Raw genomic sequence first — 72,089 nt, forward strand, 5'->3', positions numbered from 1 at the left:
GACGTATCAGCCACTAGGGATAAAACAACAATGCTTTGTCTAAGGATATTTGTATTGTTTACATTACGCACAATACTTAATGCAATTTTCTGTTGTTTGCAACTTAATACTGGAAGGGGTGCGGATGCTAACCCGAAGGTGGACTTTTTAGGCATAGATGCATGCTGGATAGCGGTCTATGTTCTTTGTTGTAATGCCCTAAGTAAATCTCATATAAGTCATCATGATATGTATGTGCATTGTTATGCCCTCTCTATTTGTCAATTGCCCAACTGTAATTTGTTCACCCAACATGCTATTTATCTTATTGGAGAGACACCACTAGTGAACTGTGGACCCCGGTCCATTCTTTTACATCTGAATACAATCTACTGCAATCATTGTTCTCTGCTGTTCTTTGCAAACAAACATCATTCTCCACACCATACGTTTAATCCTTTGTTTATAGCAAGCCGGTGAGATTGACAACCTCACTGTTAAGTTGGGGCAAAGTATTTTGATTGTGTTGTGCAGGTTCCACGTTTTCGCCGGAATCCCTGGTGTTGCGCCGCACTACACTCCTTCACCAACAACCTTCACGTGGCCTTCATCTCCTACTGGTTCGATAACCTTGGTTTCTTACTGAGGGAAACTTGCTGCTGTATGCATCACACCTTCCACTTGGGGTTCCCAACGAACGTGTGCTTCACGCGTCATCAAGCTAAATTTCTGGCGTCGTTGCCGGGGAGATCAAGACACGCTGCAAGGGGAGTCTCCCACATCCAATCTCTTTACTTTGTTATTGTCTTGCTTTACTTTACTTTATTTTATTTTCTGTTTTGTTTGCTTTCTCTATATCAAAAACAGAAAAAAATAGTTACTTGTTTTACTTTATTTAATTTGGCTTGCTTTACTTATTTTTATTATTGCTAAAATGAGTATTCCTGAGAACACTAAGTTGTGTGACTTCACTAGCACAAATAATAATGATTTCATATGCACACCTATTGCTCCACCTGCTGCTACAGCAGAATTTTATGAAATTAAACCTGCTTTACTAAATCTTGTTATGAGAGAGCAATTTTCTGGTGTTAGTACTGATAATGCTGCTTCCCATATTAATAGTTTTGTTGAAATTTGTGAAATGCAAAAGTATATGGATGTAGATGGGGACATTATAAAACTGAAATTGTTTCCTTTCTCCTTAAGAGGAAGAGCTAAAGATTGGTTGCTATCTTTGCCTAAGAATAGTATTGATTCATGGACTAAATGTAAAGATGCTTTCATTGGTAGATATTATCCTCCTGCTAAAATTATATCTTTGAGAAGTAGCATAATGAATTTTAAGCAAATGGATTATGAGCATGTTGCCCAAGCATGGGAAAGAATGAAATCTTTGGTAAAGAATTGCCCTACCCATGGACTGACTACTTGGATGATCATCCAAACCTTTTATGCAAGATTAAATTTTTCTTCAAGAAACCTATTGGATTCAGCTGATGGAGGTACTTTTATGTCCATCACTTTGGGTGCCGCAACAAAGCTTCTTGATAATATGATGATTAACTACTCTGAATGGCACACTGAAAGGACTCCACAAGGTAAGAAGGTAAATTCTGTTGAAGAAACCTCCTCCTTGAGTGATAAGATTGATGTTATTATGTCTATGCTTGCTAATGGTAGATCTAATGTTGATCCTAATAATGTTCCTTTAGCTTCATTGGTTTCTCAAGAAGAGCATGTTGATGTGAACATCATTAAAAATAGTAATTTCAACAACAATGCTTATAGGAATAATTTTGGTAACAACTATAGGCCATATCCTTCTAATGATGGTAATGGTTATGGTAATTCTTGCAACAAAAGTAGGAGTGTACCCTCTGGTCTTGAAGCCATGCTTAAAGAATTTATTAGTACACAAACTGCTTTTAACAAATATGTTGAAGAAAAACTTGGTAAAATTGATGTTTTTGCTTCTAAGGTTGATAGTCTTGCTGCTGATGTTGATCTTTTAAAATTGAAAGTTATGCCTAATGAAACTAAAGATATTAAGTTATTTGCTACAGCAAACGCTATCCAAGTTCGAATTAATGAAAATATTAGATTGATGGCTGAATTGCATGCTAGGTGGGAGAGAGAAGAAAAAAAAACTTGCTAAAGAGAATAATGTAGCTAAAGTTTGGACTATTACCACCACTAGTAAGGTTGATGCTTCACATGTTGCTAAACCTCCTACTATCAATGGTAAAATAATTGGAGTTGGCAATGTTTCTACTCCTAATACAAAGCGTTCAAAACTGCTTGAAACTGCAGAAACTGTTTGTGATAAAAGTGCTAAATTTTTTCAAAATATTGGGGACAATGATTCCATTGCTGTAGATCATAATGGTTTAGATTTTGATAATTTTCATATCTCTGAAGTTATTAAGTTCTTGCAAAAACTTTCTAGAAGTCCTAATGCTAGTGCTATAAATTTGGCCTTTACAAAACATATTACAAATGCTCTCATTAAAGGTAGAGAAGAGAAATTAAAACTTGAAACTTCTATTCCTAGGAAGTTGGAAGATGGTTGGGAGCCCATCATTAAAATGAAGGTCAATGATTTTGATTGTAATGCTTTATGTGATCTTGGTGCAAGTATTTCTGTTATGCCTAAGAAACTCTATGATATGCTTGACTTGCCACCATTGAAAAATTGTTATTTGGATGTTAATCTTGCTGATAATTCTATAAAGAAACCTTTGGGGAGGATTGATAATGTTCACATTACGGTTAATAATAACCTTGTCCCCGTTGATTTTGTTGTCTTGGATATTGAATGCAATGCATTTTGTCCTATTATTTTGGGAAGACCCTTTCTTCGAACTGTTGGTGCTATTATTGATATGAAGGAAGGGAATATTAAGTATCAATTCCCTCTTAAGAAAGGTATGGAACACTTCCCTAGAAAGAGAATGAAGTTGCCTTTTGATTATATCATTAGAACAAATTATGATGTTGATTCTTCATCTCTTGATAATACTTGATTTACACTTTTTGCGCCTAGCTGAAAGGCGTTAAAGAAAAGCGCTTATGGGAGACAACCCATTATTTTACTTCTGCAATTTTTGTTTTATATTTGCGTCTTGGAAGTTGTTACTACTGTACAAACCTCTCCTTATCTTTATTTTATTTCATTGTTGTGCCAAGTAAAGTCTTTGATAGTAAGGTTGATACTAGATTTGGATTTCTGCGCAGAAACAGATTTCTTGCTGTCACGAATTTGAGTAGATCTCTCTGTAGGTAATTCAGAAAAATCTGCGAAAAATCATGAGTAATCCTCAGATATGTACGCAACTTTCATTCAATTTGAGCTTCTTCATCTGAGCATGTTAAGTGCCTCGAAAAAATTCTTCTTTATGGACTGTTCTGTTTTGACAGATTCTGCCTTTTATTTCACATTGCCTCTTTTACTGTGTTGAATGGATTTCTTTGTTCCATTAACTTTCAGTAGATTTGGGTAATGTCCAGAAGTGTTAGGAATGATTGTGTCACCTCTGAACATGTGAATTTTTGATTATGTACTAACCCTCTAATGAGTTTGTTTTGAGTTTGGTGTGGAGGAAGTTTTCAAGGGTCAAGAGAGGAGGATGATACAATATGATCAAGAAAAGTGAAAAGTCTAAGCTTGGGGATGCCCCCGTGGTTCATCCCTGCATATTTCAAGAAGACTCAAGCATCTAAGCTTGGGGATGCCCAAGGCATCCCCTTCTTCATCGACAACTTATCAGGTCAACTCTAGTGAAACTATATTTTTATTCCGTCACATCTTATGTGCTTTACTTGGAGCGTCTGTATGTTTTTATTTTTGTTTTTGTTTGAATAAAATCGGATCCTAGCATTCCTTGTGTGGGAGAGAGACACGCTCCGCTTGTTCATATGAACACTGGTGTTCTTAGCTTTACTTTTAATGTTCATGGCGAAGGTTGAAAACCGCTTCGTTCATTGCTATTTGGTTGGAAACAGAAAATGCTTCAAGTGGTAATTGGTATATCATCTTGAATAATTTGATACTTGGAAATTGTTTTGAGCTCTCAAATAGATCATGTTTAAGCTCTTGCATCATGTAGATTGAACCTATTAATGGAGAATTACTGTAGAGCTTGTTGAAATTTGGTTTGCATGATTGGTCTCTCTAAAAGTCTAGATATTTTCTGGTAAAGTGTTTGAACAACAAGGAAGACAGTGTAGATTCTTATAATGCTTCCAATATGTTCTTATGTAAGTTTTGCTGTACCGGTTCATACTTGTGTTTGCTTCAAACAACCTTGCTAGCCAAAGCCTTGTACTGAGAGGGAATGCTTCTCGTGCATCCAAAAACTTGAGCCAAAACCTATGCCATTTGTGTCCACCATACCTACCTACTATGTGGTATTTCTCTGCCATTCCAAAGTAAATTGCTTGCGTGCCACCTTTAAAACTTCATTCCTTTTCTTTGCAATACATAGCTCATGGGAAAATAGCCTTAAAAACTATTGGGGTAAAGAATATGTAGCTTATGTATCTTATTTCTTATAAGTTGCTTGTTGAGTGGTAACCATGTTTCTGGGGACGCCGTCAACTATAACACTTTTGTTGAATATCATGTGAGTTGCTATGCATGTTCGTCTTGTCTGAAGTAAGGGTGATTTATCATGATTAAATGGTTTGAGTATGCATATTGTTAGAGAAGAACATTGGGCCGCTAACCAAAGCCATGTATCATGGTGGAAGTTTCAGTTTGGACATTAATCCTCAATCTCTTATGAGAATATTATCTGTTGTTGAATGCTTAAGCATTAAAGAGGAGTCCATTATCTGTTTTCTATGTTTTCCCGGTATGGATGTCCTCAAGTTCAGATTTATCAAAAACGAGAAATCAAATGCGATCTATTTCCTTTGACCTTTGTACAGGTGGCATAGAGGTACCCCTTTGTGACACTTGGTTGAAACATATGTAATGCAATGATAATCCATGGAAATCCGAGCTAATTAGGACAAGGTGAGAGCACTATTGGTATTCGATGCATGAGGCTTGCAACTTATAGGATGTCTTATGCATAACACATATGAATTATTACTACCGTTGACAAAATTGTTTCTATGTTTTCAAAATAAAAAGCTCTAGCACAAAGAGTAATCCTTGCTTCCCTCTGCGAAGGGGCCTTTCTTTTACTTTATGTTGAGTCAGTTTACCTACTTTTTCTATCTTAGAAGCAAACACTTGTGTCAACTGTGTGCATTGATTCCTACATACTTGCTTATTTGCACTCATCATACTACTTTGTGTTGACAATTATCCATGAGATATACATGTTGAAGTTCAAAGCAACTGCTGAAACTTATATCTTCCTTTGTAATTGCTTCAAAACCTTCTATTAAGAATTTATTGCTTTATGAGTTAACTCCTATGCAAGTCTTATTGATGCTTGTCTTGAAAGTACTATTCATGAAAAGTCTTTGCTATATGATTCAGTTGTTTAGTCATTGTCTTTACCATTGCTTTGAATCACTTCATTCATCTCATATGCTTTACAATAGTATTGATCAAGATTATGATAGTAGCATGTCACTTCAGAAATTATCCTTGTTATCGTTTACCTACTCGAGGGCGAGTAGGAACTAAGCTTGGGGATGCTTGATACGTCCCAAACGTATCTATAATTTCTTATGTTCCATGCTAGTTTTATGACAATACTCACATGTTTTATATACACTTTATATCATTATTATGCATTTTCCGGCACTAACCTATTAACAAGATGTGGAAGTGCCAGTTCCTGTTTTCTGTTGTTTTTGGTTTCAGAAATCCTACACAGGAAATATTCTCGGAATTGGACGAAACAAAAGCCCAGGGTCTTATTTTCCACGGAGCCTTCCAGAAGTCCGAAGAGGAAACGAAGAAGAGCCGAGGTGGCCCCACACCACCTGGCGGTGCGGCCAAGGAGGGGGGCGCGCCACCCTAGGGTGTGGGCCCCTCGAGCCTCTCCCGACTCTGCCTCTTCGCCTATTTATTCTCTCCGTCACGAAAACCCTATTACCGAGAGCCACGATACGAGAAAAGTTCCAGAGATGCCGCCGCCGCCAATCCCATCTCGGGGGATTCAGGAGATCGCCTCCGGCACCCTGCCGGAGAGGGGAATCATCACCCGGATGACTCTACATCACCATGATCGCCTCCGGACTGATGTGTGAGTAGTTCATCCTTGGACTATGGGTCCATAGCAGTAGCTAGATGGTTCTCTTCTCCTCTTGTGCTATCATGTTTAGATCTTGTGAGCTGCCTATCATGATCAAGATCGTCTATTTGTAATGCTACATGTTGTGTTTGTTGGGATCCGATGAATATGGAATACTATGTCAAGTTGATTATTGATCTATCATATATGTGTTGTTTATGATCTTGCATGCTCTCCGTTGCTAGTAGAGGCTCTGGCCAAGTTGATACTTGTGACTCCAAGAGGGAGTATTTATGCTCGATAGTGGGTTCATGCCTCCATTGAATCTGGGACAGTGACAGAAAGTTCTAAGGTTATGAATGTGCTGTTGCCACTAGGGATAAAACAACAATGCTTTGTCTAATGATATTTGTATTGTTTACATTACGCACAGTACTTAATGCAATTGTCTGTTGTTTGCAACTTAATACTGGAAGGGGTGCGGATGCTAACCCGAAGGTGGACTTTTTAGGCATAGATGCATGCTGGATAGCGGTCTATGTTCTTTGTCGTAATGCCCTAAGTAAATCTCATATTAGTCATCATGATATGTATGAGCATTGTTATGCCCTCTCTATTTGTCAATTTCCCAACTGTAATTTGTTCACCCAACATGCTATTTATCTTATTGGAGAGACACCACTAGTGAACTGTGGACCCCGGTCCATTCTTTTACATCTGAATACAATCTACTGCAATCATTGTTCTCTGCTGTTCTTTGCAAACAAACATCATTCTCCACACCATACGTTTAATCCTTTGTTTACAGCAAGCCAGTGAGATTGACAACCTCACTGTTAAGTTGGGGCAAAGTATTTTGATTGTGTTGTGCAGGTTCCACGTTGTCGCCGGAATCCCTGGTGTTGCGCTGCACTACACTCCTTCACCAACAACCTTCACGTGGCCTTCATCTCCTACTGGTTCGATAACCTTGGTTTCTTATTGAGGGAAACTTGCTGTGGTACGCATCACACCTTCCACTTGGGGTTCCCAACGAACGTGTGCTTCACGCGTCATCACTCATAGAGTGTCAAATACACTCAAGTCTTGTTAAACCCTCACATGGAAAGAACACCTTCTTAATTTTATATTGAACTACTTCAATATTCATTCTATGTACTTTTAACTTAAACTTATTATGTGTTTCAATCTATCTTCATAGATTTTGACACTAAATATGTTTCAGTTCATATCCTTTCATTGAAGTTAATTCTCAATGAAACTTTTTTAATGAATTATATAATTACATTATTTATAATCAACGATATGTCATCTATATAAAACATTAAAAATATGTCTCAGCGCTCCCACTTAATTTCTTGCAAATGCAAGCATCTTCATCGTTTCTGATGAAATCAAAAACTCTTTGACTATTTCATCCGGTGAAGATTCCAACCCCGCAATACTCACTTCATCTAATTGAAGTTTGTATACCTATCTAGTATTCCATGGACCAGCAAAACTCTTAGTTGTATCTCGTATACACCTTTAATACACACTTCTGTTAAGTAATGTATTTTGCCATCCTACTAGCATATCTCATAAAAGAAATATGTAGCGATTACTAGAATAATCCACATAGACTATAAGCATCGCTACGGAAGATCTAATCTTATCATAGTCAACTCTTTGAACTTAGTCGTAAACAACTTTTCGACAAGTCGAGCTTCTTCAAGGTTATTGCATCCAAGTCCATCAATTTTATAGATCCATTTACTTTCTAAAAGTATTCACATATCTTGGATTTCATGGCGCTTAGCCTATTTAATGGAGTCAGGGCCCATCATAACTTATTTGTATGTAGTTGGTTTATCATTGTTCAAGAACAATCGTTTGTCCACAAATCATTTATTTGATCACAAAGTAAACCATATCTACAAGGTTCAATAGGTAATTTTATCTCCATGATTATAACACTTTGTAGAAATGGGAGCTATGATCTTCGTGGCCGCTTCCGGAACCATTTCTGATGCTGCGCTACTCTGATCATCATGCTCAGGTTCATAAACCTTATCAAGTTCCATTGTCTTCCCACTCAAATACTTCGCTAGAAACAATTTCTTGGAAATAAGTAAGAAACATCGACAAACACTTTTGTCTTTGTCTCCATAGTGGAAAGAATTCCCAAACAATACTCTGGGATAACCAACAAAGATATTCATCCGATTTTGGTTGTAAACTTATTTACTTATGCTATGCATACCAAAATTTAAGAAAATACTATTAGGGTTTGTACCCATGCCATAACTCGTATGGTGTCATTTCAACGGATTATGATGATGCTCTATTTAGTGTAAAAGCGGTAGTCTCTAAAGCATAATCCACAAAAATATAATGGCATCAATTTATATTATCTCATCATTAATCCAACAAGGTTTGGATACGTCTCTCGGATACTCTATCATCACTATGATACTCCAAGAAACATGAGTTGTAGAACAATTTCATAACTCTCTTAGATGTTCGCTAAAACTCGTAATTCAAATATTTCCACCATGATCAAATCATAGATATTTGACTTTTCTATTACGATGATTTCCACTTCATGCTGAAATTTATTTGAATCCATTCAAATGTTTCAAACTTCTTCCTTATCGAATAAATATATCCATATATATATACTCAATTCATTATTGGAAGTTTTCATGAAGTAGAAGAATCTCCCGCACACAACTATGCCCAGTGAACCACGTACATCATCATGTATGTTTCCACTAAGTTAGTTGCCCGTTCAACTCTTGGCTTATGAACGGTATTTCAGTCATTCCTTTTAGAAGAGATTTGCAAGCGCCAAATGATTCAAAAATCAAATGACTCCAAAAAATCCATTTGCATGGAGTTTCTTCATGCGTTCCTTTCCAACATGACCTAAATGGCGGTTCCACAAATAAGTGGAATTCATATCATTTGCCTTATGGCATTTTGCGTCAGTGTTATGCATGTGTGATTTACCATTAAGATTACTTTATCCATCGTACATGGAGTAAGGTCATAATTTGAACAACTCATTGTTTTCATTTGACCAGAGCAAAATAACAATTATTAAGTTCTTTATTATAAATCCTAAGGGCTAGGTAGAATGCCAACGACAAACATAATAACACTTTATTATGTTCCAGACGTGCATTATTACCATATTCCTTATCAATCACTTAGGCCATCGTATTCTTGTATTGCGTTGTATTTTATGACATCTCAGGAATCTGGTACAAATACCCAGGAATTTCATTATATGATCAAACAAGGAATACATCCATAACATGTATATCATCTATATACACCTGAGCTAGACTTTCTAGTCTTTTATTTCTTTCTACCAAAAATATTTTGTAGTTTATCTTTTAGCTTTCCTCATTCTTGATACGTCTCCAACGTATCTATAATTTCTGATGTTTCATGCTTGTTTTATGTATCATTGTCACATGTTTTATATGCATTATATATCATTATTATACATTTTCTGGGACTAACCTATTAACAAGATGACACAGTGCCAGTCCTGTTTTCTGCTGTTTTTGGTTCCAGAAAAGCTGTTCGGACAATATTCTCGGAATTCGACGAAACAAAAGGCAAACCTCCTATTTTTCTGAGGGACACACGGAGCCAGAAGGGCAAGCCAGGGGGAGGCCCACGGCCTCCTCCCCATGCAGCCGCGCGGCCGGGCCCACATGCGCGCCGGGGTGTGAGGAGCCCACCTCGGGACTCCACCGACATCGCCCCTTTGCCTATTTATTCCCCCACGACGCGAAAACCCGAGATATATCGATCATACTCCGGAAAGACTCCCGGAGCACCGCCGCCATCGCGAAACCTAGTTTCGGGGGTCAGAAGTTCCTGTTTCGGCACCCTACCGGGACGGGGATCGACCCCCGGAGCCTTCTCCATCGATGCCACCGCCTTCATCATGCTCCGTGAGTAGTTCCCTCATGGACTACGGGTTCTAGCAGTAGCTAGTTGGTACTCTCTCTCTCATGTACTTCAATACAATGATCTCATGAGCTGCCTTACATGATTGAGATCCATCTGATGTAATCGGTGTTTTGTTTGTTGGGATCCGATGAATTGTTACAATATGATCAGTCTATCTATAAAGTTTGTGAAGTTATTGTTGCTGCAATCTTGTTGTGTTTAATGCTTGTCACTAGTGCACGAGTGGCATGATCTTAGATTTAAGCTCTATAATTATTGCTTAGATTGTATCTACAAGTTGTTTGCACATGTCTATATCCGGAACCCGAGGCCCCAGAGTGACAGCAACTGGGATAACTGGAGGGGATGGCTTAGATATGAGGATCACATGTTTTCACCAAGTGTTAATGCTTTGCTCCGGTGCTCTATTAAAAGGAGTACCTTAATTACCAGTAGTTTCCCTAGAGGCCCGGCTGCCACCGGCTGGTAGGACAAAAGATGTTATGAAAGTTTCTCATTGCGAGCACGTATGACTATGTATGGAAAACATGCCTACATGATTAATAAATTGGATGTTCTGTCTTAATGCTATAATAATTATGTCAATTGCCCAACTGTAATTTGTTCACCCAACACTTGTTATTGGAGAGTTACCACTAGTGTAGTTAGCTGGGAACCTCGGTCCATCTTTCATCATCAAATACTCGCTCAGTCCTATATGCCATTAGAAGTAGTATCAACTATTTTCTGGTGCCATTGCCTCTGTGTTACCACTACTGCTGCTGTGTTACTGTTATTATTGCTCTCATATTACTGTTGCTTTCACATCACCCCTGTTACTAGTGCTTTTCCAGGTGCAGCTGAATTGACAACTCAGTTGTTAAGGCTTATAAGTATTCTTTGTCTCCCCTTGTGTTGAATCAATAAATTTGGGTTTTACTTCCCTCGAAGACTGTTGCGATCCCCTATACTTGTGGGTTATCAATTCTCAAAAAAACACTTCACCTTCAATAACTTGTAGGTCCGTTGGTCAAATATCAATAACCTTGAGGTTCTTACTTTGAAGTTGATCATCATATGACAAGTGTTCCATATTTCTCTATTAGTAACTTTGTAATATGATGAAAAATTTCACTCATAATTTTTATCCATCAAATGACGACTTTCCGAGACTATGTCTGTACATGCTAGGCTCGTAAAGTTTTAACCTCAGTATTCGCATGTGCAAATCTGGCTTGCACCCGTTGTATGCACACGTAGAATCTATAACACCCGATCATCACGAGATGCTTCGAAATGACGAGTCTTAGCAACGGTGCATACTAAGAACGATCACTTCATGGATATGCGAATATCATTAGTGCCCAACTTAGTTGGAGGATTGGGACGCCTGGCGTCTTCAACCTTCGTACATTCCCATAAAACTTATGAGTTTATGTAGTTTCACTAGATTATATTCTATTATCTTGCAATAAGGTCTTAGATATCACTTATATCTCATACCTTGATTATTTCTGAAAACAAAATTTCCAGCTCCTTACTTTTCAAACAGATTTGAACTTCAAGTTTCACGGAGACAAGATGACTTTAGGTACTAATTGAAACCATTGCTCTTTGAATCAACAGTGTGAGGTTTACTAAAAGTTTGCAATAGGACTTAATCATTTCTTGATTCTTTAACAATACGGTACCAGTCCGTAAAGTTACTTGTCAGACTTAAGAATATTTCTATCGCAATTACAAGACTAGCGCATGGTAGAAAATGGATGCCAATTCTACAAATTAATTCAAAATACTATTCAGACTATGTTTATGATAATTAGTTCATGTTTTAATCTAATTACTAATGAACTCCCACTTAATACAACATACCTCATAGTTGTTAAGTGGTACACGATCCATATCCCCTACACCAAAACCGATCATCACGTGAGATGATGTAGCTTCAACGGTGAACATCAACATGTTGATCATATCATCCATATGACTCGTGTTCAACCTTTCGGTTTCCTGTGTTCCGAGGCCATGTCTGTACATGCTAGGCTCGTCAAGCAAACCCAAGTATTCCGCGTGTGCAACATGGCTTACACCCGTTGTATGTGAACGTAGAATCTATCACATGCGATCATCACGAGATGCTTCAAAACTACGAACTGTAGCAACGGTGCATATGAGGGGAGAACACTTTATTATCTTGATATTAATGTGAGGGATCATCTTATAATTCTACCATCGCGATCTAAGCAGAATAAGATTCATAAAGGATTAACATCACATGCAATTCATATGTGATATGATATGGCCCTTTAGTCTTTGCGCCTTTGATCTTCATCTCCAAAGCACGGACATGATCTCCAACATCAACGGGCATGATCTCTATCATCGTCGGCGTAGCATCAAGGTCCATGCATGGCGCCGTCTTCATGGTTGTTCACCACCTGTAGCAACTATTACAACTACTTTGAAATAACACTACTACATGAAATATAAAGACAACCATAAGGCTCCTGCCGGTTGCCAGAATACAATAATGATCATATCATACACATTCATCATCACATGCAAAGTACACCAACTAAAGACAAAAAAAAGCATCAACGCCCACAAAACCATTGTGTTCTACTGTGCAACCAATCTATGCATAGACATGGCTCTGATACCACTAATGGGATTCGTAGCATAGAAAACAAAAAAATTCCTACCGCAAGAACGAAAACCAAGCCAAGATGCAATCTAGAAGATGGGAGCAACGAGAAGATCATGAGACTAACCCTCGAAGATTTCCAAAGCCTACGAGATTAGATCTCGTTGTTGTTGTAGTTGATCACTTGCCGCTTTCAAAAGCGCGTAGAGGATCTTGACGGTGCCACAACCGGGCAGCACCTCAGTACTCAGTCACACGTACTGTGTTGATGATGACGTCCTTCTCCCTGTTCCAGTGGGCAGCGGAAGTAGTAGATCCTCCTCGGAATCCCGACTACACGACGGCATGGTGTCGGTGGCGGTGGAGATCTCCAGCAGGGCTTCGCCGTAAGCACTACGGGAGAGAGGTGGAGGAGGGAGGTGTGCTAGGGTTTGGAGAGAGGGGTGGCTAGGGCGCCGGCCAGGGGTGCCCTAGGTGGTGCGGCCAAGGCTTGGGCAGCCCCCTCCCTCTCCTCCTCATTATATAGGTGGAACCCCAAGGGTTTGCCCAAAGTCTTCGAATAAGACCCCAATTCAAAAACTGCCTTATGGACGAAACCTAGAGGGACAGGGACTCTCCCCTTCCCCCCTTGTTGGCCGGCCAAGGAGGTGGAGTCCTCCATGGACTCCACCCACCCACTTGGTTGGCTGGTTGGTTTTGGTGGAGTCCAACCGGGACTCCACCTTCCATGGTGATTTCATCCGGAAGGTTCTAGAACATTCTAGTGCCTTCCATAAATGCACCGGATCATTTCCAAACTTGGAAAGTGACTTTCTATATATGAATCTTATTCTCCGGACCATTTCGGACCTCCTCGTGATGTCCTGGATCCTATCCGAGACTCCGAACAAAATTCGAACTCCATTCCATATTCCATATCTACTTAAAACGACATCAAACCTTAAGTGTGTCATCCTACGGTTCGTGAACTATGCAGACATGGTCGAGACTCCTCTCCGACCAATAACCAATATATAGCAGGACCTAGAGATCCATAATGGCTCCCACACATTCAACGATAACTTAGTGATCGATTGAACCATTTACATACGATACCGATTTCCTTTGTCACGCGATATTTTACTTGTCCGAGGTTTGATCATCGGTATCTCCATACCTCGTTCAACCTCGTCACCGACAAGTACTCTTTACTCGTGCCGTGGCATATCATCTCTTGTGAACCAGTCACATGCTTGCAAGCTAATCAGACGACATTCCACCGAGAGGGCCCAGAGTATATCTATCCGTCATCGGGATGGACAAATCCCACTCTTGATCCATATGCCTCAACTCATACTTTCCGAATACTTAATCCCACCTTTATAACCACCCATTTACGCAGTGGCATTTGATGTAATCAAAGTACCCTTCCGGTATAAGATTTACATGATCTCATGGTCAAAGGACTAGGTAACTATGTATCGAAAGCTTATAGAAATTTGAACTTAATGACGTGATCTTATGCTACGCTTATATGGGTGTGTCCATTATATCATTCATGTAATTACATAACCTTGTTATTAATAACATCCAATGTTCATGATCACGAAACTATGACCATCTATTAATCAACAAGCTAGTTATACAAGAGGCTTACTAGGGACTCCTTGTTGTTTACATAACACACATGTATCAATGTTTCGGTTAATACAATTATAGCATGGTATGCAAACATTTATCATAAACACAAAGATATATAATAACCATTTTATTATTGCCTCTTGGGCATATCTCCAACACCAGCAACCCCATGTCGGACTCTTCGCCAAGGGCGCGAATCGGGCGCGCCGGCGCCTCGCGGCACGTCTGAAAACGAGCGTGGGCTCCGCCTAGCAACCAGACACAACGATTTTCCACCTCCTACCCACGCCCGAGCCGACTCCCATCCCTCTAGATCGCTACCGTTGTCGTCGGCGCCGCGCCCTCCTGCTTGTAATAGACACTGCCGCCTGTCTAAGAACCGCCGTCCATCGACACGCCGCAACCCTTCGGCCGTCGGCCGTTGTTTCGCCCAGAATAGAGCTCGTTGCCACCGTGGCACAACCCCCCCCCCCCCCCCCCCCCGCAAGGTGTTCGTCTGATTGCCACGATGGACATCGACGACGAGATGATGGTGCAGCTGTTCACAGATGAGCAGAACGCTCAGGCTGTTCGGCAGCCACCACAGCAGCTGATTCTAACGACCATGCTGTGCGTTTGCCAGCCTTTCTACGTCGTGCCTCGGCGCGGCTGCTCAAAGCCAGGCAAGAGGAGGAACATCAACCGATATCGTCAAGGCGACGCAATGCTGCTTGACGCCGACTACTTCAACGACGACGTGACTCATTCACTAAAGGAATTTCGGCGCCGGTTTAGGATGAACAAGGAGCTGTTCTTGAAGATTGTTCACGGCGTCAGGGAGTACGACAAGTACGAAAAGTACTTCATGGCCAAGCAAGATTGCACAGGTTTGTGCGGCTTCATCTCAATTCAGAAGTGCACTGCTGCAATACGCTGTCTTGCATACGGAGCTCCTACAGATGCAACCAATGACTACCTACGGATGACAGAGTCGACATGTACAGAGACTCTCTACAGGTTTTGCCGAGCCGTCATAGTGGTGTTTGCTAAAGACTATTTGAGAGCACCAAGAGAAAATGATACAGCTCGGATCCTGCAAAAGAATGCAACAAGAGGGTTTCGTGGGATGCTCGAAAGCATTGACTGTATGCATTGGGGCTAGAAGAATTGACCTTTTACTTGGAAGGGGATCTACAAGGGGCATACTGGTGAGTGCAGTGTCATTCTTGAGTCGGTGGTAGACCATGAGCTTTGGATTTGGCATGCATTTTTTGGCATGGTAGGAACAAACAATGTTATCAACGTCTTGCAGCGCTCTTCGATATTTGCCAGGCTAGAGGAGGGACAAGCTCCCGCCGTGAACTTTGAGGTAAACTACCACGCATAAAACAAGGGGTACTATCTAGCTGATGGTATCTACCCGACGTATGCTACATTTGTGAAGACAATTTCCTCTCCGGCAAACGAGATGGAAGCTTATTTTGCAACATGCCAGGAAACATCACGCAAGGATATTGAGTGTGTTTTTGGGGTGCCTCAGCAGCTTTTCGCCATTGTCAGGTACCCTGTTCTCACTTGGTCTGAGTCTCAGATGTGGGAGGTGATGACCGCTTGTGTGATGATGCACAACATGATCATTGAGAGCGAGCGCGACGCACCTGTGCAGGATGATCAACCATTTGATTATCAAGGGCCACTCGCTGAGGTAGAGTATGTACCCCAAGAATTTGCTGTTGTTCTTCATATGCACAATGGAATTCGAGATGCAGATATCCATGCACAACTGAAGGCGGACCTAGCTGCACATTTGTGGGCGAGAAGAGGAGCCGCCAACAATGCATGATTTTATTTCTATTTGTTTGGCAGTATAAATAATTTGTGGGCGAGGAGATGATACACAACTGAAGTACTATTTGTTTGTTGGGTTGTATGAATAATCTAAGTACTATTTGTTAGATTGATTGTATGAATAATTTAAGTACTATTTGTTTGATTGATTGTATGAATAATTTAATTCTATTTATGTGATTGTATGAATAAAATATAATTGATATGTTGTTTCAAAATATTGTAAAAACAAAAAATTGAGGGCCACCGTTTAGAAGGCACCGGTGTGGGAACAACGTCCCCAAATAGAGGATGCACTGCCGGCGTCCCCTGTACAGCAGTGCCGGTGCCCCTGCCGACGACTATCTGAGGACCGCCGGTGGAGATGCTCTTAGTCATGCTTCACCACTGTGATTTTTACTGCCAGTCTGAACATCGAATTGACACTGCACTGACTGCAGTTTAATCCATCACAAACAAGTGCTCCACTTGCAGCCAGGATTTAGTAACCATCTTCTAACTTTCCATCCTCAAAACCAACACAGTAGCACACTAGAAAGCACAAACCAATGCATCAGTCTGAACCTCGTGTTCATACATAACCTCTACTTATTCATAGTGAGAAGACATTCGGTTGTTCTTCTACTGCTTCCTCCCTTTCTTATTACTCTGCCATATAAAGTTTAGTCAAAGTCAAGTTTTATAGATTTGACCAACTATTCATGATAAGATATTAATATGTACAAAATAAAATGTAAATGGTATAATAATATATTGCATTACAGCACTGATGATATTATTTTGATTTTCTGAATAATAATACTATATTTTTACATATTACTAGTACAAATGCCCGTGCGCTGCCACGGGTATTCAAATTTTATTTCTCAATGCATATAATTCACTACTCACTATAAAGTTTAAAACAAACCAGGAATATATCATAACGTACCACAACATAATAATCCAAACGTAATAGAAGACAATGTTGTTATGCATCTGCGTGGTTTCAAGTTCTAGGTCTTCTTGTTACTCTTCCACTATAAGTGTCACAGTTGTGTTTTGGGTCGTCATAACTATCAACTAAACAACCTCTCCTTTTGGATGTATTATTGTCTCACAAAATGTGGGTGCTGCAAACAGGTATAGTTGAAGAAATGCTTCTTTTATGATTAGTTCAAACAAAACTTTGATATCCATAAATATTTGGAGACAACTCTGAATCGTAGCCTTCTGTGTTAAACATACAAATGAGTTTAGCAAATATTCAATAATGGCTAGGGTAAAAAAATCCATAGGCAGGACAATAGCGCGGTGTCAAACATGAGAGTTGGAGAGTATTTATAACGAGTATGAGAGCAAGAATTAAATTTACCTTTCTTGCATGAGTCGATGTTACACTTTTTTATGGAAACCTTTTGCAAAAAAAGAATGTGAACGATGTAAAGCTCCTCACTCTCGAGCTCACCCTCTTCATCGAGCTCCACCACTCTCAATACAAGACCGAGCAGAGACCAGTCCCTCCCCAGACTCTCCATCACAGGTGCGAGGACCGCCGCACTTCCGCATTCAGCGGCCTTCGAAGACCACACCTAGTAGGCTCATCATCAGACACCGGCGCAGCACTATCGTCGTTGTGGCCATCCTCCGTCCAAGACCATGGATCTGGTTGTTAGTGGTCAATCCCGCCTCTCTATCCACATATTGGTGGTGGCCATCGGGGAACTCCGGATTCTAGCCACGTGATTCAGCCTCGATGTCCTTACCTTTCTTACCTTCATGATTTCACTTGCATAAAAGTGTGCCTCGAATTAACATTACTTCGTTATATAGTCACAGAAACAATCTAAACTAATAATGTAACCAAGTCCCTTGATTGGAGGCTCCACAAAAAATACTAAAATTCTCGGAACATAAGTATCAAAATTCTAGAAGTGAAGTATATTTAGGAAGTGATTTGTCCGAAATTCAAATAGTTCCCTTGAACATAATTAAATTCATAAAGCAAAAAAAGTTCGAATAACCATAATACGCTGCATTTTGATGTCCCCGCAATCCCAACCTCTATAAATAACTTTAATGGCTTCTCAATGGAATAAGCATAACACACATACAGACAGGAGCTCCATGATCTTTAGTGAAACCACCAATCGGCAGCTGAAATTTCCTTATGTTGCCAGCCTCTATCAGAGGAAGGACCATCTTCTTCAGCCTGGTTCATCCGTCTTGTCTTTCTATTGTACAGTTTAAAGAAGCAAGGATAATCATCATCCAAAGAAGCAACACACAAGAAAGGCATACTTGTCATGCTACAGCCATATGAAGGAACATATATGTTTTGAGCATGGGTTTAATCAGATATGCATTTGACATGACTACCATCCTGTAACTAAAATAAGATACTGTAGAAAATTATAGTTGTTTCATGAATCCATAATATGCTCATGAACTTAAAGTGTTACTGCATTGCTTGATATTCTTGGTAACATGACAAACAAAGTTATATCTTATCTATTTGCTTATACAACACCATCTTATCTAGAAACTTGAGATAGACCTGAAACCGGAGTGCCACAATTAGATTCTACATATCTGGGACAAAACCGGGGAATATAAGTAGGATGGCATAATTAACAAACAAATCAAATTGTTCTCGCCATGAAAAAAACCCTTCTCACTCAAGGAGTTGCAGGGCGTATGATTCAGAAACTATTCTTTGGTAAATACATGTGATATCTCAGCGCTAAACTAACCTTCACCAAATAGAAAGTTCAGAACTTCTCCTTCTGTATTATAAGATGGGGTTAGAGTGGGTAATTAATATATGCATGGTTCGGGGGTAAACAAAAAAGAGTGTACGGTACGGAAGCAAATAACTGCATGGACATATAAAATGAAAAAGCACTCCACTTATCTATATGTAAGTCACAGTTTATTTTATGTCGGTACTCTTTATTCCATCAGGTAAACAACAATGCCATATAATCACCATCAAAACACTCTTCTTGAACCATACTAACGATGTGCATACATACCTGCTAGCAAATTCCTTGATTCCTTGAGAGACAATTTTCACAGAAGAATATCTCAATACCCTCTACTCATCTTCTCTGTGGAGCATTTTGAATACAAAAACATACAAGCTACAAAATGGGTAGTCATACAAAATGATAAGCTTCGACAGATATGAGTTGCTACGGTCTTGATCAAATTTAGCATTGCATACCAGGGATCACATAACGACCTAAAATAAGGTATCACCTACTGCTATCCTAAAAACCACCAGGTACTGAATTCCACACATAAAAAATATATGGTAGCAAATTATTTAGAGAAGAAATAATCACGTTGATGTCCTTTCCATTTCCTGCAAGGATGCTTCCTCTTCTAAATGCAGCTAGCTAGGCAAGCTCCCAAGCAACAATAATGGGGATACTGAAGCTACTAACAGTTCATGTTCAACGTGGCAATAACCTAAAAATTACTCAAAAAATTTAAATGACAATGGAAATCTAATCCGGAAGCTATAGCTTCTACTCTCGTGCTTCTTAGATATCTTTTACTCAGGGGTGAATCCCTTAGGCTTACAAATTTTACAGGTCATATGTTAGCATTTCACATTCAGTAACTAAACTAACTGCATACCAGGTATAATGCTCCAATTGTCAGATTCTACCAAACCATATGTTACAAGCATGGAACAAAAAACCTGAGCACAAAATTTTAAATAGGGAATCCACAAGATTTTATTTTGTCTGCCTAGCTATCAAATCCACCAATTAGTCAATTTCTCGTAGGTGCAGGTCATTCTCGTTCTTAGACATGCAACTATTCAAGATATCTCCACCACCCTGTGATAGCTTGGCTTTCTTCTGGATGTTGAATTCAATTTGCTTCTGGTTATGTCAATGCTAGTAAGTTCAGTCCCAAAGGCTCTCTTGTTTGGCAGAGTTTTCCTTGCTAGGGAGACAACTACTGTGACACCATTTTGTGTTTTTGGTTTCTCCCCCATGCCCAACCACCGGAATACAGGCTTCCTCGTGTATACTTGTGTTTGAATGACAAAATTCAGTAACAGATTCAGAAAGATAGCTTATCATTTAAAACTCTCAGTTTGGACCAAGCGATTTAGGTGAGTGAGTAGTACCAACACTGTATATCTCACCTTCAAGTCAATACTACCGTTCCAACATGAAGGACAACATCGTCCACGAAGAAATGCCAGTTGTGAGCAGAATGCACAGAACCAACATCCTCATTTGTAATACTGATATCAATCATAACACCAGGAACTAACTGTTGGTAGCAAGCAAAGTCTTCCCATGCCATCATCTTGTCCCTAGGGTTGACCTTGTCTGGACAAAACAAGCTAATGCCCACGTTCTCTACATGGCTATGCAGTCTCTCAGCATTCACTACGGCAGGGTACATTGGGTGGTCAGGACACCACAATATCTCTGAAAGTACCTCTGATTGAGAGATGCAGAGGAGCATGGGCAGCACTGCAGTTAGCATATTCAATTTTCATAGGAGGAGCAGGGGATATGCATAGGCCAAATGACTGTTTTGCTGTCACCACAAACAAAGTTTATTAAAAAAGAATAGAGAAAATCTTGATTGTCACTTTGTCAATAAAATTATCCCTGCCTCGGGTTGATGCATGCATGCCCATTTGGGTTCGAGCCTCTATGCTCACAATAAGAGGTTGTGCACACAATTTCTTCCAGTAAAAAACAGTGGGGAGGTTTTTTTTTCCCTTAAGCCATTCCTTTTTTTATAACAGAAGAAATAATAGTAAGTGATATGTTGTAAATACATAAAAGTGGAAAACACAAGTTTATTTTCAAAAGACATGGTATCTTGAAATAGCTTGCCAGAAGAAAAAGAGATCATATATGATATAACTGACCGCCTAATATAAACCTCATGGGAAAATTCTCGCGAAGTGTCCACATTTACCCTCTCAGGTTTGAGCACTTTAATAGCCACATCTTGACTACAATATGCACCTGGTAACTGAAAAGAGAAAGTTACATGACTACACAAAAACTGAAAATAGATTTTCATGATAGCCAGGAACAAACACTGACAGATAACCATATGATCCAGATGCTACTTTATTCCCACAATTGAGTAGTTTTATATCAATTTCTCATTCACTGGCCCTTTTCTTTTTGAAACTTATTCACTGGAGTTCTCCACGATATCTGCATATTTTCAATTAGAGAAGACCATGAATGAGATGTAGACCACACTTGTGTCTGTCCAATCAAGCCAAAGCAAAACATGAGTATTAAGAAAACAACCATCTCACAACCATTTCCCGTGTGCGGCGAAAGTTCATGTGATTCCAAGTTTCCAACTTCTCTACGTAGCCACCCTCCATCCAGAACTACTTTAGTAACTTCTAAATCGCTTATAATTGATAACAACTTAATAATAGTTCAATCCTAATCACCCGTGAACTTCAATGTCATATATATGAGACCGATGAAAATTGATGCATGCCATATGTTCATCAGTTCACCCGTGAACTGCAATGCCATATGCAAGACTGGATCATGTTACCAATTGATTTAATCTACTAATACAAAGTATTCACATATATGAACAAATCCATATAAACATTCTGATCCCTGCACCTAGAAATCAACGACCATATGTTCAAGATTGATCTCTGTATACTGACATAAATGAAGCATGCATATCCAAACCTTCATGTCAGTGGTCATGCATGAACCAACGCCAACCACTTTAAGACATCTATATGTCAAAAGCCATAAGATAGATAGCACGCAACTTTTTCCCTCCTTTTAATCACCGATCTACTTAATTGAACAAATCTATATTCTTGAGTACATAAATATAAATATATGTGATTCATCATGTGCAAGATGCCATGACGGTCATAAGTCTTAGTTGACGGAGTTCAGGTGAAATTCCAGCCAGTCTGAATGGCGTACCTTAGGTGGAGCATGTGTTGAAGGAGTTCTGGTGAAATCGAAGGAACGCCAAAACACCAAAGTGGAGCACAGGTGGAACCGCAAGGTTGTACGTTCCAGGAGCAGCAATGTCAGCAATTTAACTTGGATTTCAACCGAGCGTCTCAACTCCTTTTTTTTGAACGGGCAAAGGAGTCCTTATCGGATACTCTATGGGAGTGTGCTCGACCAGAGTTTCGGTTGAACTCGGAGCAGAGTTACGATCAGAGAAGATAGTTGAATGGAACGCCGGAATTGGGACCCCGAAATTTTAGGTGGACGGCGACGGGCCTTGCCTCGCCGTAGGAAGACCTTGGTAGAGGAGAAGGACAGGAGGGTGGGGCGGTTACCGGCGCTGGCGCATCAAGTCCGATCAGGACTTGGTAGGCGTTAGGGTGGGTGTGGTACACCCCACCCGTTGTCGTCACGCCGGCGTCCGCCTCTGCAATGTCGATAGCTGCAACGACGAGGACACACCTGTCCTTGCTGGTCCTCGCCGGCGTCCGCCTACGAAGTGTCGATGGATGCGGGGACCGGCGGCTGGTACCGGAGGGAAGCGGTCCGCCACGGCTGGAGGGATCGGCAGCGGCGTAGTGAAGAAGAGGATCAAGGGGTTGGAGGGATCGGCGGCGGCGGCTGTATATCTCACTTCTTTGTCGAGATTTTGGATCGAGGGGTTGGAGGGATCGCTCGGGAAGAAGAGGAACGGGGCCTATGTTTGCGGGTCTCGCCGTTTGGGTTCTTGGCCGCTTAGGTGGATACATGCGCTGGGCTGTTTATGTTGGGCTGAGCCCATTCAGCCGCGTGCGAGGCGAACGGAAGAAAGGGGGTTTAGGACGACGAAAGTAGGGGGAGAAGGGGAACAAGTTCCTTCTTTTTAAGTAGTAGAGATTAGTCAAACTTGATGAAATTTGACTTTGACTAAACCTTACATGGAGAGTAATATGAAACAGAGTGAGTATACTTTGCACTGTTTGGACCAGAAGTTCTCCTTCGACAGTGATAATATCACGAGACTCCTCAACCACTCAGCGTTCTAGTTCCAGATAGAATCATGCGGATAATCATCGCCACCTGAGCTCTAGTCATACTAACTCCGTCCGAAGGAATAAGGCACACGCGTATTCCAAGGCGAACTTTGACCATAAAAATTCAGCAACAAAATCTTGATTATATTATATGTAACTAGTATCGTTGGATTCGTATTCAAAAGCACTTTCTAATGATGCTAATTTCATACAATCAATCTTTATATATTTGAATTAATTCTTAGTCAAACAAAAAACAAGTAAAATGAGGACGCCTTATTCCTTAAATCGGAGGTAGTAATAACTAATCATAGGGTACACCTCCCTGGCGCACCAGACGCCAGTGGTGAGCATGGCGGGGCCTCGGGGCAAGATTTCTGTTATATGGTATTCTATTTAATGTCAAAGATTATTCTTTCATCCATTAAATTTAATTTTGAAATATTCAAACCCAATATGATTAGATATTTCGATCAGTTTTTCCAAATTACATATTTATTTAGATCCAAGCTTCAAAAATAATATTGTGAACATTAGCATATTTCACACTTTAAGTAGGTGATTAGGTACAAAATGACATGGGGTTGGAGTTTTCACGGAAGAGAGGTGCCCTCGGTGTCAAAAAAAAACTATTGGTCTGGTAGATTTTGTGTGTTAACCTTCTGCTGAGCTCATCATACTTGTGTATTTTCTAATCTTTATTTTTTTTAGTATTTTAGAGAAGAAAATTATTGTCATGGTTCTTAGACTGCCCACAATGAGAGTATCATAGGTAGTATCATGCATCTCATGCATGCAAAAAAGCTGATGTGGCCGTGCAATTAAAGATGAGAAAGAAGATTGTAATATCACAGGTAGATACCGTGTCATAGCACGTAGTATTAAAAAAATTAATGTCAAATACATCTTGTACATAGATCAGCATTGAGATTCTACAAATCAATTATTAGAAGATTATGATACTAATACATGATATCATGCATTGTGGACATAGTAACATGTAGTAGTATCATACACATAATACGTTTATATAATACTATGCATTGTGACTAGTCTTAGACTTATTGGACCTTCCACATTTAGTGCACAGATGATGACATGTATGCTTTGTGCGTCCTCCATAACGTGCCCGCTTCTTAATTACGGGTTGAAGAATCGCTACCCATACCATACTTTTTTCCTTCAGTGCATGGATTTTGGGTATGGATATGGTCAGCGCGTCAGTGGCATCCCTACTCGGGGCGACGACCTTCTCCTAAGATCTTGCTCCATCTTGCCATGCTCCCGAGCATTTCCTCACATGTAGCCTTCGGATGTACCTTTTTTCACAGTGCCCTATGTTTGTCCATCTCCCCTTATCCCATTTGCAGCTCTTCACGCTCCATGTTTACATACCATCCTACCCATCTCCATGTCTTGCTTTGATGCATACCTCCATGCCCTGTTTGTGCCAACCACTAGGGAAATTACATAATTTTATGCATACTATGTCTTAAAATTATGAAAATACATAATACTTCAACAATGGAATGTGTTTTATTACACATGCCACTAAAATTAATGCCATTGATATATAAAAGTGATGTTATTCCGATAACACATTTACAACATACTAGCATCTTTCCTATGGGGATCTGGATTTGATGATACTGATGATAGGCCAAATCCGTAGCTTTGTGATAAGTCACTATTAGGGAAGAAATAGTCATTTCTTGCTAGATTCGAGAGGAGATTTTATTTACGTTTAATTATTTCAGAACTTGAACCTAGGTCATTTTTTCTATTATGTGTAATTACTTCAGAACTTGAGTCTAATTCTAGTTTTCTATTTGAGATCTTTTTCATATTCTTTTCTATATAGTTCATGATACAATTCCTTTTTTTTTTCCTGCAGACCTTCAGAACAGTTTGTTGGTTGTGCGAACCAAAATGAATGGTGTTTTGGGGTTGTATCAAGTGTGAAACCGAGTGGATTTATGTAGCGACCCGGGAAAATACCCCTATTAGAATTGTCTGTTCTTTTTATTTATTGCATCATCATGACATCATGCATGCATCACATCCATGTTTTTTTTGAACCAAAATAAAATTATTTTTATAAATCTTAATTATTTTATTTCTTCCTCTCTTATGGTTAATTAATAAAACCTCCCTTGTCCTTTTTCTTATTTTAATTAAAAACCAAAACAAATATTTTGGAATGTTGCAAATTATCCTGAAACCAAACTCTAGTTTTCCATTTTTTTGCCAAAACCCTCCTCTAGTCCTATTCTTTGGCTGGAAGGATTCAGCAAGTAAGCAAGAAAAGAAGAGAAGTATCAGCAAACAGCGGCCCAGCTATCTATGTCTCGTGCAGCTCCCTCCTCTTTCTCCAACGAAGCACCCAGCTGGGCCAAAGATCCTCCCTCCACCGAAGCAGCCCAGCTCCACTCTAATGTAACTCCCTGGCATCTTCTTCTTCTTTGTACAGAAGCAATCAGAGCGGAGCCACGTTGACAATCTGCTTGATGAGACATCCCAGGATGATCGCCTCCACCCTATAAAATCATCCACCTGCCCCTGGAACCCAACCCTAGCGTCCCTCCTTCCTTTTTTTCCCTCTACCGCCGCCACTCCTCTGCCCGCGCTCGCCATCTCTTCTTGGATGCCAAGCTCCGCGTCCGGGTGTTCTCCGTCCTCCCCCAAGCGCGCTGGCCCATGCCCTGCGTCGACTTCCGCTCGAGCACCTCGCCGGTCGTCGCCTCGTCGCTTCACCATCCACCTCCGGCCGCATAGCCGACGTGCCGCATCCTGCGTGTCTCCGCCTGTGGCCTGCCTACATCGCAACGGCGCCTCCATGATCTGCACCGAGCACTCCTCCGCTCGTACGCCTCCAGGGACATGCCGCCGTCCACCGCGACCACCTCTCCTTCGAACCTCTACAGCATTCCAACGACCAGGCCGTCCTGGTCTTGGAGCTCCTCCACCACGAACCTCGCGGGCCCTGTTTCCTCTCCATCGTCTCCGCGTAGAGCCCGTTCGGCGTCAACCGTTGGTGCGTCTCCTAAAGTCGATATCGTGCGGATTTTGACGGATTCGCTGGGATCCTCATGGTACCGGTTTTGGGGCTTCACAATTTATTGTTTGTTTAATATTTTTCTATCCTATATTTTTTTACTGGGAATCAGAATCTTAGATGAATCTAAAGGTCATTTAGATTTCTTTATTTATTTGCTATATTTGTGTTGCCACTTCATTATTAAATGAACACAAAAACGTATTTGACCATAATAGAACCAATATACAACTAATCTTAAGTATTTGAGAATTAGCTACACAGACCTACGAAAGGAAATTATCTACTCCACAATTTCAAACCTACTTGCACCTATTCTATGCAAAAGTACATTCTAAAAAGCCTCCATCGAGATATTTTTTTAAGGTACATTCTAGAGATTTCTGCCAATATTTATGACATTTAAATAGACTATAACACATACCAATGCACTAGGATACCTCGACGTGCCACAAATTAATTTATGCACACCTGCAGTCTATTATTTAGTAAAATATATAGAATTCCATTTGCTGAATGATTAAGTGGTAATATATAAAAATGAACCAATCCACACAACGTTTGATTTTTTAAATTAAATAATGGTATAGTATATGTCTTTATTGTAATATAAGGTAAGTTTGATGTGGTTAATTTTGGTAAGTGTAAGTAAGGATGAGAAGGGGATAAAAATTGTTGAAAACACATACATATAGCAAACAATAAGAGCTGGCAAACCAATAATGACAATAAAAAACGTATGAGCAATACAATAGGCATATTTCCTGAAGTGACCCCCTTATGTGGTCATACACCAACCTCGGATAACATGAACATGAGTTTAATTGTTGAAAAAGTAAAGACATGAGAATCAGTAATTAGAACTAGAGAGACAAAGTAAAGACATGAACACGGGGACTTTCTTCATTAGTGCTTCCATAATGCAACGAAATAACAGGATGAAGTGGTGTTTCATCCTTGTGTACGGCCCGGCAGATCATGGGAGATCTGACGAGTTTCTCGGGGAACTGCCTCGGGAGGTGGACGCCAGCCCCTACCCGGTGGTCCTAGCTAGAGTTTCAATCTCATCCGCGGCGCGAACGATAAAAACAATTCCAACATCTGCTGGCCACGGGTCCGGAGGTTTAATGATGCGATCGCCGCTATGTCCTTGCGGGAGGTTGCTAGGGTCGGGGCCCGGTACACCTGGACCAACAAACAACTTAATCCGATACGCTGTGTCTTGGATCGAGTGTTTGTTTCACCTGCCTGGGAGGCGGTGTTCCCGTTATGTTCGCTTTCGGCCATCACCCGGATTGGATCGGATCACAACCCCTTGCTGCTGAGCAGCGGGGAAGATACCCCTACGCGACAGTCGAGATTCTTTTTCCAATCCTGGTGGTTCCAGGTGCCAGGCTTTGGGGATAGCCTCGCCGGGAAACTCTCGGACTTCCTGTCTAACTATGGGCCACATAGGGGGAGCATTGATCTGTGGCAATTTGTTGCTAGACATGCTCGCTCCTTCTTAAAGGGCTGGGGAGCCAACCTGTGGAAGGAGAGACGGGAGTTCAAGGCCAACCTCCTGGCTCAGGTCGTGAACCTGGACAAGCTGGCAGACCAGTCAGGCCTAGATGAGGAGGGGTGGGCCCTCTGCTACCATCTGGAAGATCAGCTTGTTTGGTTGGACAAGGTTGAGGAGGAATATTGGCGTCAGCGTAGCAGGGTGCAATGGACGCTGAAAGGGGACTCGGGCACTGCGTATTTCCATGCCATTGCCAATGGCCACCGGAGGAAATGTGCGATCCCGAGGCTCATCACGGCCTCAGGGGAGGTTGAGGAGCAGCAGGCTTTGATGGAGCACATTTACGCGTTCTACCAGGGCTTAATGGGCTTCGCGGGGGAACCACGGGTGTTTGGACTTTCCCCGAACCTCTGGGAGGAGGACAAAAGGATTTCATTGGAGGAGAACCAGGAGCTGGAGCTCACCTTCACCGCTGATGAGCTGGAGGTAGTTCTCCTTAGTATGAAGCCAGATTCGGCTCCTGGACCGGATGGGTTCCCGGTCCTCTCCTTCAAAAGATTCTGGGGAATCTTAAAGGCGCCAATCCTACAGCTCCTCAACGACTTTGTATTGGGGAGGGTGGATGTGGCTAGGCTTAACTTTGGGATTATCTCCCTGATCCCGAAGGTTCATGGGGCCGACCGCATTAAGCAATTCCGTCCCATCGCGCTTATTAATGTTATCTTTAAGTTTGTGGCTAAGGCGTATGCGATTAGACTTGCTCCGCTTGCTCATAGGACGATCGACCGCAGCCAATCGGCCTTCATCAAAGGCAGATGCCTTCATGAGGGTGCGCTTGCCCTCCATGAGATTGTTCACGAGTTACGAGTTAAGAAGCAGAAGGGTCTGCTTCTTAAGCTCGACTTCGAGAAGGCCTATGATCGAGTCAACTGGGACTTCCTGCAGGAGGTGTTGACCTTTAAGGGCTTCTCTCCGATGATTGTCCATCGGCTGATGCAACTGGTCAAGGGTGGCCAGACTGCGATAAATGTTAATGGAGAAGTGGGACCCTTCTTCCGTAATGCCCGAGGGGTGCGTCAGGGAGACCCCCTTTCCCCCATTTTGTTCGACTTTATGGTGGGCGGGCTCGCCGCTATCCTTTCTAAGGCAAGCTCGGCAGGGCACCTGGTGGGCTTAGTCCCACATCTCATCCCAGGGGGGTGACCCATCTTCAGTACGCAGACGACACGATGATTATGATTGAGCCCTCGAGTTTGGGGGTCGCGAACCTTAAACTCCTGCTCTTATATTTTGAGAACATGTCGGGCCTTAAGATCAACTTTGACAAGAGTGAGGCGATTGTGACAGGGGTCACGATCGAGGAGCAGCAAAGGGGTGTGAATGCTCTTAACTGCAAGTTGGGCACTTTTCCCATCAAGTACTTGGGGCTGCCGATCGGCGACAAGCCGCTACGGGTTAGGGACTGGGGCTTCCTCCCGGAAAAAGTGGGACATAGGGTTGACCCAAGGCAGGGCCTCTTTCTGGCTTCCGGCGGGAGGCTGGAGCTCACAAACTCTTGGCTGTCCAGTTTACCCATGTTCGCCATGAGCTTGTATCTGCTCCATGATTCCACTCACAAAACCATGGACAGGTCCAGGGCCCGCTTCTTTTGGGAAGGAGTGGGCAACAAACGGAAATACCACATGGTGGACTGGGCCATGGTTTGCAAACCCAAAGAGCTTGGAGGATTGGGAATCCTAAACACCAAACTCATGAATATTGCTTTGATGCTCAAATGGGTCTGGAAACTATATCAGAACGATGAGGGTCTATGGGTAGACCTCGTCCGGGCTAAGTACCTGAGAGGGAGGGACATGTTCTCTAGAGAGGCGTTAGCTAACTGATCGCAATTCTGGAAGTCGATTCAAAAGATGAAATGGTTCTTCAAGCTGGGTGCTAAGCACGAGGTACGCAATGGGAAGCGAACCTTCTTCTGGCTGGATTGGTGGTCGGGGATGACCCCACTGCGTGCTGCTGTGCGGATCCCTTCCTCACAGTTCACGACGCAAGGGTGGAAGGGGGGTGCCGAGGGAATGACGCATCCGGTTCAGGAGACAATTTGGTCTCGCTGAGACGGTGGAATGGGAGAACTTGTGCAGAGTTGTACAGGCGCTTCCTTCTTTGACTACGGAGGACAAAGTTTCCTGGGCGCTCGAGAACGATGGGGAGTTTTCGACGTGCTCAATATACCTAGGCATGTCGCAGGGGGCGACGGTGACCTTCTTTAAGGACGTGTGGCGCACACGTGTGCCCCCAAGATTAAGATCTTCCTCTGGCAACTGATCAGAGGACGACTTCCCTCTGGGGAACAGCTTGCTAAGAGACACGACCCCTCCAATGGTCTCTGTGCTCTCTGCGGGGAATGGGAGGACTGCAACCATATTTTCTTCTCGTGTCACCTTGCGAGATTCATGTGGGCGGGGGCAAGGGAGCTCCTGCACTGTGATTGGAACCCTACGGGGTAGGTGCCTTCATTGCTACATCCCAAAGGCTGTCGGGTAGATTGCGTAGATTAGTTTGGTTTACCTTTGCTGCGCAATGCTGGACACTTTGGAACATTCGTAACAAACTAGCAATTGAAGGCAAACTTATTGGCAACCCGGCTGATGCTCTGTACCAAATGACTATTTACATGCAGAGCTGGATGGTTCTGGCCAGACCGAAGGACAGGGGGCTCCTGGACGTGGCGGTGGGAGACGTCAGATGACTGTACGCGAGGACTAGGCCGGAGGCGGAAGACCCTGGAGGAGGAGGATGATCCAGCGCACCACTTATCATAGGCTAGGGTTTGATTGCGCTTGATGGCTTTGTCGTGCTCGTGTCATCTTGTGACCCGGGTGTGGTCGGTGTCTTTGAAGTTATGCTGGATGTGTGTGTGAGGAGTTGTAACTTGACTATTGTTTCATGCCGTGTGTGGCTTTATATATAAAGCCGGGCCTGGAGGCCTTCCCTTTAAAAAAAATTAGAACTTCAAAAAATAGAACAAATTACAATAAAACTAAACAAAAAATGCCAAAGGGAAAATCAATCATTAAATTCTCACAAAAAGTATTAGTACCTCTTTTGAAAGATATTGTTAATGACACTATGTACTTATTAAACTAGGTTGAATAATTAATTCCAAAATTACACATTATCATATACGAAACAAACCGTAAACTAAATTTCCTCACTAAGTACAAAAATGGTTCTTTATCCACATCATACATTCTTGACCAACACTAGATCATGTCACTTTGAAAATTGTTGGACTAAGATGCAGTGCAGGTGTAATATCCCTTTTTAAAGTGGAATATTCTGAACTTACGGATTTGGAATAATCTTGAATTGTGTACAATAGAAACTTACATATTAAAATCATGTTTGATTTTAGTTATTATTATGCGTCAACAATAGAGTTCAAAAGAACAAGAAACCATTGGAACGCAAAAAAATAAGAGCAAAACGGTTGGAAGCTAGCTCTCCTCCAAGGTTCTACGAACCAGCAATATCCGACTGAATAGAGCTCATCGCCATCCCCCCCAAAAAAAAAAGAACTCATTGCCATCTTAAATAGAAACAACCTAGCGCAAGTTTCGCCCGTTTTGCTTGAACTGCTAAGTTAGTGAGTTTATGTGGAAACGAGCTCAACTAAAATAATTCTAACGAAAATCCACAAGAAAAGTTTGAAGGGAAGATTGACAAAAGAGATGCATGTAAAAGAATACATTTGTCTGTACAAAATTACATATCTGTTCGCACATTTTGCATCTGGGAGAGTAGAGTGTGTTGTCATATGGTTCTGTTTATAGTTTTGCAAAACTCCTCTCTTAATTAATCGGTTTAAGAAAAGAAAAAAAAAAGCACGGCACCTAGCGGTATCATTTACCATTGCCAGGTATCACCTACATGCCGCGAGAAGAGAATTCTCACCTTGTTCCAAAGATAGACTCGATCATAGTCTACACTATACATTGTGTTGATGAAGGAATCGTGACGCTGAAATGCCATCCAAAAGGAATGGACTGATAAGGAGTAGTATGTACGTAGCTGCACAAAATCTCACGGTCATAATTAGTACCACTTTTCAGAAGCAAGTTAATGACAATGTTTACTTATTAAACAAAGTTGAATAATTCATTCCACGACTGCAAATTATCATATATATAACAAAACTTTAGCTAAATTACCCCACTAACTATATAATTAGTGTTTAATCAACATCACACATCGGCAAGATCAAAAGAGATAAATAAGCAAGTACATGAACATGCCTTCTTTACCAACACTAGGCTCTGCGGGTGTAATTAGCTTTTAAAATTGTATAATTCCAAACTAGTAATGGATTTGAAATGTTGTCGGACTTTGTATAAGAGTAACATATCCATTTCAATTATTATGATGTGCCAATAATGTAGTTCAAAAGATGAAGAGGCTGTTGAGAAGCATAAAATTGGAGCCAAACAGTCAGTGGCTCTCCCGCAAGTGAGCAAGCTAGACTCGATTGCAAGGTTATCGCCATTTCAAAATAGAAAAAGAAAACAGAATTCGAAAGCATATTAAAATAGAAACATCCTTGCGCGCAAGTTACACCCGTTCAGCTTGAAGGGTGAAGATAGTGAGTGTTGGTGGAAACGACCTCAACTGAAGAAGTTCTCGCGAAAATACACCCAAACAAAAATAGAGGAAGAGGTGCATGTAAAAAATACGTCTGTGTGTAGAAAACTACATATGTGTTGGCGCATTTTGCATCCAAGTGGTACATACTTTTACATGTATAATCAAGTTCTGTGCACATAGTATCATTTACCATCTTCAGGTATCACCTACATGCCGCGTGAAGAGAAACCTCACTCTGTTCCAAGGATGGACCCGATAGTCGTAGTCTGCGCTATACATTGCGTGAATTTATACGCTGAGAATGAAATGCCAGACAGAAGAAAGAATGGATCGCCACGCTAGGTAGCTACTCAGGCACGCCCATCGATTTCAGTTCTGTTCTTCTGAACATTCCTTTCTTCTACTACTATGCACTGCTTCGGCCGGAAGTTCTCCTCGGACAGCAACGACGTCATGAGGCTCCGCAGCCGCTCAGCGCCGGGGCCAGACCGCACGAACGCGGCGTTCCCGACAGCCTTGCAGGGATCCTCGCCTTCGGTCCGGTTGTAGCTCCCCGCAGGCCGCACCTCACCGGCGCACCATCCGCCGGGCGCGAGCGAGCCGGGGCCGCGCGACAGGAGCTCGGCGTCGATCCTGTCGAGGACGGGGTCGTTCCGGCGGAACTTGCGCGCGAAGGGGGCGGCGCTGCCGAGCATGCCGTCCCAGTCGGCGTGGGTGAGCAGGTGCGGGTGCTGCATCGGCGGGTTGTCCCAGGCGATGTAGTGCAGGTCGTGGTTCACGGTGGTGTTCCGGAACTCGTCGGCGTTGCAGGCCACCGTGTGGAAGTAGCCCTCCGGGGAGGAGATGAAGTTGGCGTAGTACATGAGCACCGTCCGGGGCAGGTTGTCCCAACCCCAGATCAGGTACTCCACGAACGGCCGGGATAGCACCATCCACGCTGAACCTGAAACCAAAGCAGAGCACCGTTAATTATCTGATAAATGTTTTTTTTCTGTTCCTCGACCCCCAAGTGATGTTTTGCGACATACGCATCCAAATGACTAATACCCCCCAAAAAAGAGATAAATGCCCAAAGGGAAACGCTGCATATCACCCAGATGGCCGATCGTCTGGGTCGTCACACACATAGCCACATACAGCATATTGGCCCATACCTACCATTTTCAGTTTTATCCTCTCATGTGTCATTCCCCGCTCTTTTTATTCCCAATCCCACTCGTTCATCTTCACAATAATTACGCGGATTCAATCGTTGCTCCGCCTACACTGCCGCTCACTAGTCACTACAGACCTCACTGCACTGCACTCTGGTGGCGGCGGTCACCCACTCCTCTCCCTTCCTTCCCTCCCTCCATGGCATCTCTGGTAAGGCAAATCTGATGACCCAAGCGGCGAGGCCGTGATGATGGCTCCGGCGGGCAGCATTGTTGCACCTCTCCTCCTCTCCCGCCAGTGAGCATGCCCTATACCGCCCTCCTATCCCATCATCGAGAGCATCCCCACTTCGCTACAAGTCGGCCAGCCTGCGAGCGGTGCTACCATCGGTGTCTGCAATTTGCTGCAAGGACCATGTGGCGGTGCTACCAGCGATCTCCGCCGATGCTGCCGACTGTAGCGGTTGGTGCTACCGTTTGTGCATGCCGTTGTTACTGTCGGCGCCCACAGTTGATACACTCGATCTACGGGCGGTGCTACCAGCAAAGGTGGGCCTATTCTGCAACACGCTCCTCGATTGTGGCCTCATGGCGGAGCTGAGCCCACAGATGCTTGTGGTGTGGTTTTAGGTGGGCCGCCGCCGGTGCTGCGAAGGTTGTTCGATAGATGGTAGGGGTATTTTTCAGTTTGCGAAAGAGGCGTGTGTATCAACGATCCTGAATAAAAAAAAAAAGGACGACACGTGTCACACGGTGGAGGCGGTGGATCGGGAGCCCTTGCTCAGTATGGCCCATATCCAAATGACAAATCTGACACACATGCAAATGAGTGAAATGATAAATAAGTTTTAGTGTAAGATTTATTTAAAACATTATCTTATTGTAGGTGGTTGGCCATCTTGATGATCCTGCTGTAGAGTGTAGTATACTAGTACAAAATAGTACTACTCCGTATAATGTAAGAGATGTGCAGTGCACCATCATCTGCTTGGTCACGGACGTAGCTAATGTGCAGGCCACGAATGCAACAATATTGTAATGATGAAACGATTCTTCCCTGGATAAAGTAATGCTAACCTAAATGAAGCTGGCTATTTGACCCTAAATGATTAGTAGTTGTAAGCGCAAGCTTAGGGAACAAAGCCAGAAAATAAGGTGCCATGCCGGTGGACACACGGCAGCGGTATACACTATACAACAATAATATAATACTGTATAACCAATCAAATGATATATGATGGGACATACGTGGCCTCGACACTCACAAGTAGCAGATCAGTTCGGGTTAGCAACGATATTTTTCTAGCAGCCCCGTGACCGGGGATCGACCCGGCCTCCCGTGATTCGTATAGTAATTAGAGTTCTGAAAATTATAACTTTGTCCTAAAAAGAACAACTTTGTTTCGTAGCTTAACAGTGTCAAGTACACAAATCATGGCGTTTTTCAGGGGTAGATGTTTGACCGGTATCTAGCGACGCCGTTAGAATTGCATTTCGGCATTGTGTATACACCCTGAAGAAAAATTTGGGAAGCACCGGAAGAAAGAAAGCATGCGTACCGCCGAAGAGCTTGAAGGCGGTGGGCAACTCCCTCTTTTGAGGTATCCAGAACAGATCGCCCTTCTTCTTCATGTAGAGCGCCGGGTCGATGATCACCGGCATCGCCCTCGCGAACCTGCCCAAAATCGCGATCGATGGTACCACGATCAGTCACTATGCACAGGAGAAAACGATGTCATCCAACACCAAACGAAACGAAACGATCGAGATGAAGGCGCGCGTACGCTTTCCAGCCGATGTCGCTGGTGTGATCAAGGAAGTTGAGGTCACGCGGCAGCTCCGAGAACACGTCCATCATGTCTGCAGCCAGCCATTTGGTCCACAAGATCACCCTACTGATTCACCAAGAACTGAAACAATGGCAAGCCAATCAAGAAAGAAAGCCCGTACCGTCCTGCGTGACGAGCGGGTAGTCGGAGGCGGAGAGGTTGATGAACCAGTCCCAGTCGGCTCCTCGCCCGCGCCCTTCGCCCCACAGGAAGGCGGCGGCGGCGTGGAGCGTGGTGGTGACCATGGTGGGGCCGCGGTAGGTGACGAGGTTGGCCTTCTCCACCACGCGCACGTTGCGGGCGGCGGCGAGGACGGGGTGCGCGGCCACGAACGCCGCCAGCTCCGCGCGGTCCGAGTCGGGCGCCTCCGCGTCCAGGTGCAGGATGTAGTGGTTCCGGGGGTGGTACAGCGCGAGCAGGCACCGGCGGAGCATGCCGGCGTCGCCGGCCGAGCCGGAGATGAGGTACGCGAAGCGCGGCGGCGAGGGGGCCGCGGGCTCGAGGGGCCGCGCCTGCGCGGAGAGCGCGGCGTCGACGAAGAGCGGGGGCAGGTCCTTGGGGCGTGGGGAGGACGCTGCGTGGGCAGGGGAGGTTTGTTGCTGGGAGAGGAAGAGGGAGGCGGAGGGGAACGGGACCGGGGAGGCAGCGATGATGAACAGGGCGAAGAGGCCGCCGGCGACGACGGAGAGCAGCCACCGCAGGTCGATGGCCGTGGCGCGAGGGGAGTGGGCGGCGGCGTGGTCCATGGCGGGCGTGATCGGCTGGGGAGAAGAAGGGGAGGTGGGGGAGTCGTGCTTATAAATGCGGCACCGATCGTGCACTGGGAAGGGCGAGCACGACGAAGCCAATCATGGCGGGAAAGGAATCTTGCTCTCTTACATCGCGCTCCTGGATTAAACGTGTGCAGCATCAGCACGTACTAATCTTGAAGGTAATTTGTACTGCATGTAAGTACGTTGACGTTCTGGTCTCTGCAAGGAGAAAAAGAACGATATGGTGACGGGGGTCTCAAATTCAAACTCGACGTGCGTCCCAATCAGCGCCAAGGAAGGAACCGCCGCCAGCGCGCGGCGCGTGGTCATGCCCGCCATCACGTACGCACGGACGAGGACGAACACGTACGTAGGAGTACCATATCTAGGGATAAATACGGAGTGGAAATGAACGACACCACATTTGTTTTCATATTTGTTTTGCGGAAGCCGCCGCAGCCTGTCGACCGTCGTCATGCCCGCCAAACCTAAAACCTAAAAATTTGAAAATCTAAAAATTTCCCAAACCTAAAACCTGAAAATTTGAAAATCTAAAAAATGGCTAACCTCCTTTATAGTTAAGTAACAGTAATCTGTATGTACAATACAATTATTAATTTAAATTTTTAAAAAATATAAAATCTTGAATTTCTGGTAAAATCTAAAATCTTCATGCTTTCATATTTTCATTTGGAATTTTGAGAATAAAAAAATTGGCTAACCGGGTAAACCATTTTACCTTTTTCTATCATTTTCATATATTTTACGTTTTTTTACGTCGTATGCAACAAGAAAAGCCGTTTTACCTTTTTCTAAACCTTTTTTTGCAAAAAAAAAAGTCGAAATTTATTATTTTTTATTTTTCCTAATAGTAGTTTGCGTAACATACTTTAATCTCAAAAAAAAGTTCTTTTGAATTTTTTATCATTTTTCTTTCGTATTTTACAAAGCTAAAAAAAAGGTGATCCACGGGAGGGGGAGGGGGTCAAGGTGCGTGGGGAGCCAAAAACCTAAAAATCTTTTAGTCCCGGTTGGTATGACAAACCGGAACTAAAGGCTTTTGCCCTGGAGGCAATGTGCCGCCACCCCTTTAGGGCATCTCCAACGAGGCGATGCATTTCGGATGCCCAAACGTCGGCCGAAATGGTCGAAATCGTCCGCGCGTCCATTTTCGGCGGGCGGGGGGGGGGGGGAGGGGGGTTCCAGCGGAACGACGATTTTTTATTTTTCATTCATAAAGTTATAATTTATACATTAATAAAAAACATAAAAAGACCATAAAAACCTAGGTACTGCCTACTGGTTGTCGCTGACGAGGTTGATGAACTTCGGCATCGGCCATGGAAGCTGGTACAACGGTGGTGGTGGAGGAGGTAGGGTAGGCTGCGGCAAGGCCGTCGCCTACGCAGGATGCTGTGGTGAAGGTGGCCAGGGAGCCCAGGCCGGAGCAGCAGCCGGAGCGCGGTCGCTCGAAGGCGTTGGCGTGGCCGGAGGAGTCGCCGACCTACCCTGCAGCAGCGCAGACTCGTGGAGCTGGATTGCGAGCCGTCGTTGAGCTCGTCGCGCTCGCTGTTGGCTAGTGCCATGGCAATGGCCTCCTCCTCGATAATGTCTCGCGGCTGGGTCTCCGGATCCCACGCCGGCCCGCCATCATCGTGGTCGTACTCTGCGCGCTCCACCTACTCGTCCTCGTCCTCGTCCTCGTCTGCGTCGTCCTGGTTGTTCTCCTCTTCTTCCGCGGCGATCTCGCGGTCAAAGTACTCGACATCCCCGAGGGAGCCAGCGCGGCGGCGCGCGTCGAACTCCCACGCCCCGAAAGAGATCCAGTTGTAGGAGTTGAGCGTGCACGCCGGATCTTCTTAGAGATCCGGCGGAAAGATGGCTCGGCGGCCGTGCACCTCGTCCCGACGCTCTCGGCCTTCGCGCGGCACTGGGGGTACCGGCACACGCCTGGAGTTGAGGTACCAGCCTCCTCCAGGCAGGTTTGCGTCCGGCCATGGCACCGGCATGTTTTCCTCCAAAAGGCGGCGCGCGAAGTCGATGCGGACGTACCGCCTGATCCATGGCTTCTTGCCGGACCGCGAGCCGCTAGCCTCGTGGTCGTTCATGGTCTTGCGGAATGACCAGCATTTCTTTCCCATGGCGTCGGTGGGTTGGATTGTATTGGCTCTTCCAATGGTGTGGTCGTGAAAATAGGCGCCGGCAGTGTCCCTTTAAGAGGCTCGGAAGCCATCTCACATTCAATTTCCTGCCACTGCGACGCCATCCAGCTGCGCACGCTCGCGGAAGCCGAGGCGCGCCATTAACGCAACCCTGGAAAGGCTGCAGCGCGCCGCCCGTAAGTAATACCGCGGAAGACGAAGCAGCTATGCCCCTGCCAGGCGAGCCCGTCCGAGGGCCGGGCGGACGACCGCTGCGTCCGCGCAGACGCAAACCTGGCGCATATTTGGGCCATGTTTGCGTCGCCGCGGACGGCCCGGTCACTATGCGTAGCCCCCGCTGGAGGTGGTACCAGACGCATTGGGCCGGGCGGATGCAAACGGTCGCTCAGCGTCCGTTTGCGTCGTCCCGTTGGAGATGCCCTTAGTCCCAGTTGGTATTACCAACACTATAGGTTCCAAACGAACCGGGACTAAATCATGCGTTGTTTGAACCGGGACTAATGCGACCCATTAGCCCCGGTTCATATTTAAACCGAGACTAAACCTTCCAAGGGTGTTGGACGAAAGCCATGTTTTCTACTAGTGAGAGAGGGGACCTAGTTCCTCCATTTTGTAGTTAGGACTTATCTGTTGTGGTGCATCGTTGGGTGGTGAAAGCGACGTCCGGGCAAATAAATATGCCTCAACTCCACACCCACACCGGCGGCCACCTTCGAGGAGGCATCTCGGAGTTGTTTGTAACGTGTGTTTGTCGATCCTTCAGATGGGCAACTTGGTCTTCTCACCATTCTTCAAATCCTGCGAGATTTTTTTCTCGACTTGTCGCTGTCGGTCATCGGACGTTGTCCACGACGGCGCTTGGGCCTGAAGCGAGGTATGTGGATGCTCGGGAGCAAGTATGTTGATCTGCATGTGATGGATCTGTCGTTATTCCCCTCCTTCGTCGATGGGATTCGGTAGATCTTGGTCCAAGAAAGCACGGAAACATCCCGTGGTCGACGTGGCACAACGACATGTGCCTCGTTGCTTGCAGCACCATTCATCGACTCGCAGATCCTTGTTGGTGATGATGCCATTTTGGATTGGCAATGGCGGAGGCTCGGCGTCTCTTTCCAACTCACGTATATGAGGTGTTGGAGTTTGGCGGCGACGAATGGCTTCGGCAAGTGTAGGATATCCTACCGATATTTATGTTATGTATTATGTATCTTTTAAGACTTTATCTGCATAGTTTTTGGAATAAAAAATTTCTTCTGGTATATCTGTTAGTTTCATCTCGTTTATTTGTTTTCTTAGATAACTTGTTTTTCTAATTTTGAAATACGTTGTTGCTCTTAAAGAATGCACGTATCCCCTTCCCTAGGCTAAAGGTAGGCCAGTTACGTGATGCCTGTTTCTGCTCGCTTGGTTCGTTGGGCGTTGAGCCGTTGACGAAATCAGAGCGATGGAGCAGGCCAAGAGATCGGATTCTTCTTCTGTGGTGCCTACCTGCAAATGATTGACATTTGATTGGACAAGCTCATCTTTCGCTTCTTCGCTTCAGTCTGGCCCGTCGACAAGTCCGCAGGATTTCTGGAGGATCACGGGCAACCGCCGGAGCGATCGACCGACGTTCGGTGGTTCAACCATCCGCTTCCAGACAGAATTAAGACGAGACAATCAGCGAGCTTCCTCCCGTCTTCTCTGAACAGGGGGGAGGGTTTAAGATATGACGGTGATGGCGTAGCGGAATCCCTGCTGCTTAACAGTCGACGTGACAGACACATCCCAGTTCCCAATCACAGTTTAAGGTAGAGATGGCAGCCATGAATCTACCACCAAGGTTTATAGAAGGCAACAGAGGTTCAGTGAAGGGTCTTGAGACTTCACAAAGTAGGCGTACGTTGCAATCATCAACAGGGAAATTCGGGCACAAATGAACACCAATATTTTACACATTCACAGAGCTCAAAAGTACAACACATACACAACAGATGCCAAGGCTACTGCCATGAACAACTAGAGGGTAACACAAGCCATGACCAACAAAAAGTTTGAACTGAAACAGCCATGTAGGGCTTCATGGGTAACACAAACAATTACATGGTCGTGGGAAGATGATCAAAATCCAAACGCATAGGAATAATATGCGGTCAAATCAATTTTAATAATACCACCACTTCACCTGCATCTGATAGAAATGTGTTTTGATGGTATATCATAGAAGACAGCCTTTAGAGTAGTATGTTGGAACATGATAATCTTAGGATGGAATGGAATTTTGTATATAAAAGAAATCCATTTTCATTCTCTTCGACCTAACATTGCAGCCACACTCAAAACTGACTTTACTGTTCCATGTAGAGAACGCTCAACTGATTGTTCCAAATAGTAAAGGAATAATTGACAGCATGGTACTTGCAAATACACAAAGCACATAATCTCTAGAAATGCCAATAGAATGGCAACATATTGTCAATATAATATATAGGTCATCATAAGCTCAGATAACAGCCAGTCAGGTCATCTAGCCCATTAAAAGTGCAGCGCTGTAGCCATCAACCCAGAACAGCAGCCTATACAAAATAATTGACAGCAGATTAATTTCTGCAATTGGATGTAGCAAGGAATCAGCTTTGTTATATATGAACATCAACCTTCAGACACACATTAAAAGCCTCACTGTGCTGGAAAGTCGAGTGTGCAGTTTGGTTGAAAGGCGTGAAGTCAAAAAATGTGCAAAACAATTAGCATGGAATTTGAATCTTAAGGACCCTATTGTTTCCATGTTATTGCAGACAAGAAAAATTTTTTTAATGTTGCTTCAACAGCTTTGAGTTATTAGTAGAACCTAATCGTTAAATGATACAATTGGCAGAAACAGCATCCCACTTTCTCAGTCGAAAAAATCGTGTAAATAAAAGAAACTAGGAACAACAATATAATATTTCCGCAATATCAATCATGATGGTCTTCATATCAACTAATTCAATAATGGCTCCCGATCTTGATTATGCTCAGACTGTAGATATTGTGACATCTACTTTACAACCATTACAAAAAAAATGCCTTGCCAAGCTAAGAAAGAAGCTTAAAGCACTTCACCAGTGAAAGGATCAGCTCCAGCGACTATAGAACTACATGTACTCTCCACTAATCTCCAAATTTAACCTCTTCCTAATTTATCTTTGCAAACATATATTTAGCATAAGTTTGAGTTATCGGTAGCTTGACTTGGGCCCTACTCCTGGACATGGCCTTCCAACAAACTAGGCTTCGGTTTGCGCAGGCTGTAGGTCCAGCTCCACATGACAAACACTCAACCATAGATGATGGAATGTGCTGATTTTGATTAAAGATAGTAACTGTAATACTGATGTCAAAGTACCAGGTGCTTTGAGCAATAGTCTTATTACAAACATACTAGCAAATGCAATCAATTAGGAAGGTGAAGCACCTAATACAAGCAAAGTGGTTCAGAAGTATATATAGAATTGGAGAAATATAGTTTGCACTTTGCAAGATATATAAGGCACAAATAACTTCAAAGAAAATATCCAATACAAGCACAAATCAAGCTCTGTACAACATTATGATGATGATTTATAAAATTTGTATGCTACTCCCTAGTTTTTCGTGTTTTAGCTTTGAGCGTTAATTAATTTGACTAATAATGCATGGTCATTTTATAAAAAATACACCATTAGAAATTCTTCAAATAGGAATTTAATTTTATAACTTTCCTGACATATAATTCATGTTCGGTTGGTCAAATTGATGGTCAAACTCAAACCTTGAAAAACATGTGCACCACCTAAAAAGGGAAGGAGCTAAGGAGGGAGTAGTATAGAAATATGATGACAACTATATCTCCAAGATGAGAAACAAATACTTGTTGATCTCCCAAGTTCCACAGGTTTACAATTGCATGGTAACTGTTTTGATAAATGTAACTATAGTGACATAGCACACCATCGCTACCTGCGTAATACTGCAAAGTCTTGTAGAGTTGCAAAATACAAGTAAGCAAATACTGATAGAAAGGTTACCATGTCAAATAGTTGGTGGAGACAATGATGGTGGGAAACCGGCAAACAGATGACCATCCATGATGCAATGCTTAGATGCAAAGAACGGCTCAAGCTGCAAAGTCTTGAGATTTAGCGAAAAAACATTCACGTCTTCCCTTTCAGCCCACGGGAATGAAAAAAAGCTTTCTGGAATACCATGTATGAGTAAATATCCCCCAGCTACGCCCATGAGCATATTGCGCTGATTTAGGGGCAAGCTGAACGTTGCCTCTGATTGCCACTGGTTTGCAGCATGTCCATCATTCCTCAAAACTACATAGCTGAGTTCCCGTGTCAAATACTCATTCATAAACATCCCAAGCCTTCCATTCCCTGCCTCTAGAATGACAACCTGCATCTGATTGCTGCCAGCATGTGGGAGGTTGACAGCAGAGAAATCCATAGTACGTGTGTCGAGCACGATCAACTTGCCTTCAGGATAAAACGCCCAACAGAAGCATCCGTGTGCGTAGTGGCGCCTCCAAGGCCACGAGTATGCCACGCATGGAGCCCAGTTGTCCGATCCTGCCACCAGAGCGTTCCAATTGTCAAATGTAACAGAGCGCCATTGTCCAGCTCCAGCTCCAGCACCACGACCACGAGAGAAGATGAAGAGGACCAGCTTGGTTGCGCACTGGGCCAAGCAGATAACTCTGAATGACATGCCATCCTCCTCCTTATCCTCCACGGCGGCGGCCGGAGGAGCAAGGAAGGGCTCAAAACGCTGTGGCTGCAACCGCACTACTGAAGCGGCCAGGTCGTCGGGGATGGCAGGCAGCAGCACGTAGCGCCGGTACAGCGGGTCGCACACAGCCAATTCCCTGGCCAAGGTGCGGCAGTCGAACTTGCTTCCCTCCGGAACGCCCGAGAGGAGGACGCGGCCGTCCCGTAGGTCGCGCCTGTGCCAGCGCTTCGGGGAGGGGAGGAAGGAGCACGAGAAGACGGCGGCGTGAAAACCGGCCAAGGTGCTCGCGGCGGCGGCGCAGGGATGTGGCGGCTGGGCTAGATGCGTCGGATCGTCCTGCCGGTGGCGGGAAGGAATGACGCCTAGGAGAGGCGGCAGGTGGCCGCCGCGGAACCGGCGGAGGAAGCCGTGGTCCGCGATGAGGCGGCGGAAGGAGACGCTGGCCATGGAGGCGCGGGCGAGGTCCGCCGCGCCGGGGAGGCGGAGGAAGATTTCCTCCAGGAGCTCATCTGCTAGGGTCAGCAGCGTCGTCGGCAGGGCTTCACGGCAGCGCCCAGGTGCCGCCGCCATTGGCGGCATCACTGCGATCTAGAGAAAAGAATGGTTTGGCAACAGTCCAACTAGGGCCTCACGAATTTCCGTTGAACTTTAACAACCAGATTTCGTGTGGCCTGGTCAAGCAAAAGGTGCCACTCATCGATAACAATAAAAATTGAAGAATAAATATTCCGTTCTAGTTACAAAAATATTTATTTTATTTTTATAGAGGACTAATCATAGTTAAATTTTTTTTTTTCGAAACCCTACATACATACACTCACTCATATGAACGCACGCACTCACGCACATCCTACCTCTATGAGAACCTTCGAGAAACTAAGTCCAAAAACGAATTCGACGGATCTTAAGATTGACAAAGTCACCACGTGCGTCTTGTTGTTGACGGAACATCGCCTCCACCTAAAATAACCTGTAAAAGTAATTAACATGAAAATAAGGGAGCGATTCTTGGCTTTTATAGCCATATGCGACCTTTATTTTGAAATACATATTTGACACAATTTAAAATATTAAAATATTTAGACGAAAAATTTACGTGTACATCTTCATATGGTATGTGCGCATGAATTCTTTCTACGAAAAATCGATTATAGTTTGGGTTGTGGCAAAGGACAAAACTTGATGCTAAAAACAAGGATTTTTGTGAGACATGTTTGGCTTTTTCGTTGACCACAAAAAATGGTTTTCCGCAAAACTCTACAAACGCACGTAGATTGTCAAGATTTACGAACGCACATAGATTGTCGAGGCCTCATATATGTGAATTTTTTTGTTGAATTTTTTGATAATTAGAAATATATATTTTTAGGTAGAGGGAGCATATGAACCGGAAGCCAGATTGAATATCTGCAAAAGTATAAAATATATATTTTGTCATCATGATAAGACAATCAAACACATAGTTTTTCAGTGTAAACTTGCTAGATTTATATGGTTGGTTATTTAAATAGGTTCTATCTTGTATCCACCGTATAGCTTGCTAATATATTTGGCATTGGTTACGCGGTCTTCATCTAGGTTTAGAATTCTTATTACGGTCAGAACGATTTCGTTGTTGGACTATGTAGAATGATAAGGTTTTAATGATAAATTTTTTATCTCATTCATTTTACCTACATGTGCACCGCTTTGCTTCTTCATAGTTGTCTCTATAACGTGTGGAAAATCAAGACGTATTTATAGATATGTCCACACAGTTAAAGGACACGACAAGTGATATTTCTATCCAACGTGAATGACACTGTGATCTATGATTGGCTCTCTATGTCCATAGGTTTCTTTACATTTTTTTGACGATTATCTGTATTGCAAATTATTATTATGTACCTTTTTGTTAGACTTATGCAGCTATGTGCATTTTAATTATACAGAAACCATGTGTAATACTTAAACCTTTTAAATAATAAAGTATATTTTATCGAGAAAAAATATACCAGGTAAAAAAATGCGAGAAGCCTGGCTGCCGAAGTGCCGATCCAGTATGCTCATCGCTAAGGTTCAGATATTTGTGATGTTATTCTAAAGATTCTGTCCACCTTTTAGTATTTGTACTGGGCAAGTTTTTCACAGGATTCTCGTGCTGAACTTCTGAACTAGGTATTGAAGAATCATATACCCTGGCTATGCATCGGCCTATGATGCTGCGTACATTTTTCTACAGTGCAAATAGGATCCATCTCATCTGCAGCTTAACAGTCGACGTGACAGACGCATCCCAGTTCCCCGTCACGATTTAAGGTAAAGATAGGTAAAGATGGCAACCATGAATCTATCACTAAGGTTTATAAAAAGCTACATAGTTTGAACTCCTTCCAGTGTCATGAACAAGGGAGCCAGATCCTCTAACTGTAACAAATAAATCGTATAAACTAAAAAAAGACAGTGATAATTTTGATTGTAAGTAATTATTATAAATGGATATGGCTTACATATCAATTTTGACTTAATCATATAGATGTGGAGAAGAAAAGTTAGGGAGGTGTAGGTTACCTGACTTCTCTCCTCCACGTTAGAGGGTCTGTTTCCATGAACAAAGACTAAAGGGTACCGAAAGCCATAAGCCACAAATAGTTTGAAAGTCAAGCGTCACATAACAGCCGATTTCTACATCCAAACTGGGAGAAAACTGCTCATGCCTATATTGTAATTACCAACAACAAAAATAGGATACAAACCAATACTACTATTTTACACATTCACAGAGATCAAAAGTACAACGTATATACAACAAACGCAAAGGCTACCGCCACCAACTTCCCTACCCGTGTCACCGATCCTGGCGATGAAGGGCCAGAGGGTGACATTGTTCCATCATCGGTCGCCGGCTTCTCTGTGGGGCAAGTGTAGCCACACAAGCTAGGCCGGACGACTCTGTAGACACCCTTGCTCGTCAAGAGGAAGACGTCCTTGCTGTTGTCCTCGCCGAAGGAGAACACGTAGCCCAGGGAGGGGAGAGGACTTCCGCTTGCCATTTCGCAGGGTATCGGGGAGTTCTTGGAGCAGCTGAACGGTGTCAGGGTGGAGGTGTAATTCCCGCTGCTCTCCGGGTTCTCTGCCCCGGTCCACATCGCTGTTGCGTATAGATCGGCATACATATACCTGAAATCATGTGTGGGGAGTGGTAAAGCCTGTAAGGCTAAGTTGCTTGCAGGTTGTATGTCGTAGATGCAGAATGTAAGAAACTAGCAAGACAAGCATGAATTCGCTGGCTAAATGGAGACTGGGGAACAATGTCCACAGTGCACGAAGTGGAGACTGAAGAACAAGGCTCGCAGTGCGAAATTCACACTTTTACTTGTTTGCACATTTGTTTATTCATGTTAAGAAAATTGCACCTTGGTGAATGCATACCTCTTATATTCTGAAATGCTTATAATCGGGAAGAAGCATACAATGTTTGCCACAATCAAATTGTACTATTGGTTACCAAGATGGAATAAGTTCTGTATCATTCTAGATCTAATCTGAAGTTCCCCACAGGGAAAAATTGCATACCTTCCATATAAGCAGGGATCGGTAGACCCTCGGTAGACATATCCACCTGTAATTGATGCAGACCCAACATTCTTGTTCACAGCAGAATGGTTGTAACCCATGACAGGGATGATGGCATTTATGGAACTAAGTGATGTATTCCCTCCAGGAGTCCATTCTGGATGATAAATATATGGGCCCTCATATGGCCGCCAGCCATAGTTTCCACCCTTGGAGATCAAGTCTACCTCTTCATATACATCCTGCAAATATGCAGTAAAAAAACATTGAAGTTGCATGGACAAACCAAAATGCAATTTCTGACCGAGGTCAACCTTTGAAATTATGGTTTATTCAGAAGTATTGAAACATACAGTATTCAGTATTTACTGTAAACATATTGCTTAATGAAATAAACCAAAATGATTATCCTACTTTCAGTCACATGGTGGACTATGGGGAAAACATTCTTTATACAAACAAACTATAAGAATGAAGGTTTGGAAAATATGATGACTGATGAAACATTTTATGTCAATGCTGAAATGTGTGACAAGATAAAAGCTGAAACATGCGCGTGCTGATCAAGGAATGCAAAACACATGGAAATTTCAAACTCTAGTGCATTAATAAAGATTACAGAGCTAATCCCTAAAAAGGGAAAACATAAGTTTATTGAGCTACGTGTCAGATACTCATGACAAAATTCAGTCAAGGTCCTAGAATACCAAATGCAATATAAATTCAAAATAATACATGACCATGTCAGCAAGTATAGTCAAGCAGCTTCACATTAATTACATGCTAACCCATTCAATCAAAATTGAGCAACAAGCATTCTAAATGACAACTTGCTGCCTATAATTTTGAATGTACCTGCCCAACATCTGCACAGAAGAAGTAGGAAGGTCTCTCAGAATCAAAACTGCATCTCCATGGATTTCTAAAACCCAAGGCCCAGATCTCTGGTTGTAAATCACTATCTTGAGCAAACGGATTGTCCCTTGGAATTGAATAGTTACCCCACAAGCTGTGGTTACTGATTTGCCTCTGGCCTGAAAACAAAATATTAGAAAGATATAAGAGCAAAAAAGATACCGAAGTTAAAAATTTAGTGTACGCGTTAACTGCCCATGCTACAGTTTTCTTTGCCTATAAAACTTCTACAACGTCAGTTTCATCTCATAGTGCAACTTCAACTAAAAGCTAAAAACAATAGATCAGCTTCCATAGAAGGATTGTAATCCCATCAGTGATAAATTGACATTATCGCTTGACATCCATCCAATTAGTAAGTAAATGTCTTTATTCAGATGTAAAATCAGCAGAGAAGACATCATTAGCATGGTCTTAGCATAAGAATAGCAACCATCGGAACATACCAAAGATGTTGCTCAGAAAATAATTAGTTGGAAATGACATGATCCTAATATTCCTGAATTTCCCTCTCAAAAATACACATATTCGTGGATTTGATTTTCTTGTTGTTCCTTCAGTAACGTTGCTTAATACCATGCTAGGATAGTGCTATTCTTTAAACAGAATAATAACACATTCACAATTTAATAAAAAATGGTTTTCTCCAATGATAAATTGTATGATTAATAAATATATCGATTAGCCTTAATCAAATACCATGATACTAAGGGAAAGCCCAAAATTATAACAGATGATAGTGAAAAGAATGCAAATATGACAGCAATGGAAACAAGATCTGTATTGCTAGTACCAACTTACTTTGTACATTGTCAACGTCAAGCCTCATTACTTTTCCCAGAAGTGATTTCTTGTTCTGAGCGAAATTAAAAGGGTCGCCTTTGTTTCCACCATCTCCCATCATAAAGTACAGATACCCATCTGTAGGTCCAAAAAGAATTTGTCCTGCATGGTGAGCTGTATACGGAAGCCCCATTGTAAATATTCTGCTAACCTCCGATGGATTAGCAGACGTTGTCTACAAAAGAAATTAATAATGAGGATGGTATTCAAAAGTTAGCTGTATTCTTTTTTTTTTTTCATTCATTTCAGAGACACACTGCATTGTGTCGCTGGGGGTATAAGAAAATACCAACAGCGAAATTAGGGGTGAGAAAAGAACAATGATAACAAGATCTGTGCCGAAGTGGGTCCAAATTCATACCGCAGAAACATTTGATGAGGAGCCTTTTGCAGAATACTCAGACACGACAGTTTGGTACTGGCATGGCTGAGCACCATTATCAGTGCCGAGCTTTGAAGGATCACAGTCAACATCAGAATTACATGAGCATCTACCAGCACAGTTAGGTGATTGAGTTCTATCACAATTATAGGAAACAAAGAAGCGCCCATTGGTAGCAAACTTTGGATGGAATGCTATGCCCATGAGTCCAAACTCGGAATCTAAATGCACTTCATCAGTTAGATCAAGGAATGGGCTGGCCTCGTCAAATTGTAGAGTGTTTCCAGAACCTTGTTCTGGGACAGTTGCCAACCATATCTTTCCAGCTTGGTTAGACAAGAAAACTCTGTTGGATCCATCAGGGTGAGGGGCCATGTTCAGGTATGACCCATTGCCGATTCTCTCAAGGCATACCCCTTTAGGGGAGGGTGATGGTTCAGTAGTGTTAAACGAAACTGCATTTCCATTAAAGCATACTGCCTGGTCATCAGACGAGCCACCAAATGATGAGCAGAAGTTATTTTCGGATTGCCAGACATCAGTAAGCTTTGACGATGAACTAGGTAGTTCTGCACTTCCTTGCAAGGAAGGTTGAAAAGGAGAGTTGAGTACTGTCACATCTTTGCAGGTTTCCCAAACAAGTTTGCAGTAGTCTTGTGTGGAATCTTTTGATTGAGCAGAGCTTGCTGAAGAGGTATTGTTGCACAGAAGAGGAACCATCCGAATCTTTGAGCTTGAGTTGAACAACTCAGCCGAAAATGGACTGCATTTCTGAAAACAAAACAAAACAAAACCTGTTAGTATGTGTTTAAGGATGTTCAGCAAGAGTTAAATGCAGCATTAAGGCAATAAGGTATCCGTGAAGCGTGCTGAATGATACTAGTGTCTAGTATGTGGCCGTTTCAGCTCTAGTTTCAAATAAATATTGGAGCTTTGTTGGGTGTTGTTTCTTTTGAATAAAGAGCTTGTGAAGGTTAGTGGCTTCCTGACATGTATGACCACACTACGTTCTGATGAGTAACCTTGTACACTAGCTGGGATGTTCACAGCCATTCATTTCTGCACTTCATTTTCATGAATGAACATTTGGCTGCTCTCTATAAAAACCAACAGGGATATCTGTGGAGAAAACTATAAGAGAATGCAAATACATATGTCTAAGAGCAACAAAACTAGTGCGTTTATACAGTTTCCATTGAAGTTGGTCCGCCTATATACTCTCGTTTAGAACACATGGCATGAGCCTAAAGCTAGTAATTAAATTCCAATAAAAGAATAGCTTTCCGCAAATTCCATTAGGAAAGGCAGACAATAATGGTCCTTAATGGTAACAAGAGCTGTGGTGCTCCAGTCTTTGATTTGTCGATCACCCCGTAACACACTCCCTCTGATTCACAAAATATAGGTAGTTCAGGATGTTGACACGGTCGGTCTCCAAAGTAAAACTTTGACCGAAATTTGTAAATTAAAAAAATGTTGTTTGAAATAATTATTTTTTGTATACTTGAAACAAAATATCATGACCAATCTCCAAATACCAATTTGATCTCCTCTCCTCTATATAGTAGTTTGGGCAAAACCTAGAGATGCTGTGCTAGGACGAACTGGAACACAGCTTCTATTATGAAATAAGAGAAAAAAAATATATTTTCCCTTTTGACAGCTAAGATGAATATTTTCGTCGTTTCCTCGCTGGTTGTTGGCGATAGCATGTGCGGAGTAGACAGCGAAATAGCATGAAACTAGCATAGCATGGGATTTAACTAGTACTAGTACTTGCGATGACGAGGGATCAAGCTGCCCAGATACCCAGATCGAGCCCTGTATGTACTGTATCTGGAATCCCCAGCTTCCCCGTTCAGGCAGAACGCCGAACATGTAGCGTCCACGGTTCACCCCAGTGAGCACGCGTGCTGCAAGTACTAGTAATAGCAGAGAAAATATAAATAAAAGCAGTTCGTACCGCGCAGAGGACGGACTTGAGGACGGCGGCGCACGCGGCGTCGGAGACGTTCATGGCCTGGAGCTGCTTCCTGAGCGCGGCGTCGGCGGCGGCGTCGCAGCAGCTGGTCCCGCTGTAGGGGCAGAACCCGAGCGTCCCGTTGAGCGGCACGGGCGCCCTCGAGTCCGTGCAGAGCGGGAGGGCGCGGAGGAGCCACGGCTGGCACGAGAGGCAGCAAGAGAGCAGCAGGAGGGGAAGGAGGGAGCGCGGTGAGCGCGGGAGCCTCCCCATGGTGGGTGTTCTTGGCAGTGGGTCTCGCCGTCGCGGGGCGCGAGCATGGTTGCGTAGCGGCGAGGCGAGGGGCGGGTGGATTTATTGGGATCGATGGGGACGCCGGCGAGAGTGGGAAGACGAAGAAAGAGGGGCGGCATGCATATGAGGGAGTTGACTGATTTGGTTTAAAAATTGGCGACGGCGACACATTTGTCGGCCCGCGACTCGTGAGGCCAGACAGCTACAGCTCGAGGAAGCTCGCTCTGACTTGATTAGCTTGATCGCTGCTGTCATTGGGTGTCAGAGTGAGACAAGATCAGGATATTATTCCGATACGGATGTCCTAGTTTTTTCAGATAGCAGGAGAGGAATACTATCTCTCGACCTCGCCTTGTCTGCAATCAAACATTATCCAAGGTAATAATACTATCTGCTTTGCCTGACTCCGGTGATGGACGGGCGAGGACGGCGGCGCGCCTTCGGCTCGTGCTAGTGTCTGTAGTCGTCGCTAGGTGGTCCAATGACCTTTTTTGTAATTTTTATTACTTTTAGGTATCTTTGTACTACTGTTGATGATTATTAATAGATCGGTGGAATTTTTGCAAAAAAAAAAAAAAAAAAAAATTATCTGAATTCCTCGATCGCCTGGGCAAGGGTGACCTCGAGAGCATGGCGATCTGAATTTCATGGCCTACCACGAGACATAGACTGATAGACACGCGCGGGGTTGGTGTTGGTTGGGAAACGGGCGAGTTTGACAAGGCCGCGTACAGCTTGACTACTTCTTCAGCATGGTTCATAGTTGGCACTGACGAAGATTGTCATGGACCCAGGCAAGGGTGAGGCAGAAATGCCTTCACGTAAACAAAGGCGCCGACTCAGGAGATTTGGGCGTCATCCAGCACGAGTGAGCGGGCCCGAGTGGACGACTTGAAGGCCAATGAGGAGGCGCCACATCAGGCAGATGACGATTCCAAGAGGCCACGTCAAGCAGGTTTAAGTAGGTGTGTTTGGGTCGGGTTCATTTTGTCGATTGACCAGAAACGTGTATTCACCTGTATCCCCTCCTGCTTCTCCTCCCTCCAAACTGCTCTCTGATCCCCTTTCCCCTTCTCCAAATACTTGTATCTGAACATATGGGATCTGTGATGAATCAAAGGGAGTAGAGCGTCCATGACATTTGGTATCAGTCGCCGTTCGATTCACCGCTTTCTTGTGTAAAATCCCTCGATCTGGACAGTAAATCCGTCTCGGTAGGCGCCGATTTGCACACGCGAATTGGCACAAAGTTCCCCTGCCAGGGACGCCTCCGATCGGTTGCCGAATTTGGGGTGCGGAAGTAGCCCTGGAGTGGCCGCACCAAACCCGGTGGGCGACGTCGGACCGTATCGACGTCCTTGACGACAGAATGGAGGAAGTCCTCAAGCAAATCGCTGCACTACGCACGGATTTGAAGGAGGAGTTCAAGAGTGGCCTCGCGGCGGTGGAGGTCAAGCTGGGATCGACTCAGGCCTCAATTGAAGCCACCTCAACTTCTCTCCAAAATATCAACTCATGGCGCAGCGGCGTGGCCTCGCAAGTCTCAGATCTGACCGCATCCGTAGAAGCGCTCAGGAAGCAGTTCGATCGCGTGGTGCCAGTCCAGCCTCTTGCGCTGCTCAACGTGGGCGCAACATCACGGGAGCAAGGCTCCGGGTAAATCGGCCTCGGCGTGCACCAGGACAACCGGGGTATGGCAGGTGAGCAGCTTGCCCTCACCGTGTCATCCCCGGTCACAGGTACGACTAATGGCCAGAGAAACCTTGAGCTAAATCCGGTTACTACAAACCATTCTCCTGCATCACATAATACACCAGCCCCACCTCCCACAGAGTTTCCACGTTTTGACGGAGAGAACCCCATGATATGGCAGAAGGCTGCTGAAAAATATTTCCGTTTATTTGCTGTTGATCCTAGCTATCAAGTAGAGTATGCAACCATGCATTTCTCGGGCAATGCCGCACTGTGGTTGAGAAGTGTGGAAAACAAACTAGACAGTTTCACTTGGGATCAATTGTGTGCGTTGCTTAGTAAACATTTTGATAGGGGGCAGTACCAAATGCTTTATCGCCAATGCTCCAAACTTAGACAAACTAGTACTGTAGTGGCTTATATAGAAAAATTTGACAGTCTCATGCACCACATGCTCGCTTATAAGCAAGATTTAGACCCTGTCTTTTTCACAACTAGGTTTATAGAAGGGCTAACTAGCGAAATTAGACGTGTTGTTATGATTCAATGCCCACAAGACCTCGAGACTACTGTTTCCTTGGCCTTATTGCAGGAAGAAATAGAAGACGAAGTTCCTAAAATTGGTACCAGACAAGGGCTACCACAGCGCCAGTTTTCTCGTCAGAGTTTCTCACCAACAGTCAGACCAATCACAGCAGTAGGGTCTGAGGATAAATCACATGCGATGGCAAATAAACTGTCTGCTCTGAAAGCTTACCGTAAGGCTAAACATTTGTGCTTCACTTGCGGGGAAAATTTTGCTCCAGGGCATAAGTGCAGCACAACTGTGCAGTTGCATGTAGTGGAAGAATTGTTAGCTATGTTGAACGTATCTGATTCGGAAGGTGATCCCCCTAATGCTGAGCCAGAAGTGTTTCTTGATGCTATAGCAGATCATCAAAATGCCCAACTCATGTCTATCCGCAAACAGGCATTTGATGGGTCAGAACATTTGCGCTCCATGAGGCTAGTTGGGAATATCCAAGGGCATGAGGTGCTGATCCTTATTGACTCGGGTTCATCCAATAACTTCATAAGTGCTCAGTTGGCTGCACAATTGCAAGGTGTTAAGAAGCTCAATCAGCAAATTAAAGTGAAAGTGGCCGGTGGGGGAATTCTTACAGGAGACTCGGAGCTCCATGACTGTACTTGGACCTGTCAGGACAACACCTTCTGCACCTCTCTTAAGGTGTTACCATTGCAATGCTATGATGTTATCTTGGGCATGCAGTGGCTTGAGCAGATGGGATTAATGACCACACACTGGGCTCAAAAATGGTTTGAATTTGAGTGGCAAGGCACAAAGTGTAGGTTGCAGGGTATCTGTACTAACACGACAAAGTGTGACGAAATTTCGTGGGCAGAGTTGCAACTCCTTCACCAACAGGACTCGATTTACCATTTGGTGCATGTATATTTCACTGAGGATGAGTCTACTCAAAAGACAGTTCCACACATAGTTGGCATGGTGTTGGATACTTATAAACATGTGTTTGATGAGCCCACTGGACTTCCTCCTCATAGGAAATATGATCACACGATACCTCTGTTGCCGGGTGCAAGCCCAGTAAATCTTCGTCCCTATCGGTACAACCCCATGCAAAAGACAGAAATTGAGAAGCAAGTGAAGGAACTTATGGCTCACGGGGTGAGCCAGCCTAGCTCGAGTCCATTTGCGTCTCCAGTTCTGTTAGTAGGCAAGAAGGATCTTTCGTGGCGGCTATGTGTGGACTTTCGACACTTAAATGCTTTGACAGTTAAAAACAAGTACCCTTTACCAGTCATAGATGAGCTATTGGATGAATTGGCTGGTGCTGAGTGGTTCACTAGCTTGGATTTGAGATCGGGGTATCATCAGATTCGCATGGCGCCAGGGGAGGAATTCAAAACAGCCTTTCAAACTCACCATGGGCATTTTGAGTATAAAGTAATGCCGTATGGAGTTACTGGTGGACCTGCTACATTTCAAGGGGTGATGAATGATATATTGGCACCAGTCTTGAGGAAGTTTGTATTGGTTTTTGTAGACGATATACTAATATACAGCAAAACCTTACAAGAGCATGCTACCCATTTGGAAACAGTTCTGGAGATACTGCAGCATCATCCACTCAAGGTCAAGAAGACCAAATGTACTTTTGCTCAAATAGAACTCACTTACTTGGGGCATCGCATCAGTGCAGCTGGAGTGTCAACTGATAGTAGCAAATTGGCTCCTATTTTGAAATGGAAACAACCAACAAACGTCAAAGAACTTCGTAGCTTCCTGGGGATGACAGGTTACTATAGGAAGTTCATTCGTGGATATGGTGTGATCAGCAAGACTTTGATGGAACTCTTGAAGAAAGGCATGTCATATGTGTGGAATGCAGATCGGGAAGCAGCATTCCAAGCTCTCAAACAAGCACTAGTGACAGCTCCTGTCCTTGCATTACCTGACTTTGCAAAAACATTTGTAGTGGAAATGGATGCCTGTGGCAAAGGTGTGGGGGCAGCTTTGTTGCAAGACAACCACCCATTGGCATTCATAAGCAAGGCTCTTGGTCCCCGACACTTGGGTTTATCCACTTATGAAAAAGAATGCCTAGCTATTCTTATGGAAATAGAGAAATGGCGCCCCTATTTGCAAGATTCAGAGTTTATCATCTGCACAGATCAGCGTAGTTTGATGCATTTGGATGACAAGAGGCTGTCGACACCATGGCAACACAAAGCTTTAACAAAGTTGTTGGGGTTGAGCTATAAAATTGTGTATAAAAAAGGTGTGGAGAATAAGGTTGCGGATGCCTTATCTCGACACATCCATGAGGACACAGAAGAACTTTTGGAGATTTTTGTGTGCAAACCAGTGTGGTTTGAAGAGGTGGTCATGGGGTATCAGCAGGACAGAGCGGCTCAATAGAAACTGGAGCAGCTAGCCGTGACAAGCCCACAGGGTAATTATACACTGCAAAAAGGACTTATCAGGCACAAGGGACGTGTATGGATAGGATGCAATCTTGAACTTCAGAAGAAAATTCTGCATGCTCTACACACAAGTGCCATCGGGGGTCATTCTGGTTTCCATGCTACCTATAATAGGGTGAAGCAACTCTTTTCTTGGCCAGATCTCAAAGAGCAGGTGAAGCAATTTGTGGCATCTTGCTTGGTGTGCCAACAAGCTAAAACAGAAAGAGTGGCTTATCCTGGATTACTGGAGCCTTTGAAAGTTCCGGATGATTTTTGGCAAGTGGTGACAATGGACTTCATTAATGGACTGCCAGCATCATCAGGGTTTGATTGCATTATGGTAATCATTGATAAACTCTCTCGTTATGCACACTTCATTCCATTAAAACATCCTTTCTCAGCCTTCTCGGTGGCGATGGCCTATGTCAAAGAGATCTACAGATTACACGGGCTGCCCCAGGCCATAGTGTCGGATCGTGATCCAGTTTTCACCAGTTCCTTATGGCAAGAGTTGTTCCGGCTTACCCAAACTGAGTTGAGAATGAGTTCAGCGAGGCATCCTGAGACTGACGGACAGACGGAACAGGTAAATCAGTGTCTGGAAGGCTTCTTTCGTTGTTTCGTCAGTTCGTGCTAGAAAAAATGGGTCCAGTGGATTCCATTGGCAGAATTTTGGTATAATACCACAGTGCACTCTTCTCTGGGCAAGACGCCATTTGAGGCTATCTATGGGCATAAACCACGTCATTTTGGCATCGATATTGTCGAATCTTGTGCGGTGCCCAACTTACAGCAGTGGCTGCGTGGCAGAGAGGAAATGACGAATTTGTTACAACAACATCTGCAGCGTCAACAGCAGCGAATGAAAAATCAGGCAGATAAGAAGCGCACTGAGAGGCACTTCCAGGAAGGTGAATGGGTTTTCTTAAAACTGCATCCGTATGTTCAAACATCAGTGGCCAAACAAGGTTCGCGTAAGCTGGCATTCCGGTTCTATGGTCCCTTCAAGATACTACAAAAAGTTGGCAAAGTTGCTTATAAATTGGCACTGCCAACTACAAGTCAAATACACCCTGTCATTCATGTGTCACAGTTGAAGAAAGCAGTAGGTGTATCAACTAGAGTGGAGATGACATTGCCGGATGTGCCAGGGGATGATACAAGGCCTGAGCAGATATTGGGGACAAGATGGAGAACTACTGAAGGGGTGTCTCAATGCCAAGTTTTTGTGAGATGGACTGGGCTTCCGGACTCCTTGGCTACCTGGGAGGACAAGGAGGGATTACAACAACGCTTTCCAGATTCTCCAGCTTGGGGACAAGCTGTTGCACAAGGGGAAGGGAATGTCATGGACCTAGGCAAGGGTGAGGCAGAAATGCCTTCAGGTAAACAAAGGCGCCAACTCAGGAGATTTGGGCGTCATCCAGCACGAGTGAGCGGGCCCGAGTGGACGACTTGAAGGCCAATGAGGAGGCACCACATCAAGCAGATGACGATTCCAAGAGGCCACGTCAAGCAGGTTTAAGTAGGTGTGTTTGGGTCGGGTTCGTTTTGTCGATTGACCAGAAACGTGTATTCACCTGTATCCCCTCCTGCTTCTCCTCCCTCCAAACTGCTCTCTGATCCCCTTTCCCCTTCTCCAAATACTTGTATCTGAACATATGGGATCTGTGATGAATCAAAGGGAGTAGAGCGTCCATGACAAAGATCCAAACCGGAGGCCCCATGGCTGCTTTAAACAAGTGGTTTTTCCACTGAATATTTTGTGGAACTCTGGTGTCTGAACGAACAATGAGAGGTGGTTCACCGCTAGAACTTCCCCTTTTGCGCCGCCGTCCTCGCCCACTTGATGATCAAACAAATGCACGCGCGGGTCAATTTCCTTTTGTGGGCGTGATAAATTGGCAGAGGCACGGGGGCATAGTAAGGAAACCTTGGCGCCGCTCTGACTTTGTAACGGCGGCTCAGGGTCACCATCACGCGTCAGCGAGGGCACAATTCAACCATCGGAGTTGGCGGGTGGACCTGGAGCTGATCGCAAAGTCCATTTCTTTGACTCCGTGAAGCGCTACTCCCTCCGTTCTTTTTTAATTGACTCAGATTTAGTACAACTTTGTACTAAATTTGAGTCAATTAAAAAGGACCGGAGGGAGTACAAGTGAATAAATAAGCAAATTGCTACATAGTTTTATTTAAATAAATAATTGATAAATCATTATTACAGAAGCAGCGAACAAACTAATCATGCATGCTACTAGCCTACTAGAGTAGATAAACAAATTGCATCTTAACGAGAGAAACCGACCGAATCTACTGCAAATATCAGGACTAGAAATTGTAGTGAAGACTCAAACAGGAAAGACATAAACACATACAATGAGAGGAGAGATCGCCAGAAGTTCCTTTTGCGTTGTCGACGGTGACCATTGTCACTTGTCAGTTGTGTGCGCCGTCGTCATTGCTCACCTGTCACAATTCAATGATCGGGTTGGCGGGTAGGCCTGGAGTTGATCGCAAAGTCCTTTTTTTTCGACTCCTTGAAGCGCTACAAAAGTGACTGTGTACATGAGAGGGGTCTGTTTGGTTGCTCACAAAGAGAAGAATTCGGTCCGTTTGTTTCGTCTACTCGCGGTGTTTCTTGCAATGCACGAGTTTTAAAGCATCCCAAATGTTAGCCCGCGAAGCTACGAGCCCGGTTCCTCAAGTGTGGCCGTGGGAAAGGCGGCGGCATTCGCCTGGCCAACTTTTGCCGAGCTGGCGGAGATTTTTCCGTTGGTGTCGCTGCCCCCATCCTAGGCACGGCGGGGTTCCATTGATGACTCCGGAAGCTTCATCGAAAGATCATGGGTCTTCATTCGCGGCTATTGCACCCGATTTTACCACAGTATGTCCTCGGTCTTTCAGATTCGATGTGCAGCCAGGATTAGGTAGGGATGAAAAGCGGATATGTTTTTCCTATCCGTCGTTCGTACGGCCATTATTTTTTTGCTTCTTTCGGTCTATACTTATTTGGTCCGTGTAGATTAGCATGGACAATGGTTGATTAGAGTTAGATTGGACTTTCCCCAATTTGGGATTGTACGATTCATGCTCCCGGCTAGTGAAAAATTGTCATGGTTCCGCCTTCCAACTAGAATGGCTATGGATCCACCTTAGGAACAAAGTCGCCAGGGGTCCGCCTAAGGACAAAGGTAGCCATAGATCCCACTAATCCATATAGCTCCTTCAGCTTCAAAAGTTCCGGCTTTCTTTGGTCGACGATAGGACAAAAATGGATGCTAACAACTTAAAAAATTGTTAGCAATTCAAACAAAAATCAAGGGAATTTTCTCATATATTAGTCTAAGATCGGGTATAATCACGCCAAGGGTAGACCCATTGCTCAGCTACCGTCCTTCACAACCATCACGACAAGCCTCAAAGGCTCAAACTACTGGCTCAGGGGGAACATCGACTAAACTGAACATCAACGTCAGGCACAACATAGACAATAGCTATTCCGTACGAATCGAATTGACTTGAACAATACTGTAACATACTAGCAGTTGGTTACTTGGGAACGATTTCTGCTAGACAAAGCACGCTACATCGCCCGAGACCTCTCATCCCTAATCCGTCCACTACGGATGAATCCTCCGTACCGAGCTGGAGTAACACATTCTAACCGGATCAACATGGTCATGAGCGCGCGATACAGTACCAACCGAGGAGAAATCAGATATGAGAAAATTCCAGCTGTGGAGCGGGCATCGGCAAAGGGGTGACAGTAAATGGATTTGGTTTGGCTATGGATCAAGATGCGGTATCGGCGAGGCAAGGCCTACTCCCCTCTTTTTTTGAATCACGGCAAGGAATTTTCAAGTGCTCAGCCTCCTCGCACTTTATATAAAAGGGCATTTGCTTTGAGGGAATTAAAAGTCGGGAATGGGAGTTAATGAGGTAGCGGACTTGAAATAAAATTAGGTGTATGGTTCGTGGTTATGGGATTTATTAAGGATGAGAAAGGAGAGCAAGAGAGCCTAATTCCTTGTAGTTAGTTCGGGGAAAGGACACCGAAGGAAAAAAATACTCTCTGGTTGCGCACTTCCCACATCGAAGGCAGGGAGGGAGAGTGGAAGACCTATGAATCTTCTTGTTAATGCACGTGGAATCTCATGCAGATCTTTAGAAGGACCCTTCTATGATTGGTCTAGCCTTGGCTCAGGTAGCTGCCCTTAGGGTCCGACACATTTTGGAATTACGTTTATTTTGGCCATTTCCGTCGAGCACGTACATTGAAAATGGCTCATTTTTTCAACATGTCCATATGCCGTAATGTCCATTTTTTACCGCAAAGACCAGAGAAGTACGGGTTCTGCATTGATTAGGGAAAAAAGAGAGAGGAGAGATGTCTTTTGTATGGCCAGTATATAGGCCATGCATTAATTACTGAGGAGAGAGATCATCCAAACCATACGAGCACGCTGACAAAATCAGTGCAGACACATTCGCGTCACAAATATGGTTCTGGAATGCGTCCGTTGACAAGCCGGTCACTATACGTCTGGCTGTTGGGTTTTATTTTTTTGTCCATGCATACGCAAGCAGACGTTTTTGGTCCGTTTGCGTCGGACTGCCGTGATTAGATTCAACATCGATTATTTTCTTCATTTTTTGTGTCTACTGCAGCACAAATTCGAATTCCGTGTTTTTTTAATTGCATCAATCTATTAATAATAATAAACACAAGTACAAATAGTGTGCAATGTTGTAAAAATAACAATGTATACTTGGATCACCTAAGGATGATTGGACATACAAGCATGAGTTGAAGATAAGCCACCGTCCTCGCCTCACCATCACCAGAGCCAAGCAGTAGGCAGTAGTAAACAGTTTCTGTATTGCGATCAGATTAATATTTCTCATTTCAAAATAAATTAAGATTTGTGCATGTTCGCTTAGAATATGTGATCAGATAATGATGCACAATCGACGTAGCGCCATTTTTATATCCACCTTAAGCATACACCGCCCTTGTGATTTATCACAGCAAACAAAACAAAAGAATTTGTGGAATACGAATATATAGTATTCAATGAACACGTACAGCTTGGAAATTGTCTGCATATTCCAAAAGATTTGGGAGAACATATGAGTTGGCTCAGATATTGCGCTCAGATTGGATAATACCCACACGAGAGTTTGAACTATCGCTCAGATGCCGTCCTTGAATAATCATCACATTGAACTTCTGACCATCTACTAAGCAGATCAGCTACAACGCAATAATGCACAGCGGTCGATACTCCGTACGAACCGCATCTAGGTGCTTGAGAAAACAACGTACAGGATCAGTGTCTACATAAAAGAAACATCGAGGCTACAGCTCACTCATGGAGAAAGGTTGACATTCTGTCTGAATCGCATCCAGCTGAACAAGGTAGAATTGTACTCCTTGTTCGTGCTGGACGGCCGATTCCTGTTAACCAAAGCACCCTATATCTCCCGAGACCTCCCATCCCTAAATCCGCATCCATCGCGGGCAAATCTGATGAAACGAGTTTAGGTAACACATTATAACCGGATCAACACATATAACGATGTCACTAGCACACAATACGGTACTAAGGGAATGGAAACCAGTCACACCTTGAAGGTGCGTGCCCATCGATCTCAGGAGGATTGAGCTAGGACCGGGAAGAGCCAAATGGTTCGTAGAAGATGGGGGAGGTGCGACACCCTAGATCTGGCGTGGATGAGTTGTGGAGGTGGCAGTGCCGGTGGATTTTATACTACTCCGTAAGTACTAGTTGCTAGCAAAAAGAATTGAGATGTAGTTGCAAGCAATATTGATGTGGCTTTAAGATCCCACCAGCTTAAGGTAGGAGCGTCTCCCGCAGGTAGGAGTGCGCACGCCGCCACGGCGACCATCGCCGGTGCCCCCCGGGGCCCCCCCCCCCCCCCCCCCCCCATTTCCCTTCCTTCCCCTTGTCCGGCATGGCGTCCTCTGCGTCGCACCCGCCGGGGTTCTCGCAGCGCTGGCAGCGGGCGGGGAGTGCCGAGTCGGTGTCCTCGGCGTCGCCGGCTCGGGACGAGCATGTCTCCAGCATGGGGCTGTCCTCCGCCTCGTCGGGGAATGGTGTGGACGCTCAGCGCGCGGAGTTGGCGCCGCAGGCCCCGGCGGCGGAGCGGGGTCGAGTCCAAGACCGCCTGGCTTGGAAGCAGCCGAGGCCGTCGAAGAAGTCGATGTGGAGGAGGCGCATTGAGGCACGGGACGATGCGGCGGCGGGACGCGGTGCTGTCACGCCGGATATGGATGGGCTACGTTTCCGCTGCTACGAGCCCGGCCACCGGAAGAGGGAGTGCACCAACGATGAGCTGTGCGTCCGGTGCTGGGTTCGCGGGCATCCGGCCAGGGAGTGCAAGAGGCCACGCAGCCCCGCGTCTGAGGAGGAGTTGCGGAACCTGGTCTTGGCCAAGCTGGCGCGCCGCCGTTCGCCGGTTCGAGGTGCGCAGGTTGGGGCCCGGAGGGGCCCTGACAGGGAGCCCGCTCATGCTGCCGCAACCCCGCGTGCGCCCACACCCCCACCGCCACCGCCGCGGCCTGCTCCGCCAGTAGCTGCGCCCCCACCACCACCACCGCCGCCACCTCCACCACCGATGGCTGCCACAGTGGCCCCTCTCCCTGACAAGGGATTGACTAGTCAATGCCTACAAGTTGTAGACTAGGATTTTGTTGGAAGTAGAGGGCAAGTAGATCTCGAGGGTTTCAGCCGGAAAAGTACTCGACTGCTTATGAAAACTAGGGTTGTGTTGACAATGAATCGATCCTCTCTTCGTCCCTCGACTCCCCCTTATATAGGAGGCGGAGCCGAGGGTTTCGTGATAAACAAGTTACAGAGTTCGGGAGACAATCTGAGTCCGTCCCGTAGTAATTACAAGTCGATATTCCTAATACAATTCTATCTTTCCAAACTCTCTCCTAACTGGGATTCCGGGCTTCATAATCTTAGGGTCGTGGGCCTTCAGTAAAACCTCGGGTACCTTCTTCGGCAGGCCCATTGGTGATGCCTATGTCAGTAGCCCCCGAGATTTTGCTTGAATCGAAGAATCGGGGAAAATCTCCAACTTTACAATTATCATATAACTTCCTCGAGTTAACACATATCTTTAATTAAAAAAGAAAAGATATGTGTTAATAAAACAGTCATATATTGTACAGGGATAACGGTAATTGGGGCTAGTTCATCTGACGGATCAGGTACTAGTTAACTGCTCTAGTGGCAATCCGCAAAAACCTACTTCAAAATCACGTCCCTGGACATGATCTCGGGATACTGGCGTAACTCGACATGTACCGCTTAAGGTCTTACCATATGCCGAGTTCCAGTCATGTTCTATCGGGTACCTAACGTGTCCGTTAGGATTTTTCTTCGTATCTGTTGATACGGAAAAAAGTAGCAAGCCGTCGTCAGAGACGTTGCCACGCCGCTCAGGACGGATCCGGGGACTTACCTTCACAAAGTTTTGCGGCATTCAGAGATTATTCGCGACTGAGGCGCTCTAAGAATATATTGTCGAGTGCCTTTTTCGGCTGATGGAATAGCACATTTATTCGAGTCAATCGGATGATTTGAATATTTTTATATTGTCTTCCCGATGGGAGTATATTAAGAGTTATTTGTATAACTCGAAATATACTCATCACGCTATTTCTAAATTCATCGGGCACGCGAACAGCGTTCCCGATGGGAATAGCCCCCGAGGCTATAGCCAAGTACTTCGACTTGGTTGTAGGCTCACCATTTTAACGCCTTTTGTCGCTATATTGTCATCTTTTTCGAGTTCTCCTATCTTTCTCGGGTGCGCGACCAGCGCTCCCGATGGGAGTAGCCCCCGAGGCTATGGAAAAATGCTTGCATTTGTTCATAGGCTCTCGCCTTTTCTTTATTGCCATACTCGAGATTTCCTTCATTCTAAAGTAGCCCCCCGAGCGTTTGATCAAAAACTTGTATTTGATCAAAAGCTCGCGAAATTATCATCACTTCTTCACTATCATCAATCTTCATAACACCGCAGTCGAAATTTTCCTTTGTTAAAGTGACATCGATGCTGACAATAGCCACTAACTGTGTATCGAGAACACGCGAATTGCGAATTGTGTCCTGTCACTGAATTGTGGACCCAAAATCCGTGGCACGTTGACACGTTACGCAAGTGGGGGACACACGTCCTCCACTTTTCCTGGCACGCGCACTGTAGCGCCTGTTCAGTTCCATCACAGTAAAAATACATTTTTACCCTCTGAGGCACGTGTTCAACATCAAGTCCATTACTACTGCATCCAATGGTGCATCGATTCGCAGGTTTTTGCTATAAAAAGGCCTTCTTCCTCCTCTGTTCTCCCCTTCGTTGCGCCGCTCCCCTGTTCCATCTCTCTCCAAAATCCTCGCTGCAACCACAAAAGCTCCAGCGCTCACGCACTGCCCTCTTGCCTCCAGAACCATTGTTGATGCCACCACGCGCAAGACTCACGAGGCACAGCACACCCGAGTCAAACATGGCGGCGCAAGATCTGGGAGCATCGGAGTGGGAGAGATCCAAGATCTCCAACCAAGACATCAACCTGATGAAGAAGCTTGGGCCAACGAAGAAAAAGGATGCACTGCGCTTCCCCAGCGAGGAGAGCTACCTGACGCCCCCGATTGAATATCGGGTTAGCTTTGTTGACCATCTTATCCGCGGCCTTTCTGCTCCCATCCACGATTTTCTCCGTGGACTGCTTTTCGTGTACAGGTTGCAGCTTCATCAGCTGACTCCCAACACCATCCTCCATGTTTCTATTTTTATCACACTTTGCGAGTGCTTCCTCGGAGTCCAACCTAATTGGGCTCTGTGGAAGCGCATCTTCTGCCTCCGCCGCAATTGGTCCCACAACATCGCCTACAACATAGGCGGTGTTGTTATTTGCATTCGCTCTGATGTCGAATATTTCGATGTCAAATTTCCCGACTCCGTCCAAGGGTGGCGCAAAAAATGGTTGTACGTCCGCGAGGAATGTCCCGACTCGTTGGAATATAACATCGCCCCCTTTGACGGTAGTGCCGAAATTCTTCGCCGCCGATCCTGGGACGCAGAGGCCACCGACGAAGAGAAAACGGCGACAGAGACGCTGATGACCCGTATCCACGAGCTCCAAAATACCTCTGGCAAAGAACTGTGGGGTATCCAAATTACAGCGTATTTCCTTAGGATTAGAGTGCAGCCTCTGCAGGCTCGCAAGAATCCTCTCTGGATGTATGCTAGCGAAAAAGATGTCGACCGCCTCTCCAAGGATCTTTCAGTAAAAGACTTGGAAAAGCTGGTCCGAAAAATCTCATCGCTCAGCAAGAAAGACGCTGTTCCATCCTCCTGTCGCGTGGAGCCGTATAGCGGCGCCAACGCCCTCCCCCACGTAAATTATCATTGTCCTTACTACTATTTTGTCGACAGCTATTTTTTTTAACATTTGTCGACTGCTATTTTGCTGACTTCCCTGGTGTAACTTACTATCGATATATGTTTTCTCCTTGTAGAATCATCCAGTTTTATCTTCTCTTCCTCCTCTTCCTGAAGGCGGGGAAGTCGAAGAACGAACCAGGGCACTTCTCGCCCTGAGAGCGAAGTTGCGGGTTCTCATAAATCTGCGGCTTCCTCTGAAAGAGAAGTTGAGTCTGAGGCCTCCAAGTCTACGTATTCTCTCCCCTCTGCTGCTTCTCCGATGAACAAGCAGAAAAGGGATGAGGTCGCAGACTCCGGCACCTCCAAAGCTGATAAGTCCCCTCTCGTGGAAACTTCACCCGAAGAGGAGGAAAAACCCTTCAACCCTTACGATGATGCCCTCGTCAGCTCGTATGTTTCTGTCACCATTTTCTTTTGCACCCAATATTTTTTCCTGTTTTGTTTCTTATACTTTTTCTTGGTGTACAGTGGTGACGAGGAGGAAAATCCTCCTGTTGACGTGACTGCTCGAACGAGCACGTCTCGTACTTTAGTTATTTCTGAGACTCGCCCTGACACGGATAAACCTCGCCTCCTCAACATGATATAGGACATCCTACTCCTGTCATGAGCCCCCGTGCTCCGTCGCCGAAAAGAGAAAGGACTGATCTGGGCAAAGAATTGAGTCTCTTGACCGATAGCTCGGCGACTCCTCCTATGGACGATGTAAGTGCTTCTCATTCTCTTTTTGTTGTCGAACTTTTCCAAGTTGATTTTTCTCATTCCGTGTTACTTTTCAGCCTTTAATGAAGGAATTTGTTCATCTTGGTTCCCAATTTATTGGGTACCGTGACCATGCTAATAAGTTGAAAGGTATTCTTTTATTGCCTCTTTTCATCGAGTAGACTCTCCTCTTCTATTTTGTCATAACATCTTCATCCTTTATTTTGCTAGATGCCCTTTCTGAGGCCAATAAGCGCGCTGATGATCTTGCCCTCAAGCTGGAGCAAAGCGAAAAAGCTCGCGAGAAGGCTGAATTAGACGCTGCCGCTGTCGAGGGTCTTCGAAAGAGGCTCCATGACGAGGAAAATGCCTTGAGCGAGAACACAACTCGACAATCTACTCGCGAGGAAGACATCATCGCCCGCTTGGAGTCGCAAAATCGGCGCTTCGTTAGTAAGTGCCCTAACCACTTTGATTCGTCGTAGACGTTTGCTTTTCCATGCACCTCTTGACAACTCGAAGATTTTGTTTCAGCATGGAGGATGCATCAAGATTTTGAACTCGAAGCGCCCGAAGATGATCGGCTTCTTGACGCTCTTTCTCTCCTTGAAATTCATGGAGACGAAGTTCGCCAGAGCATCTCTGATGCTAAGTCGGGGTTTTCGCGGCTTTTCCCCTACTTCTTCACGAAGAAAGAGGAGCCCGACACTTTTGCTGCCCTGACCAAGTACTTCATCCCCAAAGAAGATCTTGGGCTGGGCCTCCGACAAGAGGGCTTGAAGATTGGTGTTGAAGGCACCATTGCTTTGGTTGCCGAAAGCCAACAAAGCGTCGACTGGGCGAAAGTTGGTGATACGAAGAAGATGGAGATGAAGAGGTGACAATCCTTGATTAAGGCTGCCAAGCCTAACTCGAAGAAGATCCTCTCCTTCCTCGGATGCAAGCCAACTCCTTCCCCTAGTTCATCGAAGCCGGAGGTCAAGTAGACTGTCATGTCTCTGATTTTGCTTTTGTTTTTTCCTCTTTTGTTGTTGTCGTCGTAGTAGCTTTTGCGACGGCTTACCATTGGTTCACTAGGGACCCCCTTTTGTAATGCTCATGTAAATATCCGAATGAATCAATACAATGATATTTTTGCCAAGTTATTGATGTCGAAATATTTCTCTCCAGTTGGTTTTTGACAACTATACCGTGGTGCCTCGTTCTTCGGATGCGTTACCGGCCGTGTCCTGCTCGAGAAAAACCTCCGTTGACGAATTTATTGAAGGTTCTTCAAGCGCCGATCAAATAGAAGATTTGAACGAACTTCGACAGCAACTTCAATCAATGAAGAAACAGGCTCTCGTGATAATGGAGCAGTCTCGAAGATCCTATGAGAAGGAAAAAACTTGCTCTTCAACAGGCTCGGGAGGCCTTGGCACTGAAAGAAGTTGCGATTATTGAAGCTGCCAAAGCTACTTCGAGGGAAGATTATATGCTTCAACTGATGAACGACTCTAGCTTGGATATGGCGGGTACACTTCCTGACTTTGACCTTTTTCAACTGTTATCCTTCTCTCTTTTTTCTTACTTCCTGCTGATGCTTCCGCTTGATAGGGTCTTTTTTGGATACTGCTGCCAAAGATCAGCGTGTTGAAGCTCGATCCAATGTGCTTCTCAAGCTTGCACTGGAGCATGGTTCTAACTTCTGGGCTACGCCTGAACGTACCCGACAAATCGTCAGATTTCAAGATCGTGCGGGTCAAGTCAGCGATTTTCTCGACTTCTGCACAAGGACATTTGCGGTGACCTAGCATACCACTGCATGTTGTAGTATACAAGTCGTTGATATGATCTTTGTGAAGGGACTTCTTCACAATTGCCATATCCCTCAGAGTGGTACAACAGAAACATTGCAGGTCATAACACTCTATATATTATTACAAACATTGTCTTAACAAGTTGGTATTCTCACGGGTCCTATGAGAACACCCTAGGATACTACTTAAGTACGATTACAACTCATAACCATATATAAAAGAGAGCTCAACAACTTATTTAGGTAAGTTCTACGTTGCTCGGATCTATGATGCTAGGGTATATCACTACTCCTCCACCTCCGTGTCATCGGGTCCGTAGACTATCCCATAGTCTACTCCTTCAACTCCGCCGGTAAGATCAGGTTCCTCGTAGACCAGCTCGTAGCTTCCCTCTGGTGCTCCATCGTTGATGGCCTCCACTTTCGGATTACAGTCTAGCAAGGGTGTCGAAATAAAGTGAGTACAGAGGTACTCAGCAAGTTCTAAAAGAGTAAAAGGTGTTTGATGCACTAGCTACGACCATTGATCAGGAAATCGCAAGTCAATGCATGTTTTGAAATCATTTCTTCAAAAGGTTGCTTTTATTATGAAAACTATGCCCGTCAGTCTTCACAGTTTGACCAGAACTTCGTGGAGTTCCTTTCCTGCCGCGTCAGCGATTCCTTCCCGAACAAGGAGTGACAACCACAATTTGATACACTCTGCAGAGGTGCGTTACTTTTCCCACAAGAGATCCCACCCTTTTTGCCATCCGCAGGGACTTGCCCCCATTCACACTTCCTTTGGTGTGAGGCCAGGTATGAAAATCCAAGCCCACACCGCCTTCTCCGCGACCCTGCAAACCCACCCTTTTGTCCAACCGCACACCCCCAGTAGACTTCTTCCGATAATACGGCTTTACTCACGGTGTACTTTGGACAATCCATCATAGACCATAGAGCCCAACATCACACACGGATGGGGATTTAAAAGGATATCCCAACCTACGGCAGTGCCTCCAACACCCCGTAGCTCTACCAGTCCGTTGGCGTGTAGGAGGGAAAAGATACGGCTGGCTTCCCTAGAGCCATTATGATCTCATGGTTAACGCGGTTTGTACGGTGCTAGAATCACTGGACGGCATTGGTAATTAATCCTAGGTTAATATAACCCATGCAATGGAACCTCCACCATATCAACACATACCATGGTTCCATTGCCAGCCACATAGTCATATTCATAGTTGGAAAGTAACATTTTATTTGCGATGCAGGAATGATAAGTATATAGCTTTGCATTAAAGTGATAGAAAATAATCAAGTTGACATGAGCAAGGGTGAACTTGCTTGTGGACTGCGAGATAGTGCAGTTCAATGCAGTTGATGGAACCTGGACCTCGGGTTCTGTAAGAAGCATCATTGTCCGGTAAGGACAATGTTATAAAATCCAAATAATGCAGTCATGAATGTATTATTTTATGTTGAATCCCTTTACCCCAATGAGTTATTACAATTTAGGGTTGAGTTCAGATTTATGCCTTTGGGAGTAATTTGCAATTGCTTTAATGTGTAAACCACTTTAATTCCTATAAAGTAAAATAATTCAAAGTAAAACTACTTTACCTTGGTGATTCATTATTCCTTCCAAAAATGATTTGAAATCATAGAGTTGCCTCTATATTTTTGGAATAAAAGGAATAGAGTATTTTCCTTTGAAAAATACCTTTCTCAATAGAAATGACTTGGAATAATAGAATTTCATTTTCAAATGTTTGAAAATAAGTATTTGAACTTATTTGATATTTTTCCTTGATTTATAAATACAAGGAAATAATAGTTTGAAATTTCAAGTTATTATTTTAAAGGGATTTCTATTTTCGTGCCCTCGGGTCCTTAGTTGTACTCAGTTTTCCCCAGCTCCTTACTTTTTCCTCAGTTTTCCCCAAGCCCTTGTCTGTAACCCGCAAAAAGAGCTCGGACGGAAGGAATCCCGTTTAGTTGACGTTGGTTGGTGCTGGCAAGTGGGGCCGCTATTGGTGCCCCGTAGTGGACACGTCTCCACTTATCCAGATCATCGTGGGACCCACAACTTGTCCACGTTAGCGCGCCGGACCCACAGCTTACCCAGGTGACCGTTGCAAAATGGGAGCCCGAGCCAGCCCCGCGCCCGTGCCCGTGCCATTGCTTCCCCTTTCTTTCTCCATGCCCCATTATTCTTCTTCTCCGCCAGCGGCAGCCCTTCTCCGGTAGGCGGGTGATGTCTAGTTTCTCTTCGACCTCCCGTTCTTCATGGCCGCAGTATGGACCGTGCCTTTGACAAGATGCCCTGACTGCCCACGCCAGGAGCCTCTGAAGCGGTCGATCTGTAAGACGGACGAGAACGGCAACCGTGGACGTGAGTTCGTTGCATGCGAGAGCTTGCCATATAGAGAGGGGGATAAGGTTAGATCTCGCTCCAATTTCTCTGTTTTCTCTCGATTTTCTTGTTATTCCCTCGAATTTGGGATTTAGGGTTCACGTTGTTGTTTTCAGATCTTGAAGAAATGCAGGCATTTCGAGTGGATCGATGTGTACGTTCAGAGGCTTCAGTTGCAGGAATCAATTGGCGCTATTGGGGGCGCAATTTGGGAGGGGGGGACTTGTTGTAGAGAATGCGGCGGAGAGAGGAGCCGTTCCGATTATGCATAATGCTCCCAATGCAGAACTGGTGGAAGTGAAGGGAGAACTGAAGAAAATGAACAAGCAGTTAAGGCAGCTGATCGAGTTGAAGAAGCAAGCTAACCTGATGGCTGGTTTTTTTTTGTTGTATAATTACGATCGGATTCTTATCATTGCTCACCAGGCGCTAGAAGTTGTTACAAGGGATACCTTACAAATCCATTATTCAGTTACATGTACTTGTAGTTGTTTTCAAAGTTAGTGTGTGCATTCACCGAAATTACCAACTATATTCCCTAAAAGAAAAGGAAAGCTAAAGATAGTTGATAATTGTTAGAGGGGTGACAAATAATGCAATCACCGAAATCCGCAAATATGTATGCCTCGTGTTTATACCAAAATTATACCACTTTTAGGCCGTTTCAAAATACCAATACCATATCCCAAACTATATTCCCTAAAAGAAAAGGACAGCTAAAGATAGTTGATAATTGTTAGAGGGGTGACAAATAATGCAATCACCGAAATCTGCAAATATGTATGCCTCGTGTTTATAACAAAATTATACCACTTTTAGGCCGTTTCAAAATGGGATCCCTTTCAAAATAGGGTCCCTTCAAAATACCAATACAATATCCCAAACTATATTCCCTAAAAGAAAAGGACAGCTAAAGATAGTTGATAATTGTTAGAGGGGTGACAAATAATGCAATCACCGAAATCCGCAAATATGTATGCCTCATGTTTATAACAAAATTATACCACTTTTAGGCCGTTTCAAAATACCAATACTATATCCCAAACTATATTCCCTAAAAGAAAAGGACAGCTAAAGATAGTTGATAGCAATCACCGAAATCCGCAAATATGTATGCCTCATGTTTATAACAAAATTATACCACTTTTAGGCCGTTTTAAAATACCAATACTATATCCCAAACTATATTCCCTAAAAGAAAAGGACAGCTAAAGATAGTTGATAATTGTTAGAGGGGTGACAAATAATGCAATCACCGAAATCCGCAAATATGTATGCCTCATGTTTATACCAATACTATATCCCAAACTATATTAAGTGGCAAACTCATTATTGCACATAAATAGAGGGGTGGGCATTCTCCACCGACAGAGAGAGAGGGGTGGCCACGAAGAGAGAGAGAGAGAGAGAGAGAGAGAGAGAGAGGTTGCCACGAAGAGACGGATAGGGGTATACTGCCCGTTAGATCAGTGGATCAACGGTTCGTGGAGTTGATCCGTGTGACAACGGCTCAACCAATCAGGATAAGTTTGGGCTTCTCAGAGCATTTGTGACAGTACTTGAGGGCAAAACTGAGTAGTACTAAGAATCCAAGGGCACATAAATAGTAAATAGACTAAGGGATTCAAACAAAAGAATTACAAAATGAAAAATGTGTGTTTTGTACAATATAATTCATATTGAGCTACATCAAATTATTTGCAATTCAAATATACATGAGTGTGACAATTATGGCATCATTTAGACAAACTATGTTTTGGGAAAGATGTTTTGCAAAGGGGTTTGGGTGAAAAACCAATCATCTTCATAGCTACACTAGTGATTCTGAGAAGTGGCAATTTGTGGTAAAACTTGATTTATATATGTTTGTTAAGGTTTTCTAGGTGGCAGGTTGAGTAGTTGCCACTATGTTTTTATTTTTTTGGATTTTTTTGCGCATGAAATAACTCAATTAGCTATGTTAATCTCATTTGTTGACTCTCTGTTGACCAGCTACTTGAGGGTAAAACTGAGTATATTGCACTTGCCGGTCTAAGTCCTCGAGGGGAAAACCGAGT

The 72,089-nt window shown here is 44.1% G+C and overlaps 3 protein-coding genes across 3 annotated transcripts; all 3 read right to left on the minus strand.

Annotated features, from left to right (window-relative positions):
- Positions 1–32,458: 32,458 nt before the first annotated feature.
- LOC127293375 (beta-glucuronosyltransferase GlcAT14B) lies at positions 32,459–36,271 on the minus strand. The gene is made up of 4 exons (XM_051322973.2): positions 35,502–36,271; positions 35,336–35,411; positions 35,111–35,226; positions 32,459–33,340 (listed from the first exon to the last, which is right to left on the minus strand). Exons 1-4 carry the CDS (start codon positions 36,124–36,126, stop codon positions 32,748–32,750), a joined length of 1,410 nt encoding a protein of 469 aa, XP_051178933.1. The 5' UTR covers positions 36,127–36,271; the 3' UTR covers positions 32,459–32,747.
- A 4,338-nt stretch (positions 36,272–40,609) lies between these two features.
- On the minus strand, positions 40,610–43,598 carry LOC127293377 (uncharacterized). Its single transcript, XM_051322975.2, has 2 exons — positions 42,323–43,598; positions 40,610–40,849 (listed from the first exon to the last, which is right to left on the minus strand). The coding sequence occupies exon 1, from the start codon at positions 43,596–43,598 to the stop codon at positions 42,327–42,329; it is 1,272 nt and encodes a 423-aa protein (XP_051178935.1). The 3' UTR covers positions 40,610–40,849; positions 42,323–42,326.
- Positions 43,599–45,626: 2,028 nt separating this feature from the next.
- Positions 45,627–51,031, minus strand: LOC127293376 (HIPL1 protein). The gene is made up of 6 exons (XM_051322974.2): positions 50,687–51,031; positions 48,703–49,494; positions 48,300–48,516; positions 47,439–47,617; positions 46,584–46,825; positions 45,627–46,187 (listed from the first exon to the last, which is right to left on the minus strand). The coding sequence occupies exons 1-6, from the start codon at positions 50,954–50,956 to the stop codon at positions 45,794–45,796; spliced, it is 2,094 nt and encodes a 697-aa protein (XP_051178934.1). The 5' UTR covers positions 50,957–51,031; the 3' UTR covers positions 45,627–45,793.
- Between the last annotated feature and the right edge of the window lie 21,058 nt (positions 51,032–72,089).

Source organism: Lolium perenne, chromosome 4, assembly GCF_019359855.2.
Source record: "Lolium perenne isolate Kyuss_39 chromosome 4, Kyuss_2.0, whole genome shotgun sequence".
NCBI lineage: Eukaryota > Viridiplantae > Streptophyta > Magnoliopsida > Poales > Poaceae > Lolium > Lolium perenne.

What these genes read in the sequence shown, in the direction of transcription:
- LOC127293375 (XM_051322973.2), bottom strand. Translation starts at nt 36,126, where the DNA reads ATGGACCACGCCGCCGCCCACTCCCCTCGCGCCACGGCCATCGACCTG. An exon ending in AGCGACATCGGCTGGAAAGC is followed by an intron (nt 35,227 to 35,335) that starts GTACGCGCGCCT and finishes GATTTTGGGCAG; the next exon opens with GTTCGCGAGGGCGATGCCGG. An exon ending in CGCCTTCAAGCTCTTCGGCG is followed by an intron (nt 33,341 to 35,110) that starts GTACGCATGCTT and finishes CTTTGGTTTCAG; the next exon opens with GTTCAGCGTGGATGGTGCTA.
- LOC127293377 (XM_051322975.2), bottom strand. Translation starts at nt 43,598, where the DNA reads ATGGCGGCGGCACCTGGGCGCTGCCGTGAAGCCCTGCCGACGACGCTG.
- LOC127293376 (XM_051322974.2), bottom strand. Translation starts at nt 50,956, where the DNA reads ATGGGGAGGCTCCCGCGCTCACCGCGCTCCCTCCTTCCCCTCCTGCTG. An exon ending in TCTGTGCAGATGTTGGGCAG is followed by an intron (nt 46,826 to 47,438) that starts GTACATTCAAAA and finishes GCATATTTGCAG; the next exon opens with GATGTATATGAAGAGGTAGA. An exon ending in GATCCCTGCTTATATGGAAG is followed by an intron (nt 46,188 to 46,583) that starts GTATGCAATTTT and finishes ACATGATTTCAG; the next exon opens with GTATATGTATGCCGATCTAT.